Below are 72089 nucleotides of genomic sequence, written 5' to 3'. Positions count from 1 at the left end.
TGTGATGCATGTCAAAGGGCCGGAAAAATAAGTCAACGTGATGAAATGCCACAAAATGTCATCCAAGTATGTGAAGTATTTGACATTTGGGGTATTGACTTTATGGGTCCATTTCCAAAATCTAATAATAATCTATATATACTCGTAGCCATTGATTATGTATCTAAATGGGCGGAAGCACAAGCTCTCCCAACTAACGATGCACGAGTTGTAGTCAATTTTTTAAAACGTCTTTTTGCAAGGTTTGGAACACCGAAAGCTTTAATAAGTGATCGGGGTACTCATTTCTGTAATAATCAACTTGAGAAAGTTCTTAAAAGATATGGAGTAACTCATAAAATCTCCACCGCATATCATCCACAAACAAGTGGACAAGTTGAAAATACCAACCGAGCTTTAAAACGTATTCTAGAAAAAACCGTAGGATCAAATCCGAAGGAATGGTCCATTAAATTGGAGGATGCACTCTGGGCTTTTAGAACAGCCTACAAAACTCCAATTGGAACCACACCTTTTAGACTTGTTTATGGAAAAGCATGTCATCTTCCAGTAGAAATTGAACACAAAGCATTTTGGGCTTTGAAGACATGTAATCTTGATTTACATGAAGCCGGACGTCTACGATTAAGTCAACTAAATGAATTAGAAGAATTAAGACATGAAGCATACGAAAATTCGTTAATCTATAAAGAAAGAACGAAGAAATGGCATGATAAAAGAATCAGAAGTTCAAAAGAATTTAAAGAAGGAGACAGAGTTCTTCTTTTCAATTCACGATTCAAGCTATTTCCTGGAAAATTGAAATCAAGATGGTCTGGACCATTCATAGTCAAAAGAGTTTTCCCATACGGAACGATAGAATTTATAAATTCAAATGGGATTGAATTTAAAGTTAATGGTCACAGAGTTAAACATTACATACATGGTCCGATGGAAGTCGACAACGAAGTTAATCACAATTTCGACACCACAGCTAACTAAGTGTGGGGAGAATCAAGTCTTTAAAGGATAATATGTATTTCTGTTAGAGTTAGATTGTCTGTTTTCGTGTAGTTCTCGAAAATAGAACCCGAATGGTCTTTCCCTAGCAGACCCTAAAGAACTAGTCTTCTCCCCCCATTCTGAATTTTTATTTTTTTTTAGGTTTTTACGAAATGAAGACTGCCTGTGAACTAAACCATGGTCTAATGCTACACGCTTTGATCACTAAACGTAATAATGACATACTACCGAGTGAAATAGTATCAGTAATCAGAGAAAGAATGGACGGAGTTAGAAAAGAATCCAGATGCGAAGATAATAAGTTACAATTTGGTAAAGGAAAATCAAAATCCGCAGCGAAAAGAAGAGCACGACACCTAGAAAGATGTCACAAATGCGGAAAATGGTCACATGGAGGTAAATGTTCAAATAATCAAACCTATTCAAATACCGAATTTGTTACTTTATGCAGAGACGGACCGTTCATATGTTTAGAAGAAAAGATACTGAATGCTCGAGGTTACGCCTATGTAGCCATGGAAAACCAATTAAACCGACTATCTTATGAATGGGATAGATCATATAACTAAGAAATCTATTCCACAGGTATGTCTGTACAGTTTTTATTTTTATTTTTATTTTTAACCTTTTGATAATAAACGCTAATTTGTTCGCTAAAAAGTATTAAATTGGTATTGAATAAAATTAGGTTTGGCGACCGAAATTATTGATATCATTCAAAAATTTATTACATCACTGCGAAATTTAACGTTTATTCTTAAGGTATAAATATCTTTAATCAATCAACCCAAAATATTTTAAAAATTCGTCATGAGTTAAATTAGGTCTTGGAACCGAAATTACTTTACCGAAAAGGGGGCGCATATTTTTGATAATATTTGATTGATTAAAGTGGGATAAAAAGACAAAAAGATTTTTTAATTTTATTTTTACCATATTTTTAAAATTAATATTTAAATCTTAAATTAATATTGTAAACTTTGTAAAAACAATATATTTAAAATTGTAAATATTTGAAAAATTAATATAAGTTTGATATGAATTTATAAATTTTTAAATTAAGTTTGGTGTGAATTTTTAATTTTTAAAATATTAATTTTTAATTTTATACATTTCAAATTTTAAGTTTGGTGTGAATTTTTAATATTAATTTTGAATTTTATATTTAAGTTGTGTGAATTTAAAAACAAAAATTTACTTTATCTCATTAAGTTAAGAATATGATTTTTAAAATTCGTCGTAAGTTGAAGACTAGGTCTTTAAACCGAAATTGCTTTACCCGAGGGAGGGACGAGAACTTTTATTATCATTATTTTTAATCTTATTGAATTAAAGTATGCCAAAAACATTGAAAAAACCCAAAAAAATCTTAGCTTTTAAAACAATCGCTACAAAAAGACAAATTTTAAAATTTTGTCGAAGGACAGACTAGGACATCGATCCGAAACGACCTCGTCCTAAATAACAAGGGAAACAAAATTTTAAAATTAATTTCTTAATTGTTTTCAAAAGTTAATGATTATAAAAAAAAAAAAAAAAAAACAAACTCCGCGAGTCGCGGAGTTTGAAGTGTATTTTGCCGCAACTCGCGGAGGGACCGAAATTCAGAAAAAAAAAATAAAAAGAGCTGAACGATCAGTGCACCACACAACCCCAAAACAGAAAAATAGCTGCGAAAAACCCACGAAAAACCACCCAAAAACACCCCAAAAATCCCAATTTTTAACCGTTAATCACCAAATTTTTTGCTAAAATCATGTTGAGAAGGATGCTATCTAAGAATTACTCAAGAAAAACGGTAAATTTCAACACCTAAACACCATTTAATTCGAAATTTGATGTTCTTGAGCAAATTTTTCCCCAATTTGATTTTGATGCTTTTTAGTGTAATTAGGCTTAAATTGTTTATGTATTATGCTTGTATAACCTAGATTGATGCTGTTTAACATGATTAGAAGCCTTAAACTTCAGATTTTGAGTAATCTAGGGTTTGTGTTCTTGAGCAAATTTGGGGCTTTTTGATATAAACAGGTTATGGCCGATTTTTGTCATGAATTGTTGCTAAATTGAGTAGTGTAACATGTCTAGGTAGTTAAATGATTCAAACTTTGAGCCTAAACATGATTTTGAGAATTAAAGTGGACTTTTTCAAGTCTAAAATTCATGAACTTGATTTTTGAAAGATAATGCCATTTGAGACTTGTTTGATTGTTAGTAATGATTATTTTGACATGTTATTTGAGTTGAATGCTTATGAACTTGGCGAAAATTTTCGTATATGCTTATTTGAAAAAGTGTAGATTTGATAAAAATGTGAAAATGAGCTTAAGTTTGATATAAATTGATAATGTCATTGTAATTATTTTGATTGATGATTTTGCTGACACTAATGCATATTTGGATGCACAAAAATTGTGTTTGATGTGTTTTGCAGAATGAAATGGGTGAATCTTCATCCCAAGCCCGCAATGCTCCTGCTGAGAATTTGGAACAACAGGAGGTGGATAACTACTACAAGCAGGATGTACCTCATCCAGTCATGACCTTTTCCGATATGCACTTGGAAGAATTGCACCCGAACCTGAGATTTGACAGACTTTGGATAGATTATCCAAAATATCAACGGGGTTTGCATACTCTTCACTCTAAGGTTGTTGAGGTACCGAGGGTCATAGAATGGGGACCCTTAGAAGCTGTAGAATTGGCCGGGCCAATTAGGGAATTACTTGTACAGAGGTATGGTAATTCTTCTTTTAATGACTGGGTATGTTTATTCACCATACGTAGACCTGTATATAAAGTATGGTGTGAAGAATTGTTATGTAGTATAGAGTTGAATGATCGGGTAGCTAGTTTAACCGATCGTTCTTTTATTAGATTTTTGTTAGGCGGTTCGATGCGCCACATGTCTTTACTGGACATGGCTCAGGCTTTACGTATATATACGCCTGAGGAGTTAGCGTCTGCCGATTGTAGAGGATTGATACTAAACGGTAGAAAGATAGATGAGAATTTTGATACACACGGTGTGTGGAGTCAAATGACAAGCCATCACCGTTTCAAAGGGGGAAATACTCTTATTTGGATATTGATAGAGCCGAATTAAGAGTGATACATAGGTTTTTAGCTAATTCGATTACACAAAGGGGTAAGAACAAAGAAAAAGTAAATGAACAGGATTTGTTTTACCATATGTGTATTCGAGACCCACAAAGCGCTGTAAGTATACCATATTGTGTGGGTTATTATTTATCAGCTATGGTTCGGGGGATGCGACCACATAGCATAATAGGAGGTGGTATTTTTATTACTTTGATTGGTGAATATCTCGGTGTGGATATAAGTCGGGGAGGATTATTAGTAGAAGAACCGGAACCCCGCGATACTATAGGTTTAAATGTATACCATGGTGCGAAAGTTTTGAAGAGGCGAAATAACGCCGCAGTACGATACCATGGTAGACATCCACAGGTGGAGAGAAACCAACAACAAGGTAATGTAGGAGGGGGGAATGAGATGCAAGAAATGCATAGGTTTATAGCTTCTCAGGAATACGAAAATGCTAGACAGAGAGCATTTGAAGATTGGCAAGTTCATCAGAACCAGATCATAGCTCATTGCCAACATATAGGTAGAAACTATATTCCTACACCGAAACCCATCTTCCCTCCTTGGTCTATAGAGATGCAGCCACCATATCCTACGTATGACCCTGCCGAAGCATTCTATAGCACCTATGGTTATGCCTGGAACCCCTATTGGTACCAATATCATCCTTAGTTTACTTATTTTTTTTTATTTTTTTATTTGTAATTATTGATACATTTAATATTTTTGTTAATATTGTAATCATTTTTATAATTATCTAACTTTTATTCTTAGATTTTAATAATTTTTTGAATGTGGGGTAATATACCAAACTTCAAAAATATGTATATATATGTTTGCAGTTTATCTTATGTACACAACAGGGTAAAACAACGCATTTTCAAAGACTGGCATTAAGTTCAGCAAAAGTAACTAATTTTGACGACAAGATGCAAAATATATGTGAAATAACAACAAGACGGAATGAACAAATGATGTGCACCATTTATCATTCAGCAAACAAACGCCAATATATTTGGAAACTTTGGTAAAAATTTAATCATTTTCACACAAATCACCCTCAATAATTTAAATTGTTACTGATTTCTTGCAAATGAGGGCATTGCAAGATCTTAAGTGTGGGAAGGGTTAAATTCTTTTGGATTTTAAAATTTTTTACTTTATACACTTGGTTACCATTAAAAATACTAGTAAAGCAGTAGTTGTATTAGAATCTAGTGCTCTCTGATAAAAAAGAACAGCCCTAGTCTTATATACTGACTACCCAATTCTAGTAAAATTTTTCAAAATTTTCAATTAAATGAATTCAAAATCATGTTTATACATATTTATGAACGATAAAACTAGGTTTTAACACCGAAATTATTGTTACCTCGGAAAGGACATAAATTAAGAAACAAACTAAAATGTTAAAATTCATTTAAGATGGAATAGAGGACGATAAAAAGGAAAATAAAAGACAAGTGTGGGAAAATTTACCAAGTTATCTTAAACATATGTCACATATATCTGTAACAAATAACTGAAAATACTTTTGCTTTGGACTAAACTAAACTGTTTTACCCGATGAAAGAAAAGAAGAGATGGATCTACACGATGAATCAATTCCATCATTAAAAGGAAGTAAAGTCTTCCGAAAAAGACACGCGCTTCTTGATTTAGGTCATGAAGTTGTCGTCCAGACCAGCTGTAGGTTGACGAAAAATCTAGAAAAGTCATCACTAAAATCAGCAGGAAATCCACGGACCTCAGCATTAAACAGGGTCGCCAAGTGGTCAGATTTATCCTAACCATGAGAAGGATTTATCTCGTACAATGGGGGGGGGCACCATGCAAATTAGCTGGATAAGACTAATGAATCAGATCCCCAGAAAGGATAATCTCCTTAAAGATTAAAAATCAGCCTTTAAGACTGATATTACTCAATCCTAGAGATTGACCTTAAAGATTGAGAATTACAAACTCATGGAATTCGATGATATCTAAACTCGAGCTTAAACGAGAAAATATTTTGATCAAAATTACAAACCGATTTGTTTTCTGAAAACCCTATTTTCAATGCGTTCATTACCATTGAACGTAAAATCCTAGGAATTCACCTGGAATTCATTAGGTCACCTGAACTAAATCGGGTGTCAACCGTAAGAACGGTGGTTGCATAGTGGTCAAAAACAGGACCTTGTGCCAGACCGAAAAATTATAAGGGTGAGCTTTACTATTGCTCCTACCAAGGATAGTAATTGCGTCCGACACGTTATAGACCATAATCAAAAGCATGTCACGGGACATTGCCTTAACAGTTGCTTGTTCAACGCTTTCCTTTACAACCGGAAGGTAGTTTGCCGAAAGGTAATATACGGAACAAGTAAACTGGACGTGTTGCTTTCCAAATACAAGGTTAGCAAGTGGGTGACACAAAACTGCAAGTTTTGAGCTAAAATTTTCAAATCTGAAACCCACCAAACCCACAAAAATATTTTGCAAACACCGGTAAAGGGTTATTCCGGAAAACTTATCTAGGGTAAAAACTAGATTTAATTTTCAAAAGATCAAATGTTTTCATAAAGATCCAATTTCCTTAATGGATCTAAATTTTTATAGTCATGTGGGACTGTAAACCATATCGTTACTACCATTGTTTATACCGCCGTATAGAAATCACTGATGTACAAAGTGTGAAGAATAAAGAAGTGATTCTAGTATTTCAAGACGATATTGCTTGAGGACAAGCAACGCTCAAGTGTGGGAATATTTGATAATGCTAAAAACGAACATATATTTCATAGCATTATTCCTCAAGAAAGACAAGCTTTTAGTTGCAATTGTTCTATTTACAAGTGATATTCGTTTAAATAATAAAAGGTGAAGACAAAAGACAGATTCGACGAATTGAAGACGCAAACGACCAAAAAGCTCAAAAGTACAAAAGACAATCAAAAAGGTTCCAATTATTGATAAGAAACGTCTCGAAATTACAAGAGTACAAGATTCAAAACGCAAAGTACAAAATATAAAATTGTACGCAAGGACGTTCGAAAATCCGGAACCGGGACCAGAGTCAACTCTTAACGCTCGACGCAACGGACTAAAAATTACAAGTCTACTATGCACAAGAATATAATATAATATATAAATAATTATATTAATTATTTATATTTTATATTTATATATAAAATCCGTCGGCAAGAAAGACTCCAAAAGATGTGAGCTGTAATTGCAATCTCCGCGACTCGCGGGGTTTGAAGGCAAAATTCACCGCGAGTCGCGGAGCCCCAAAAATCAAAAATCCCTATAAAGCAAACCGAATTCTGATCAAAATTTCATATTCTATTTCTCTCTTCTCTCATATATACGATATATATATATATATAATTTATATTTTAATTTTAATTTTAATTATAATTCTAATAATAAGGGTATGTTAGCGAATGTTGTAAGGGTGTAAGTCGAAATTCTGTCCGTGTAACGCTACGCTATTTTTAATCATTGTAAGTTATGTTCAACCTTTTTATATTAATGTCTCGTAGCTAAGTTATTATTATGCTTATTTAAAACGAAGTAATCATGATGTTGGGCTAATTACTAAAATTGGGTAATTGGGCTTTGTACCATAATTGGGGTTTGGACAAAAGAACGACACTTGTGGAAATTAGACTATGGGCTATTAATGGGCTTTATATTTGTTTAACTAAATGATAGTTTGTTAATGTTAATATAAAGATTTACAATTGGGCGTCCCTATAAATTACCATATACACTCGATCGGACACGATGGGCGGGGTATTTATATGTACGAATAATCGTTCATTTAACCGGACACGGGAATGGATTAATAGCCACTAGAATAATTAAAACAGGGGTGAAATTACATTCAAGGGTAATTGGTGTAATTGTTAACAAAGTAGTAAAACCTTGGTTTACACGCAGTCGATAACCTGGTGTATTCATTAAACAAAGTATTAAAACCTTGTTACAATTCGAATCCCCAATTAGTTGGAATATTTAACTTCGGGTATAATAATAATTTGACGAGGACACTCGCACTTTATATTTATGACTGATGGACTGTTATGGACAAAAACCAGACGGACATATTAAATAATCCAGGACAAAGGACAATTAACCCAGGACAATAAATTAAAATCAAAACGTCAAACATCATGATTACGGAAGTTTAAATAAGCATAATTCTTTTATTTCATATTTAATTTCCTTTATTTTATATTTAATTGCACTTCTAATTATCGCATTTTTATTGTTAATTTATTTTATCGCACTTTTAATTATCGTACTCTTTAATTATCGCAAGTTTATTTTATCGCACTTTTATTATTCACAATTTCATTATCGTTATTTACTTTACGCTTTAAATTAAGTCTTTTATTTATTTAATATTTTACATTAGGTTTTAACTGCGACTAAAGTCTTAAAATCGACAAACCGGTCATTAAACGGTAAAAACCCCCCTTTATAATAATAATATTACATATATATATATTTGTATTTTTATAAAAGTAAACTAATATAGCGTTGAGCTTTGTTTAAAGATTTCCCTGTGGAACGAACCGGACTTACTAAAAACTACACTACTGTACGATTAGGTACACTGCCTATAAGTGTTGTAGCAAGGTTTAAGTATATCCATTCTATAAATAAATAAATATCTTGTGTAAAATTGTATTGTATTTAATAGTATTTTCGCACTAAAAATAATACTATTTCGTATACCTCTGCTAAAACATCACTATCCGATGATGAAAACGACACCTTTAGGGAAGACTCACAATTTTCGGATGAATCAATTGAAGAGGAACCGGAAAGTGATCCCGAGGAGGAAGAAATACAGGAAATCACGAAAGACAAGTTCGAAAGAGGAAAGAAACGAAAGGCTACTGAATTGGATAATCCAAATCCCAAGTTTAGTGAGGATGTTGTGGCACCAACTCCACCAGACACTTCCACCCCTATTCCCGCTATTCCTATTAGTTCTATCCCGGCATCCAGTTCTTCAGCCACTCAGCCAAAACGCAGGGAGACAGTCAAGATAACCTTTAAGAGATTTCTTTGAACACAAACGTTTTGGGTTAAATGACTGTTGTTTTAAACCATGGGATAATATAACGTTTTGTATAATATTACTAGTGTGGTTTGCTTAATGTTTGATGTAAGATAAGCATATGTAAAATAGTGAAGTGTGAAATGCAATAATTTTCCATGGTTGAGTATTATTTGGATGGTAGTAATTAATTTCTGTACTAAGCTATTAAGTATGAACTTTAACGGGTAGGTACTACCCTAGATATAATTATAAAATGCTAATAAGAAGAAAAGGCTTTCATAATAATAACTGGTTCATATTATTAATAAGCTACGATGTACTGTAAATACATACTACAGCTATAATATTCCATGTGAATAATTATTTTTCTCATTCTTATTGAAGATTATGGCGCGATTGAACCGAATGACGAAACAAGAAATCGAGGAACTCATCAATCAGCGAGTGGACGACAAAATGTTATGGGTCGAGGCTGCGAGAGGTGCTGCAGTTAACCCAACTCCTCGTGTGGGATGTACTTACAAAACTTTTCAAGGTTGCAAGCCCTCATCATTCAGTGGAACAGAAGGACCGGTCGGTTTAACCCGGTGGATCGAAAAGATTGAGTCTGTGTTTAAAATCAGTGGTTGTATTGAGAAGGACATGACCAAGTATGCATCGTGCACCTTATAAGATAGTGCACTCACGTGGTGGAAAAACTATGTGAAGGCCGTAGGAGGAGATGTAGCTTATGATACTCCCTGGGAAGAATTCAAAACAATGCTAATCAACGAGTATTGTCCAAGGAACCAGGTTAGGAAGTTGGAAGCTGAATTACGAAGCCTGAAAGTTGTTGGTACTGAACTCACCAACTACAATCAGCGATTCATGGAATTAGCTTTGCTATGTCCCGAATTGGTAGCAACCGAAGAACGGAAGATAGAACTGTACAAAGATGGTTTTCCTAAAAATGTCAAAGCAAATGTTACAGCATCGAAACCCAAGACTATTCACGAAGCCATCACCATGGCAAACGAGTTGATGGATCGTACTATTCTGGATAAGAACACCGATGTCAAGACATCAGAAAACAAAAGAAAGTGGGAAGGTAATCAACAATCCAACAAGAAACAAGAAACCACGCAAGGTGCGGGTAGTGGTTCAAGCTCTGGTTACAAAGGACGAAATCCTTTATGTAACAGATGCCACAAACATCACTCTGGTTATTGTAATGTGGTGTGCGAAAATTGTAATCGGAGGGGTCATCTTACTGAAGATTGTAGGATTCCTTTTACAAATACCAATGGCACCAAGACTCCTGCCACCAATGCAAATAGAACTGCCGTGGCCACTGTTATGTGTTATGGGTGTGGGAAACAGGGTCATTATAAGAGCCAGTGCCCGAATCCAGAGAAGAATAATGGATCTGCACGTGGAAGAGCATTTATTATTAATGCTAGAGAGGCGTATGAAGACCCGGAGCTGGTTACGGGTACGTTTATCATTAATAACTTATGAGCATTTATTATATTTGATACTGGTGCCGATAAAAGTTACATGTGTACAGACTTTTACGCTAAATTGAATTGTTCATCATTACCTCTAGATGCAAAGTACATGATTGAGTTAGCTAATGGTAAACTAATTAAAGCCGATAAAATTTGCCGTGATTGTAAAATAAATTTAGCCGGAGAAACATTCAAGATTGATTTGATACCCATAGAATTAGGAAGTTTTGACGTAATTATTGGCATGGACTGGATGTCCAAAGTAGGAGTCGAAGTAGTGTGTGCTGAAAAGGCAATTCGTATTCCTCGAAAGGATAAATCAATGATAATGATTTACGAAGATAAAGGTAACTTAAACCTAAATCTCATTAGCTGTTTGAAAGCTCGAAAGTGCTTAGAAAAAGGATGTTATGCCATCCTAGTACATGTAAAGAAAGTTGAAGAAAAGGAGAAGAATATCAACGATGTAAATGTAGTAAAAGACTTTCCCGATGTTTTTCCGGAAGAATTACCGGGACTACCTCCTTTCAGGTCTGTAGAATTTCAAATAGATCTTGTACCAGGTGCTGCACTGGTTGCCTGTGCTCCATATAGACTTGCACCGTCTGAATTAAAAGAACTTCAGAGCCAGTTAAAAGAATTACTGGACCGTGGATTCATACGACCAAGCACTTCACCGTGGGGAGCTCCACTTTTATTTGTTAAAAAGAAAGATGGATCTTTTAGGATGTGTATAGATTATCGAGAATTAAATAAGTTAACTATCAAGAATCGGTATCCACTACCGAGAATTGACGACTTATTTGATCAGCTGCAAGGATCATGTGTGTACTCGAAAATCGACCTAAGATCGGGCTATCATCAACTACGTGTCAAAGAAGAAGACATTCCAAAAACTGCTTTTCGGACACGTTATGGTCATTACGAATTTTTGGTCATGCCGTTTGGGTTGACTAATGCGCCAGCTATATTCATGGACCTCATGAATCGAGTTTGTAGTCCGTATTTAGATAAGTTTGTTATCGTTTTCATTGACGATATTCTTATCTATTCCAAGAGTGAGCAAGAGCATGAGCAGCATTTAAGGTTGGTATTAGAATTGTTAAGAAAAGAACAGTTATACGCCAAATTTTCTAAGTGTGCATTTTGGTTGAAAGAAGTGCAATTTCTTGGCCACGTTGTTAGTAGCAAAGGAATTCAGGTTGATCCAGCTAAAATTGAGGCCATTGAAAAATGGGAGACTCCTAAGACACCAACGCAGATACGCCAATTTTTGGGTTTAGCTGGTTATTATAGAAGGTTTATTTAAGATTTTTCCCGAATAGCTAAACCATTAACAGCGTTAACGCAAAAAGGGAAGAAGTACGAATGGACTTTTGAGCAGGAGAGTGCATTTCAATTACTGAACAAGAAGTTGACTACAGCACCTATTTTATCGTTACCTGAAGGGAATGATGATTTTGAGATATATAATGACGCTTCGTGAAAAGGTTTTGGTTGCGTCCTTATGCAACGGATGAAAGTTATAGCATACGCATCCCGACAATTGAAGATTCACGAGCGGAATTATACGACGCATGATTTAGAATAGGGAGCAGTAGTGTTTGCATTGAAGATATGGAGACACTATTTATATGGGGTTAAATGCACTGTGTTTACTGATCATAAAAGCCTTCAACATATTTTTGATCAGAAACAGCTGAACATGAGGCAACGTAGGTGGGTCGAGCTGATAAACGACTATGATTGTGAGATTCACTATCATCCCGGGAAAGCGAATGTAGTGGCCGACGCTCTAAGCAGAAAGGAACGGGAACCAATTCGAGTACGAGCAATGAACATAAAAATTCGCATGAATCTCAACTCACAAATCAAAGAGGCTCAACGAGAAGCTCTTACTAAAGAAAACATAGGAAATGAAATAATGAAGAAGTATGGGAAACAACTCGTTATACGGGAAGACGGAATTCGATATTTTGCAAATCGTATTTGGGTACCAAAGTTGGGTGGATTAAGGAAGTTGATATTGAACGAGGCACATAAGACAAGATACTCGATACATCCTGGAGTTGGAAAGATGTATCAAGATCTTAAGATGCATTATTGGTGACCTAATTTAAAGACAGATGTTGCAACATATGTTGGGGAATGTTTAACTTGTTCCAAAGTCAAAGCAGAACACCAGAAGCCGTCAGGGTTACTTCAACAACCAGAAATCCCAGAATGGAAATGGGATGGTATTACCATGGATTTTATCACAAAGTTACCTAAGACTGCCTGGGGTTATGACACCATTTGGGTAATAGTTGATCGTCTCACCAAATCTGCACATTTCTTGCCTATAAAGGAAACAGATAGAATGGAGAAACTATTACGATTATACATAAAGGAAATTGTTTCAAGGCATGGAATACCTATTTCCATTATATCCGATCGTGATAGTAGATTTACATCAAAGTTTTGGCAATCACTACAGGTTGCCCTGGGAACCCGTTTGGATATGAGCACCGCATATCATCCGCAAACTGACGGGCAGAGTGAAAGAACAATTCAGACTCTTGAAGACATGCTCAGGGCATGTGTGATCGATTTTGGAAATGGATGGGATAAATATCTACCATTAGCAGAATTCTCGTATAATAACAGTTATCATGCGAGCATTAAAGCTGCACCATTCGAAGCATTATATGGAAGGAAGTGTAGATCCCCTATCTGTTGGAATGAAGTAGGAGATTGACAATTAACTGGTCCCGAGATCATACACGAAACGACTGAGAAGATAGTACAAATCAAGGAGAGATTGAGGACGGCCCGTAGTCGCCAAAAAAGCTACGCCGATGTCCGAAGGAAACCATTAGACTTTCAGATCGATAACATGGTTATGCTAAAGGTGTCACCTTGGAAAGGTGTAATACGTTTTGGAAAAAGGGGTAAACTGAACCCAAGGTATGTAGGCCCATTCAAGATCATCGAACGCATCGGACCGGTAGCTTATCGACTCGAGTTACCACAACAACTCGCCGGAGTACATAATTCATTTCACGTCTCAAACCTCAAGAAATGTCTTGCAAAGGAAGATCTCACCATTCCTCTTGAAGAAATCCAAGTCGACGAGAAACTACAATTCATAGAAGAACCAGTCGAAATCATGGACCGTGAAGTTAAACGGATCAAGCAGAGCAACATACCAATCGTTAAGGTTAGTTGGAATGCTCGAAGAGGTCCCGAGTTTACTTGGGAACGAGAGGATCAGATGAAACAAAAGTACCCACATTTGTTTCCCGAGAACGCAAAATAGGTACAACTTTAAAATTGACGAAATTTATTTAACGGGTAGGTACTGTAACGACCCGGATTTTTCCGATTATTTTACACTTATGAGATTAATATTTACATAAATTAAACCATACCAACATGATAAGCAATCCAAATTTTTGAGACTTGTGTTTTTGAAAAGAGTTTTACACAACGTTTGACCGTCCAATATGACCGATGATATCACGAACTATATAACATACGATAATTATACGTTTGTGTATATATATGTATTTATATATATTTAACATGATCTAAGGATGGTTTAACATCTCATTGTGTACTAATGACAATGAGTTATAAGTATATTTTGAAACTACTAACTTAAGTTTTCAAAACGATAACTATACGTAACATTCTTCGATATATATACTTATAATCTATAATGCTTATACATGTATCGTATATATAATGTATTTAATCACTTTTTAATTACTTAAATACATAAAACGATATAAGTATATTCACAAAAGATAGCTATATTTGAATTCTCGTTCCGTTTCCTCAAGATTTCTATACGTATATCTAGGGTATATGTACCCGTATCATACCCAGATTCTATACGTATTTACTATTGGTATATATACATCAAATCAACATCCTAATCAACATTATTACTGCCCTAGATATGAGGTAACTAGGATTTGTCAAGTAGCATGAATTATTAGTAAGAAAACAAAATTAGGAATCCTTTTCTTTCTTTATAAACTAAAAACGTTTTTATGAATGAACACCATTCCTTCACTCCATTTTCTCATACCTACACCCTCATTTCTCTCTCAAAATACTCCTAACTTCATACTTTATCATCTCCAAGCATTTTCCCTATCATTTAGCTTCAATTACAAGCCTTAAACACCATAAGAAAACTCTTTCAAGAACATATCAAAATAACCACCCATTTGAAGAAGTTTACTTCTAACCTTTTGATCTAACTCCACCACTCTTTGATTCCAAGATTATTTCTTATCTTTTACAGTAACTTTTTTCAAGTAACTTGAGGTAGTAACCTTGTTCATAATCTTATTCAATTCATATTCATATAGCTATCTTATTTTGTGATATAAAATTTTAACAACAATAACATAGTTTGAATGATTTCAAACGTGTTCGCAAACTAAATAGATCCTTCTAACTTGACTTTTAAAACACTTCAAGACCTCTAATATATCATAATGATATGCTAACTTAACAAGATATAACTTGGTTTTACAAAGAACATCTTAAAAACTGAATCTACGTCGTCGGAGTGCAACCGGGGGCTGTTTTGGGTTGGATAATTAAAAACCATCTTGAACTTTGAATTGGATATTCATGTTCTGAAAAAATGATATTTCTTATGAATATGTTAACACATAAAGATTTCATGGTTTAACTCAAAGTGTAAGTATTTTTAGAAAAATGATCATTAAATGTTGTTTTTATGATGGAAAATGATCACTTTCATAAGTTTCACCAAAGTTTGACCTATAACCTATGATTTCGAATACAAACTAAGGTATTTTCAGTTCATATTCTTAAAATTTGACTCGATCCAAGGAGGTGGCAAGTTGAACCAACAAAAACGGAGTTGTAATGAAGAAACTACGACTAAAACAAGATTGGGTATCCGAAGAAAGTTTAGCTACGAAAATATTTGGAGAAAAAGTAAATTAATCATATCTTTTCTAATTAATATGATATTTTATATATAATTACTTATGATTTGATTTTATATATTTCAGGACCACCCGTAAACAACACGAGAAGAATAATCATAAGACCTCATGATTGTACGCAACTCGTCAACTCGTCATTTGACAACATGGTACCATGGGTCGAGATTAATTCTGATCAATACGAATACGATGGGATCTTTATTTATTTTATTTAAGTAACTAATTATGGACCACTAACATCGGACTGCTAACTACGGACTAAGAAAATATTAAAAGTATTAAAAGTATATATATATATATATATATATATATATATATATATATATATATATATATATATATATATATATATATATATATATATATATATATATATATATATATATATATATATAACGATTACTTAAAAAGAAAATATGTTGATATATTATATATATGGTTAGGTTCGTGATATCTATCAGAGACCAAGTCGAATTAAATACCTTCAAGACAAAAGTGAGTATATAGTCCCACTTTTAAACTCTAAATATTTCGGGATGAGAATACATGCATTTTATGATTTACGTTATGGACACAAGTGATTAAAAATATATATTCTACGTTGAGTTGTACCACTGGCATACTTCCCTGTAACTTGGTAACTACTATTTACATGAGGTATTGTAAACGCGAATCCTGTTGATAGATCTATTGGACCTGATAACCCCAACCGGACTGGATGACCAGTATTCAACGGTTGCACAATACTTTGTTTCGGTGACTACACTTGGTACGGTGTAGTAAGATTTCATAATAAAGGGAATATGCGATGTTGATTAAATGTTAAGTATGGTTATCAAGTGCTCAACAACTTAGAATATTTTTATTAAAATGTTTATATATGAAATCTTGTGGTCTATATTTATAATGCTGCCGGCATTAAACCTATATCTCACCAACTTTATGTTGACGTTTTAAGCATGTTTATTCTCAGGTGATAACTAAAAGCTTCCGCTGCAACATGTTGAATTTAAGCAAGATCTTGAGTATGCATATTTGTGTCAAAAATAAAACTGCATATCGGAGGATTTGTAATGTAGAATATGTTGGAAGTCGTATTGTTATTATCACATGTAAAGTTTGTAAGTCTAAGATTGTCGCTAAACGATAATTATTATTAAGTTGTTTAAACCTTGTATTTGTAATAAAAGCTATGGTTTGTATTGTAAAAACGAATGCAGTTTTTGAAAAATGTCGCATATAGAGGTCAATACCTCGCGATGAAATCATATGTTATTGTATTCGTCCTTATGGTTAAGGTCGGGTTATGACAAGAATTATCGTCTAGACACCATTATTAGTATTATTACTAATATGATCACTAAAAATTACTATTAAAACTATAATTATTATTAACATTACTAATATTCTTATTATTAGTATAAGTATCGTTATTATGATTATTAACAAAAATATTTTTAAGTTTACCATTAATAATAAGATTGTTATAATTATTATTATCAAGTAATAAGTATTAATATCAAAAATTTATATTTTTAGTATCATTATTATTAGATTATCCATTTTTATTAAAAACTACCGATACAATATTATTATGAGATTTATTCTTAAAAATTAGCATTTATATTCGTATTAATAAAAATTATAAACAATATCATCATATTTATTAGTATTATCACTACTAATATTTCAAATATTATCTTAGTATTACTGAAGTACTATTTTAACAAACAAATAATACATATTGATATATATATATATATATATATATATATATATATATATATATATATATATATATATATATATATATCAAAAATATATTTAATACATATAACATAACGAAAATTAATATTTTTATATAACAAATTGAATATAAGAAACATATATATATACAATATTAATATAAAAGGGATATAACTAATAAATTTATATATATATATATATATATATATATATATATATATATATATATATATATATATATATATATATATATATATATATATATATATTTGTTCGATTACAACTATGTATATTAATAAATATACAAATGATATAGGTTCGTGAATCCGAGGCCAACCCTGCATTGTTCAGTATTGACGTATGAATATTTTTACTATAAAATATTGTAGGGTGAGTTTCATTTGCCTTTTTACCCTTTATATTTTTGGGCTGAGAATACATGCGCAATTTTTATAAATGTTTTACAAAATAGACACAAGTAATTGAAACTACATTATATGGGTGAATGATCGAAGCCGAATATGCCCCTTTTAGCTTGGTAGCCTAAGAATTAGGGAACATCACTAATTTTGAGAATTAGTGCACGCCTAATTGACGTGAATCCTAAAGATAGATCTATTTGGCCTAACGAACCCCATCCAAAGTACCAGATGCTTTAGTATTTCGAATTTTTTTTATCATGTCCGAAGGATTTCTCAGAATGATAGGGGATATTCTTATATGCATATTGTTAATATCGGTTACCAGGTGTTCAATCCATATGAATGATTTTTGTCTCTATGCATGGGACGTATATTTATGAGAACTGGAAATGAAATTCTTATGGTCTATTAAAATAATGGAAATGAATGATTATGATAAACTAATGAACTCACCAACCTTTTGGTTGACACTTTAAAGCATGTTTATTCTCAGGTATGACAGAAATCTTCCGCTGTGCATTTGCTCATTTTAGAGATATTACTTGGAGTCATTCATGACATATTATGAAAGACGTTGCATTTGAGTCGTTGAGTTCATCAAGATTATTATTAAGTCAATTATAGTTGGATGTATTATGAAATGGTATGCATGCCGTCAACTTTCGTTGTAAATAAAGTTTGTCTTTTAAAAACGAATGCAATGTTTGTAAAATGTATCATATAGAGGTCAAATACCTCGCGATGTAATCAACTATTGTGAATCGTTTATAATGTATATGAACGGGTCCTTTCATTAATGCATCTAAGCAACTATTAGTTAGACACACTAATGCAAGACCTGGTTTGCTAAGACCACCTCTCTGATACCAACTGAAAGGACCCGTCCTAATCCATCTGGACGAATACATTACATTTGGTTACATCGCGAGGTACTTGACCTCTATATGATACATTTTTACAAACATTGCATTCGTTTTTAAAAGACAAACTTTCATTTCATCGAAAGTTGACGGCATGCATACCATTTCATAATATATCCAGCTATAATTGACTTAGTAATAATCTTGATGAACTCGACGCCTCGAATGCAACGTCTTTTTAAATATGTCATGAATGACTCCAAGTAATATCTCTAAAATGATCAAATGCACAGCGGAAGATTTCTTTCATACCTGAGAATAAACATGCTTTCAAGTGTCAACCAAAAGGTTGGTGAGTTCATTAGTTTAGCATAAATAATCATTTCCATCATTTTAATAGACCACAAGATTTTCATTTTCATTTCTCATAAATATACGTCCCATGCATAGAGACAATAATCATTCATATAGTGAACACCTGGTAACCGACATTAACAAGATGCATATAAGAATATCCCTATCATTCTGAGAAATCCTTCGGACATGATAAAAACAACATCAAAGTACTAAAGCATTCGGTACTTTGGATGGGGTTCGTTAGGCCCAATAGATCTATCTTTAGGATTCGCGTCAATTAGTAGACTGGTTTACTAATTCTTAGGTTACCAAGCAAAAGGGGCATATTCGGCTTCGATCATTCAACCATATAATGTAGTTTCGATTACTTGTGTCTATTTCGTAAAACATTTATAAAAATTGCGCATGTATTCTCTGCCCAAAAATATAAAGGGTAAAAAGTCAAATGAAACTCACAATACTGTATTTTGTAGTAAAAATACATATGACGACATTGAACAATGCAGGGTTGGCCTCGAATTCACGAACCTATATCATTTGTATATTTATTAATACACATAACTGTAATTGATCAAAATTATATAGATATAACTTTATTAATTATGTTACTTTTATATTAATAATATATATGTTCTCATATATTCATTTTATATATTTTAAATACTTAACAATATTAATTTTGTTAGGTTATATGTATTAAATATATTGATATGTATATATATATATATATATATATATATATATATATATATATATATATATATATATATATATATATATATATATATATCTTTTTCTTATCATGACAGTAGTTATAATAATACTAATATAATTTTAAAAAATGATACTTTTAATAGTCATGATAATAATAATACTTATATTCATAATAATAATGTTTATGGTAATAATTGTACTTATCGTATTAATAATAATTAATAATGATATAATAATATTAATAATGATAATAAGAATGATATTGTTTATAATAATAATGAAAAATGATAATTTTGATAAAGGTACTTTTGTTAGTAATAATAATTGATAACTAATACTTATTTTAGTAATAATAATAATAATTACAATACTTAATGATAATACTAGTACTAACAATAATGATAATGTAATTAATTAGATTAATGATAATAATACTAATACTTTAACTATTAGGAATAATAATAATAATAATAATAATAATAATAATAATAATAATAATAATAATAATAATAATAATAATAATAATAACAATAATAATAATAATTATAATTTTAGAATACAACCTTTGAAGAAATCGAGCTCCTAAAAAAAATAAACGCCATTGCCCGGGCTCGAACGCAAGACCCCTCGCTTAAACTCCAATACACTTAACCATTACTCCATTTCACTACTTCTTGATTTATACACAGCTCATTCCTATTTATCCCTTTTTCGATTTCTGTTAACCATTCCTTATTCCTCAAAAATCATAATCGTTTACTGTCATCATTATATTCATCATAGCTATATATATAACGTTTTCCATGTTCTAGCTTTATCTTCCTGGCCCGAGTAGAAACAAAACATATCGGCCCAATTAATAAACAAAAATACGGCCCATGTATCAAGTATAGGTCCAATTATGTGATCCATTTAACAAATGCAGTTTAAAAAGGGGATAAATGGTTAGGGTTGTTGATTAATCAGAAACAGAGGCAGAAACAGCAACCAATAGATGGGGTTCGAATAGGGATCAATAATAGCAGTTGAATACGACGATCTATAGTAGCAGGTGAACGGAATATAAGATGCAGGTGATGGAACAATAATAATCGAGAAAAAATAAATTATAATTATCTTTGATGATGTTTGTTTATAGGATAGGAGCAGGAGCAGATCAATTAGAGCAGCAAAAAAATCAATCGATCTAGTAGCAAGTATTCGGTCCATCAATTGATCCAGTAGGTAACCGATTCTTTAATATTCAATGAATTTCTTTAATCTCTCGATTTATTTTCTGTACTTGTTAAATGGATCAAACACGAATAGTAGTGTAGCAGGTTGTAGAAAAGGGGTGGTTTGATCGAAGGGTTGTAGGGTTGATTGTGAACCAAAACAGAGATAGAGTAGAAGCTGCTCTTCGATGTGCAGTAGTAGGAACAGGAGGCATAGAATTAGTATTAGTTCTATAGAGTTTGCAGGTCTTATGGTTATTAATGATGATAACGTTGAGCTTGGTAATAGAAAATGTGTAACAGCGGCAGCTGTGAACCAGTTGTAGTCTCAAACAGAAAGATGGTGGGGTTGTTACTTGGTTTCTGGACATAGACCCACAAGTAGGAGGATGAGTTGTTTTGTGGATATTGATTAAATGAGAAGAAAAAAAAAGTAAGTGTGGTGATTCGTATAAGGTGGTGATGGTTCAATCAAACACAAAAAGCAAGTAATGTTAGCATATTTTATTACAGTAGCAAACAAAAGTGTGATTCATTCATATCATATTTAAATTCACATATATGTAGAAAACAAGAATAGTTGAGTTACTTTAATAATCAACTTCACAGATGTGCAGTATCATAATTAGATTTTTGTGTTTAAATGGATTTGAAGGAACCGATAGAATAGTGGTGGAGGTAGGGTTTCTTGTTTTCAATATGTATCAACATGTAACGATTTTTGTGTTTAACGGTTTCTTGTTTTCAATAGTGGTGGAGGTGGGGTTTCTTGTTTTCATATGATATGTGATTTAATACATTTAATTAAAATATTAAATCCAGTCCAGGGTTTTGGATAAACTCCTATGCAAGGTCAAATTAGACAACTATGATCAGTTTACAAACAACAATACAATAAGTTCAAGTCATTATAACAACATGCTTTGTCAAAAGTACATCTAATTCTTTAAACGATTTGATATAATAGTAATAAAATGATATAGTGATAAATAACAAATAATGATAATATATTTAAAACATGTGAAGATGATATATGAGTCAAAAAAGAGAAACAAGTAACTAGTTCTCCATGCGCTAGTGGGTTATATCTAATAATAATTGTAATATAATATTAATAAAAGAATTAGAAGTCATCATATGGGAGTTTGTGTTAGTTGATCAAGATAATAGAACATAAGTAATATATATCGAGTAGTTGTAGAACCATGGTTCGAAACAGTGCCATGTGTTTGTTGAAAGAACTAAAATAGAAAACAGAAAATTTTTTTTGAAGTAGGGACAGATATATACCACATGTATTTGTATGCAAGTGTGTTTGCTTTTTCCACATAATCCATACAATTTGAAAGGTGATTGGTATATTAAAGAAAACAAGTAACCCATAAAGTCTAATAATAATGCATGCCTTTCACTGTTGTAAAAATTGAAAATTAGGCACCTATACCAAAGACAAAAATGTACTAGTTGAGCTTTATTAGATAAACCTTATTTTATATATATATATATATATATATATATATATATATATATATATATATATATATATATATATATATATATATATATATATATATATATATATATATATATATATATTAGGCTTTCTGTTTAGGATCCAATGGTATAAGCCTACATGGTCAAATATATTTAGATGTGAAAACCACATATAATTGTAGTTCTCATTTAACTATTTCAGCATAGATTAATCTTTCTGATTATTACTTAGATACGTATATTAAATATATATTGAATCAAATAAATTTAAGGTATATAATTATACGTTTAATACTTTGTTAATGTTTTTAAGTTATTATATACCTATATATATATACATATCTATTTACAAGTAATCGTATCGTGAGTCGTCGGGAATAGTCAAATGTTAAATGAGTTCATGAAAACAGTTCAAAAATTTTGAGATGCAACATAACGGACTTTGCTTATCATGTCAAAATTATGAAATCGTATCGAGAGTTTGATTTAAAATTGGTAATTTTTCCAGGTCGTCACAGTATTGAGTAATCTTGAGAAGTCCAAACATTAGTTTCCATCGTGTGCCATCTAGTTTTGAAACTTCAACTTGTTTTCTGAAATAGACGCCCCACGCTTTTCTTTGATCTCCCTCATGTAATGGATATTCATCCATTTCTTTAAAATACCTTCATTTTCTTTGGCCACGAAGAATCTCAAATTGTCTAGTACGGATCCGGAGTTTCAGACGATCTCTGATATGCTTTATGAACTCTCAAAGACCCATTTTCATCTCAATGTCATCAAACTTGCTTTGACAAATTTTAAGATACTTCAGTGCAGCCTTGAGTGTACCATCTGAATATTTGTTTAACTCTTCAGTGCGGATGAACACTTTTTCTTTTTGAGAATTCACAAATACAAACACTTCGGGTTCGAATTGCATTTGACACATTCCCATATCCTTCAGTCCCTCTGTGAATTGATTCAGACAATTTATTCGAATCTTTTTCTTATTCGCTTCGAGACCAATTTGAAAATCTTCACATCTCATCAGTTCAATTGTCTCCATCATGTACCTTTTCACAGCTTCGAAAACTTGAGATTTAGCAAAAGGTCGATTGGTGATGATACTGAGGTAGTTGTAGATGTGAATGATGTCAAGCATATCTAGATTCTGGAAATCAGCATCTGTAAACTTGTACTCCTTCTCATCTTCTCTAATAACATGGAACTGACTGCTGACGTCTCTTTTCTCACTTATATCTACTCCGACTTGAGTAATCTTTAACACTTCTGATATACGATATTTTCTTTGAAGCCACAAATCATCTTCATTCTTGTTGATATGTTTCCTCCACATAAACTCATACCAGTTTTTTTTCATTAGCTGAAAGCAATCGTGAACCTATATAGGTAAACCTTTTACTTCTTGGCGTTTCGTTAATGCGAAAGATCTTATACGCATTTTTTTTCGATGAATGTGTTTCGTAACATTATGAAATCATGTTCAACTCCCAATAGCAATCCTTGTTCCCTATTTTTAAAGAATATACCGTTATTGTATTTGAATTTGGAATTCACTGTTTCACTTGAAGTAGAAGTACCAGAAGTTGAACTTTCATTTGCATTTGTTGGATTTGAACTCGATGATGATGTAGAATTCGATGAATGATCAGTAGGATTTGTCGTGTCATCTGTTAGAGCATTATCTTCTTCAATATGATCAAAGAGATCATCATCATTTGGATTAACATAAAGATTGTCTTCATCTTCATCAGAAGAATTCATTTCATCATCACTTTCCGTTACCGGATCAGGATTCCCTTCATCCACAATCTCTACATCCTCAGGAATAGAAGATACTGCAGATAATTTGCTTAGAACGACAAACCCATCATCATCTGTTTCTTCAAGATAAAAATCACTTAAGTTCAAATCCTCATATACTAGTCCACTTTCAGCCTCTGAATGAATAATTGGAATTATGACTTGCTCAGGTTCCTTGTCATCAATATCATCATGAGTAGAAACCATTTCTGTTTTTGTATGAACCTGTTGAGCTTGAGAAGCCGTTGTAGACCTCACACCACCACCCCTAGTGGAAATGTTCACTGTTAGAAATTCTCCATCTACTCCTATCTCCCCCTCATGGCTATTCTGAGGATCGGAATCATCATGTTCATCATCACGATGAGGGCATAGAGGAGAAGAACATGAAGTAAGCGGATGACGTACGCGAGCGCGAAACATTGCTTGAAGCAAAGTTCGTCGAAGAACATCAAGATTGACTCTAGAAAACATACGACTGAAATATTTCTACTCCAAATCATCATAATAATTTGGTGAACGCGAGGGTGATGGTGGTAAACTAACAATAGGAACAGCAGCAGCAGCATCGGTTGAAGGCGATGTCGGTGGAAGTGTTTGAGTCGCCGTGAGGGCAGGTAAGGATAAGCATGCGGTATTATTCTTATATGTAGGGCTGTACATACTACTACTCAGATTCGTGATATGCCCTTCTGATGGAAGTTGGGTAACAACCGGAGTTGTCACCAATGAAGATTCTTTCGAATCATCCGCTTCCATGACTTTAGTCTCATGAGACTCTGACAAAGTAGCAGAACTACCCGTCTGTTTAGCTCTCACAGAGATATTACTATCTCTGACTCCTGAAATCATTGATATACCATGAGGTGGCACATCTCTTTTAGTTAACGACTCTTCCTCCAGACCCTGAGATTCAGAATCTGGAAGAGAAGTGGTTTGAACCAATGGATCAATTTTTTAAACCAAAGGAACAGTCTGCTGGAAGTCTGATAAATATCCCGAAGGATTGTCATGTTGACTTGTTTCCATAGGACGCGGCAGATCTCCCTCATCGAGATAAACCGGACCTCTAGACCCTGTTGTACGTTGAGGCATATGAGGATTTCCAGCTAATATGCAGGGTGCTTTTTCAAGATTTTTTGGCTCCCCTTCGGCCATTCTAGTCTTCAATGATTGAGTTTCCTCAATCGATTGAGTCAACGCAGACTTTACTATAGAGGAAGACTTTACTTCCTTAGATGCCGAAGCACCTTGCTCAGTAAGATATATTATTACGTCCTGTTTAGATTGGATGGGCTGATTGGTCTTTTTACCATCCTTGCTTTCAGCTCTCTTGCCTACCGAAGCTTGCGCTTCATTTAGTGTAGGGCTTACTGTTATTGTTGGATGTGATACAGAGATGGGTGAAGGTGAACTAATAGGCTCTTGGTCTTGGTCCATATCACCAATGGTTGGAGTAACTGGTTAGTGTACGATAGGAGTCGCAGTCCTAGATCTAGTTACTCGTTGAGTTGGAGGAGTCTGAATCATCTCATCAGGCATATATCGTGTTCACTTTGGAGAATGTTCGAGAGATTATTCAGTTGCTGAAGAATCGGTGTCACTGCTCCCCTCAGGTGTTGTGGAAAGGGTTGGTTCAATCCTAGGTGAAATAGGTTCCCTGATCCTCACGGGTTGAGCTTGGTGAGCTACCCTAGGGCATTTGAGGTTAATCATAAGTGGAGGATTAGCTGGGCCGGGTGGTTGAACTACAGGTTCCTCTACAACCTCTGGGGCTAGAACCGCGGCGATTTCAACTTGTACTTGTTGTACCGGGTTTGGGAGAGGTATTCCTACAGCCTCAAAACAAGAACGCATTCGAGCATCTTGGGGTTCAGCTAACCTCACTAGCCAATTTGGAATTGGCGCAGTGAATTGATTATCGGAAATCACCGGGGTATTCATCTTCAACTCCCCAAATCTCTTCATCTGTAATCCACGTGTACCTAGTACAAAAATATTTGCATTTCTGTAAGCATTTATAGCATCATGGATAAAGATACAGAAAAACCTTTCACAAGGGATGTATGAACCCCTTGGTTTATCAACATGTGCTTGAACCAAATCCCACAAGAGTTCTGCATAATCCGAAGTTTCCACTCTTATGAATGAGTAGAACAGCTTGAACATTGGAACAGTTAGGCTGTTAGATCCACTCCTTGTCATCAACAAGCATCTGTTGATGATCGAAAAGATCACATACCATCGAGAGTGCAGATACTTCTTTTGGAATTTAGCTGGTGAAACATCGGTAGGTCCAACATATCCAAGTTGGAAGATTGAGCTCATCATCTGCTGAGTAGCAGGAAAAGCAGGAGCATTCTGTACAAGAGGAAGCTGAAATATCCTCCTGAAGTCAGCTTTAGTGATACTCCTGAATCCTTGTACCCCTCTTAGCTCAAACTCAAATTTAGCTGGTTCTCCCTGTGGATTGGCAGCTGTAGGTTGTGTAGCCTCCACAAAACTAATTGTTCTATTCAGAAGCTTTAATCTGTGACAGCCACACTGGCAGTAGAGCTTAGAGCAGGCCATAAAGTATGCCTCTCTAGAATAGCAGTCCAATAATTGCAAGGGATGTTGGTTTATGAGTTGATGAAGTGATTGTTCGCCATTTAGCAATATAATTAGAAATAGAAGACCACAAGATGTTATCATAAAGCACATATCTCTATTCTTATTTCCTTTGAAAACCTTTGTATTTTTCATATTTTATAATTTTATGGTTTTTTTAATTTATAAAAATCATTTATTCCAAATAAAAACAAACATTTGACAAACATGACATTCATACAATATTCATCACATTACAAAATTATCATGCATAATTAAATATGTAACACAAAGAATCAGAACAACACTTAGTCAATTATTCAACACAATTCAAGCAGATTCGGCATTCATGAAAACTTCAGATTCGGTAACCAAATAAGCTTGAGTTTTCAATACAAAGACTTAGATAAAACATGTTAAGTGTTTCAAGTGAAAAGTCAAATTATTTTAAAGTACCAAATAGCAGACTCGGTATCAAGCCAAGAACAGATTCGGTATCTTCAAAAATCACAGATAATCACTCAAACATACATATTTAGTCTCATATCATGCAAAATCATAATCATAACCAATTAACCACTCAATTAAATCAGGAAAACTTGTTAATCATTTAAACAGACTCAGTACTGTAGCAAGAACACATTCGATATATACAGAATCCATCAAATAGTCAATTAAACATGCAATCTGACTCGGTCAATTGATAGATCAAACAATTTAACACATATTAGATCAAATTTCATGTTAAACAACCGAATCAATTGAGTTTAATTTGAGATTAAAGACATTCAACTCAGATTCGGTATATGCAACAATTTCTCAAAATTAAGTGTCATAATCTGTAGTTATTGATCTTTTTCTGGTTTATAATCATTCAATTATCTCAGATCTACAACATGTGAAACTTAGATTTGATTAAACAACAAAATACCAAAGATTTGAAGTTACAGAAGAATGGATTCGGTAGATTAGGCAGACTCGGTAAGTTTAGGCAGATTTGGTATGCAATCAATACAAAGTGAGAGAAAGTTTAACTTTGACCCTCCTATTTATAGATACTGAATTTGTTTGAAAACATGTGCCTTATCGAATGGGCCTGTTATACCGAATGCAGTCCATTTTCAAAATTCAACAAATTTACTTCAAATTTTGAGAAATCTTTATCAAGGATTTTCCAAGATTATCACATTTTCAATGAAAAACATTTCTGAGACAATTTTTGAAAATTTTGAACTAACTGAATCTGCACTGTTGATTGTCAGATTCAGTATAATGCTAAAATTAGCATTTATTCAGTAAAACTCAAATGTTTTTGGATTTTAACTTTTCCAAATTTTTATGAATTTTCTCAAAACAAGATTTGTACTTAGAAAAACTTTGAATTATGTACAAAGTACAAATCTTCAGTGATACTAATTGTTAAAATGGGTTACATAGTGAGATGTATACAAGCCTTAGTGAATTATTTCAGATATAAAACAAAAAGTTTATGAATTCACTTTTAAAAATCAATTTTCTTTTCATTTTCTCCCTTTTTCTCCCTCTCAAAATGTGATATACAGGAAAGTAAATCAACATTTTGATATGTTCCCAAGAAAATTAATTAACTCCCCCTTGAAACATGATATCAATCAGTTACCTCCCCCTTTAGTAATCATTGAAAAAATAAACCCAGGAAGTTAATAGAAATCTAAAGGCTCCCCCTTGAAAGATAATATCTAAAGTAGAAGAAATCAGTTGCTCCACCTAGAAAGTATATACTCCCCCTAAACATATGATCCCAGGTATAAGTCCCAATAGAGCTAAGGAAAGTTAAGCACTATACTCTACCATGCCAATCTCTTTGATCAAGAACTTTAGCCTAAGTTCATCTAAGGGTTTAGTGAACATGTCAGCTAATTGCACTTTGGTAGGCACAAAGTATAACTCTACATCTCCTTTTTATACATGGTCCTTAATATAATGATAATGAATATCTATGTGTTTAGTCTTAGAATGCTAGACCGGGTTGCTTGTCATTGCAATAGCACTTTGTGAATCACAGTTAATTGGGGTCTTAGAAATTTTAAAGCCATAGTACAAAAGTTGAGTTTGCATCCACAAAACTTGTGAACAACATTGAGCTGTAGCAATATACTCAGACTCAGCTGTTGATAAAGACATATAGTTTTGCTTTTTGGATGACCAACCAACCAGCCTATTCCCCTACATCTTAATTGATCCATATGTGCTTTTTCTATCAACATGGCAACCGCCATGATCCGCATTAGTATAAGCAGTGAGATTGAAATCGGATCTATGAGAATACCAGATTCCAAGGTTAGGTGTACCTTTAAGGTACTGGAAAATCCTAACCACCGTTTTGGAGTGGGATTTCTTAGGGTTTGACTGAAAGCGGGCACAGACAGTTACAACAAGTATAATATCTAGTCTACGTGCAGTCAGATACATTAAAGAGCCAACCCTGCTTCGATAAAGCGTAATGTCAAAGGGTTCCCCATTAGCATCAGCATCCAGTAAAATTCTCATTGGGGTTGTCACTGGTTTTAAAGCAGTCATTTTAAAATGTTTTAGCATATCATTGATATACTTTGTTTGACTGATAAAAATCCCGTTTAGTAATTGTTTTACTTGTAACCCCAAGAAAAAATTAAGCTGGTCAAGCATGCTCATTTCGAATTTTTTGGCCATAAGGTCAACAAATTCTTTGCATAAGGCCGGGGACGTGGAACCAAAAATAATGTCATCAACGTAAATTTGAACCAAGAGAATGTGACCGTGGTTTTTATGGATGAATAGCATTGTATCAATTGTTCCACGAGAGATACCATTATCCAGCAAATACTTTGTTAAGGTCTCGTACCATGCAAGCGGTGCTTGCTTCAGACCATACAAAGCTTTCTACAAGTAATAGATGTGGTTTGGATGAATGTGATCGACAAAGCCTTCTGGTTGATCAACATAAACTTCCTCTTGAAGATGACCATTCAGAAAAGCAGTTTAGACATCTATTTGAAACACCGTGAACTTCATATGAGAAGCAAATGAAAGGAAAAGACGAATAGCCTCAATCCTAGCAACCGGAGCAAACATTTCATCATAATCAATACCCTCTTGTTGTCGATATCCCTTGGCCACAATACGTGCCTTATTTCGAACTACAATTCCATCAGAATCCTTCTTGTTCTTGAAAATCCACTTAACCCCTATTGGTCGTTGACCCGTTGGTCTTGGAACTAATCGCCATACTTTCAAACGATCAAACTGATTGATCTCTTCTTGCATTGCTACCACCCAGTTCGGATCTAGTAAAGCTTGAGCAACCGTTGTTGGTTCAATCTTACTAATAAAGGCAGTGTATAGACATATATTCCGAGTAGCCCTTCGAGTTGAGACTGGAGTAGATGCATCACCAATAATAAGATCTATCGGATGACTTTTAGTCCATCAGTCATTTTGTGGAAAAGGTTGTACATCAGCGGTATCCATGGAAATATCAACCGTTGTTGACGTTGAGCCTTGATCCTCTTGTGCTGATGTAACACTTTCTAATGGATTCATTTGAGTATCTGGAGAAACAACTAGAGTTGTATTAACAGATGTATCTTGTATTGGTTCAAGATTATCATCAGGAGGTGGGAGGGAGAATGAAGAAGCAACAGGTGAATCAGTTGGTATTGTATCTTCATCAAAGAGACTGGTTGAGTCGCCACAGTAGTTGACTATGATGGTGTAACCAGTACGGCCTGAACATTTGAATTCCATTGAGGAGCATAAAGACTATCAAACAAGATATCCAGTTCCTCTGTTGTTACCGTAGGAACACCCTTCTTCAAGAAAACTGAATTTTGCGCGGAAGAAGTAGTAGCTAGGTTAGGATTAGGTTTTGAACCGAGTTGTTCAAAATCCATTCCAGAAAATTCATCGAACTTAACATTAATGCTTTCCATGATTGTCTTTGTCCGTTTGTGATGGACACGATAGGCAACTTTGTTCGAAGAATAACCGAGAAATATGGCCTGATCGCCATTAAGATCAAACTTTCTGAGGCTATCAAAATCGTTAAGCACATAGCATATACAACAAAATACACGAAAATATTTGACATTCGGGTGTCTACCATATAGTAACTCATAAGGAGTTTTATCAAAACATTTATTAATGATGCAGTGATTTTGGGAATAACATGCAGTTGAAATGGCCTCCCCCCACATTTTTAGAGGTAGTTTGGAGTAGGCAAGCATCGTTCGAGCTGCCTCGCACAACGTACGATTACGTCATTTAACTACTCCATTCTGTTGAGGGGTTCGAGTAGCAGAGAACTGATGTTCAATGCCTTGGTCTTTCAATTAACTACCAAGCAGGTCATTCTTAAAATCCGTCCCATTATCAATTCGGATGCTCTTAACATGTTTGTTAAAAGAGCGTTAAGTCTTTTTAATGAACTCAATGATAATGGCGGGGGTTTCTAACTTAGTTCGCATAAGAAAAATCCATGTAAATCGGGTATAGTCATCTACAATAACAAGCACATGTTTCCGGCCACGGAGGATAGAAATTCTCATGGGTCTACATAAGTCCATATGCAATAGTTGCAAGGATGATGAAGTACTGGGTTTTTGCTTAAGCGGATGATTGGTCCGTTTCAGCTTACCCATTGCACATGACGGACACACATGATGCGTATCATAGTGAAAGCTTGGAATACCATCAACCAAGTCATTAGAGACTAGTCGACTAATACCCTTGTAATTCAGGTGTGACATCCAGTGATGCCATAACCATGAATTTTCCTTCGTGGAACGAGTAGCCAAACACATAGTTTCTTGTGATGGTGCATCATTGGGGTCAATAGTATAAATTGAAGCACAACGTTTACCAACAAAGAGATCATTTCCATCGGTGGATTGCACCGAGCATTGACGTTCAAACAAAACTTTGAGATCTCCGTCACAAAATTGGCTGACACTAAATAAACTGCACCCCAAACTCTCAACATATGAGACCCGTTTGATTGTTATGCCATTCTTCACAAAATCTCCATAACCCGTTATTATTGCAATCTCATCATTTCCGAATGTAACCGTTCCTAGGAATTTGTCAACGAAATTTACAAGCAAGGATTTATCGCTCGTCATGTGTCGAGAGCAACTGGAATCGATATACTAAACACAGATGTCAAAACCCTATAAACGTTAATTTCCTAGAGCTTAGGTACCCAAAGTTTCTTGGGTCCTCTACGGTTAGTACCATCAATAAACTTTGGATCAACAATGAGATAATCACGTAATGCATCATGCAATTTAGACAATAAAACATCATTTAAAACCACATTACATGAAGCATCATACGCAATATCAAGTTTTACATCATTATCAGAAGTCTTAACACACAACTTATTCCATGTAGATGTTTTGTTCACTAAAGAAAATTGAAATACATGTGATGACTTCCTAGGTCGACTAGCAGATTTCTTTGGTTTGTTTGCTACTTTCTTAGTCGTTAACTTAGGAACCCATACAGATTTGTAATTCAAGTTTGAGTTATGACCTGTGACACGGAAAACACCTCTGTTAGTTAAACATCCAAACTTTTCAGTTGACACATGAGATGATTGATTTTTCAAATTTTCTAATTTGATTTTACGTTCTATTGCATCATACTCACTCAAATCAGGTTTAGGACTTGTGTGTTGTTTAGACTTAACCGATCTTTTTAAAAGACTCTCCTTTGATTTACTTGACATTGGAATCATAGGAATCTTTTCAGTTGACACAGAACCATCTTGAGAATGAACCTTTTTGACAACTAATGATACCGTAACCCGTATGCGCATTCTATACGTATGCGGGCAATCACTAGTGTGCGTATGCGTATACTTTATATGCGGTATGCGGTAGCGTATTGAATACCTTTGTTCCCGGAATGGCGGTTACTTGGCCATCAAGCCTGAATATCTTTTCCATAATTATATCCGAGATTCGGGGAGTTTGTTATGGAATGGATCATCATTATCTTGGACGATTCTAGAATTAGGGTTTTCCTATATATACCCTAGTCGTCTTCACAAAACCACACAACACAGCCTACAACACGTAGTAACGATCATCAACTCTCACCTTCTAAGGTTTACCGGTTAGTTCTTCATAAACTGGTACCTACAACCTTATCTGGGGCCTTCTGATTAACGAACATTATTGAAGGTGGACTTAACCACTTAGCCACCCCGCAGATATCATCATGTCGGCCAGGGTTATTCACGATAGCCTGACCGGAGAGCTAAGTCCTAAGATCCTTAAAACCCCCCTTAAACATATTGAACATGCATATTGACCTTATGAAAAATATATGCATGATCAAGTGGTGCTTTCATTGAGAGTCGAATTAATTCAAGACGTGTTTAATTGTTTTTTCTTTTAAAAAGTTTTGAATCGTAAGGCTCATTATTCACAGAATTTTCAAATTTTTTGTTTATTTTTACAGTATTATAGCTTCCGAGGGATCATCGGAACATACTCAAACGGACAATCAGAACACGCCGTCTGGTAATCAGTAGATGCAGGCTATGACTACGGGGGCAGGATACACGCCTTACCCTCCACCCGTGTCCGGCGAGCCTTTTCAAAGGTATAAGCCGATATTCCCGGATGGAATTACACCACCAAGGGCAAACTCTCCAGTCACAACCACACGGCTGGACTTTTCCGCAGTGGATCCAAGAGTCATCTTTGTAGGCGCTAGAGGTGAAACTGTGGGTCCGCATTTAGTATGTTGCGGCCAGGTGCCTATTTACAGTTCCACAATTTCAATCCCTCTGCAGACGCAGAGCGGTCAGCAAAATTCATCATTTACACCATTGCAACCTTGGCAACAGCCGCGTCCAGTTTCACAGTTTCTGACCCCGCGGATGCGCAGGCATTAATTAATAGTTGGGGGTTCGGTGTCATTCCAGACGCAAACTCTCATTGGACCCCAATAATTGCAGAACAGCAAAGCAAGGCGCATACAATTGGGTTGTTAACGGCATACCCTCAGGCCTCGCAGATATCTGCGCCACAGGTTTTGGCTCCTTTGCAACTACCTGTATACTCTGTGCCATCAGGCCTTCCTTCTTTTCCAACGCAACAGCCTTGGTTATACCCGCAGACACAGGTACAACCTTGGAAACATATTCAGAGACAGGCGAACCTTGCAGGTCAATTTATACAGGCTGCACATCTTGACATGGTTCACTTATTTTCACAACCTGACTTTGTTCAGGATATGATGAAGCATTTCTTCGCGGGGCTAAATGGGGACCCTGTTAAACCACCCTTTGAGCTACCAACCACTTTTGATAAATTTCCTTCGCATATAACTGCATATCTGTTTCCATCAGCACTAAAGATACCTCACACGTTAGGTACTTACAATGGCTTGACTGATCCAGATGACTTCCTGCAGCGTTTCGAACGCAATGCGCTCCCAAGGGTGGGTGGATCCGGCTGCGTTTCAGATATTTACCATGACACTGCAGGGCATTGCTCGCAATTGGTTTAATAAACTCCCAGCAGGTAGCATATCCGGGATTATGGATTTGTGGACGAAGTTCTTACTGCAGTATCAAAATCAGAGACCGTGCAAACGCACTCACATCGAATGTCATGATATTGTACAGAAATCCAAGGAATCTTTGGGTGAATTTCCCACGAGATATACTAATGAGTGCTTGCACATACCAGATCTTAAGCTAGAATAGCAAATTTCTGGGTTCATACATGGTATAAGTTCAGAACGTCACCCAACGTTGGTCAAGCGTCTGTGCCATACGGTGCCGACAACTTATGCTGAAGTACTTAAAGAATGCCACGATTATATGAGGAGTGGCGAAGATAATGATATTCCCACCGCAAGTTCGCGCAATGAAAGGAAAGACGATGATGATCAGTCTCGTGATCAAAGCCGCGAAAGTAGTTCTCACGGAAGGTATTCTAGCGGTGGCCCTATAAGGAATGGTAAAGGACGAGCAAGTGGTAATTATCGAAACAATAAATAGCGTGGCATTAATAATCTGAACTATGCGCTGCTCAAAAGCCTGTCTAAGACACCAAAAGAAAAAAGTTACTTGCTGAATTACCAACACTCACCACTCCAGTATCAGGAGAAACGCTTACGCTGTACCTTGCGTCATCAAAAGAAGATATTAGCTCAGTTCTTATCGTGGACCGCGGAAAGGTAATCCATTATTTTTATTTGTTTACATATGAATTATTTATTTCGTAAGACTGAGGTTTTCTAAAACGCAGATGCCGGTCTACTTCGTAAGCAAGACGCTGACAGTAAGCGAAGTAAACTATTCACCAATGGAGAAACTAGTGTATGCGCTAGTCCATACAGTGCGACGTTTACGTCGGTATTTTCAGGCACATCCAATTGTGGTTCTAACTGATCAGCCAATCAAACAGGTTGGTAACTACCTAATTTGCGGCAATGTCTGGGAATACCGCATTGACTAACGCAATCATTTTTCTTTCAGGTGCTATATAAGCCTGAGAAATCTGGCCGAATGGCTAAATGGGCAGTGGAGTTAGGAGAACACAAAATAAATTTTTCTTCGCGAAGCGCGGTTAATGGTCAAATACTTGCGGATTACCTAGCAGAGTTACCCACGGATGTTGAAGCATCGGCTGAACATCATGTTGTTTGAATGTGGGTTAATGCACTAAATGATAAACTTAAGTATGATTAACCAAAGAATATGTTTTGATGATATCACATACATATGCATAAGCGATGACTGACATCTTAACATAAAACACACAAGGTCACTAATCCATACTTTATCTTGCAAATGACCAAGTCAAGCATAGGTTAAAGAATGAAATCAAAAGTTCAGCTAAACACACGGTCGAGGTACGGTTCACCGCATAGTCAACCGTGAAACCCCAAAATGAATTGCAACGCAGTTTTGTGAAAACAAGTTGCACGGTCGCCACCACGGTCAACCGCAGTGCGACCGCAGTTTTCTCTGTTACCATTTTCGACCAAATAAAGTTTGACTAGTTCCCGACATTTATAATTCATGAAACCTTTCTTAGCATGCTTAGAATAGATGCCTTCTTCATACTCAACTGAGTTTTGGTCATAAAAACACTAATTGTGATTAATTACGAATAATGACATCTTAATGACAATTTAACCAAGATTAGGCATAACACATAAGTGTTAATCAACAACTTGTGATCTTAATTCCTATCTAGATATCCTTAGTATGATCATCAAATACCAACACACTTAAGCCAATGTCACTAGAACAATGATTACTATTAGAAATGACTTAGTGATTAGTTAAGGCTAAATGAGGAACAATGCTCTCAAAGTTAACTAGTAATGACTTGTAATCCTAAAACACACTTGGATACATTTAGGATGGTCACCAACTCCCAACTAGAGATTGCTCTTCCCTTGTGCATGTGTTGGACATTAATGTGTACTTACACATTAATCATGCAGTATGTTATATTGCAAATTAAACTTATTAAGTGCTTAAATTATAAGTTGTGCAAGTATCTATATGATTGATCCTAGAATAACTATCTCTTGCTACGTGAGTATTACTTGCTACTTGTCAATATGGTTAATACTCATAAACTTGTCAACTTGATTAATATATTTGCTATGTGCTCATTAGTTAGGATTCAAGTGACTAACCTACTCCAATAGATTAAGTGTAAAATGGTTCACAATGAAAGTATAGTCAATTGTCTATTTGGTCTAGTCTAAGTAACTAAGAGTGATTGCTTATGACTTAACTTTGATGTCTCTACATACTTCATGATTATCTTATAGAGACATTATTCAATTAATCTCTAACTAAACTTAAAAAGAACATGACTTGTGATTAATTGAAACCAGGAAGTTAATGACATAGTGACTAGTCTTTAGAATTGAACCAAGGGCATTAAAGTGACTAACTAAGTCTTGACCAAACTGAGATTTCCCAAAATATCAATCAAGACACTTCTCTAAGAATGTTGGGTTTACCACTTTTGGAATGATTAGTCACTTTCATGCATTAAGACCAAATCTCACACACTTAATGCATATAGTGCTTGTATAGGATGTTTAGTTTCTTTTGTAGGTGCTAGAAGGAGTAAAGGTGCCAAAATGTGGTGTTCAAATTTAAGTCAAACGGCTATACAACGGATACCAAATTTGGACTGGAGTACGCAAGGTCGCACCACGGTGCAACCATGTGTCAACGGCTACTTTTTGAATCTCACTATAAAAGGCAACATTTAAGAGCATTTGAAGCTGACACTCTTTCATATTTCAAAGGCTTATTTCCAGTGATCACAAGTGTATCAATTACTACTCAAATGTGATCAAGCAAGAGAAGATTCTATGATCTTATAGATATAGAATTGGGTTGTTGTAAACTTACTAATCAAAATCATTTATCTTGTTAGTTTACTTAATGTAATGTATGTCCTATTATTGTGTTAGGATCATCATTGCAAAGTGTATAAGTCTTGTAACTTCAATTAGTTGAAGCATAGGCTAGCTTAGTGATCTACTTCCTTAAAGGGACTTGGGAAGTTGATTAATCTTATTTGGAGATTAATACTTGTCCAAGGTGAATACAAGTTGATCTAGGTTAGATTTTATCTTTCAAAGGGATAGAAAGATTAGGTTTGTTGTCTACCAAAGAAGTTAAAGACTTGTAAATCGGATCTCCACCGGGTTTGGAGAAAAGTGCTTAGTGAAGCAACAAATCCCGATTAGTGTAATCGGGGAGTGGTTAAGGTGGATTAGTTAACATCCACCCGAACCACTATAAATCCTTGTGCCTATGTTCTTTACATTACTTCATTTATCATTTTGAACATATACACTACACACATCAAGTTTGAGTTGAGTAGGTTGATCAAAGTTGAATCGAATTTGGTGATCAATCGAAAAAGTGTTAAAAACGCATTAAGTAACTATTCACCCCCCTCTAGTTACTTACAATTGGTATCAGAGCGGTTGCTCAAATCATTACACTATAAACGATCGTGAAAGCGTCAAAATTCATTTTGTGCAAAAAATTGAGTCAACGATTCTCGGATCAACTCAAACTATGGGATACTTGGAAGAATTGGTGAAAGAAGCACCAATCTTTGATAAGATGAATATTGATTTGTGGAAACTGAGATTTGAGTCTTATCTTAAATCCAAGGATTACTACTTGTGGAGAATAATCAAAGTAGGAGACTTTGTACCACAAGCTAGTTCAAGGCTAGTGAAGTCAACATTTCAAAACAATGATGTTTTGAAACAATTCGATACAATTTCACTACTTCATGGAATTCTTCCAAGTGAAGAAAGGTTAAAGATAATTTCATGTGAAAGTTCAAAAGAATGTTGGGATTTACTATGTTCTCAAGAAGATTTAAACTCTAGGAGTTTAAAGGGTAAAAGAATTGAGAAGGATTTGGAAAAGGTTGGTGATTCTCAAGCAAAAGGGTTGAATGGAAATGAAGACTTTTACCTCATGAGTTCTTTGAATGATTTGGATCAAGATTTTCAAAGTGAAGAAGAGGTTGAATCTCCATTCAAAGAAGATGATGTCTCAAGCATGGATTGCAATGAGTTACATGTATTATATCCTTCTAATTATGAAGAATTGTTAGATGATTACAAGACTATTAAATTTGTGTATGATAGTAGTCGTGACAAAGTAAAATTTTTGGAGAAAGAATTACACAAAGTTAGACAACTTAAAGTTTTAATTGATGAAAATAACACCTTGAAAAGAAAACTTGAAAGGATAACTATTTGTGATTCATCAAGAGATAAACATTAAATGAATATATGTCACGACTCTAGCAAACACAAATCTTGTAATCAAAGTCCATTGTCTATTATTAGGAAAATTGAGAATATGGGAAAATGGACCAAGCTAACAATTCTATAGTAGGGATAAGTCAAGGATTGGGTAATCTTAAAATCAATGATCAAAATACTAATGAGAATAACCTTCTCAAAAAGACTTTGTATTAATGAAAGGTTTTTCTTACAAATGCAAAATTGTTTTCGAAAAGTGATTTTAAAAGATTAGTGTAGGAAGCTTACTTTCCTTAGGATTGTGTGAAAATATGTATTATATGCTAAATACTAGATTGATGTGTTTTGTGTATACTATGTGAATGATTAAATATGAAATATATATATATATATATATATATATATATATATATATATATATATATATATATATATATATATATACATACATATACATATAGATATAGTATATTACGTGTCATTGATGATTAAACATTTGGAGGATGTAATCATTCAATGTTAGGAAAAGAAAACTTGTCCTTAAGTATTCTATAGAACCTAAGAATCATCAAAACACGTTCAAGGAAAGAAGAAGTGAAAAATTAAGTGATCAGAAGGATCCACGGCAGCAACGGCTGACCGTATACATGATCGCAGACTTCTGTCATGTACGTATAAAAATATCTACATGGCTAACACCACGGTCTATCGTGCTTCGACCGTGCGTGGTCTGATTCTGTTTTAAATTAAATTAAACCCTCACTTTTATTTCTTTTCAACCCACGTCAAAACACACATACCTACACACGGATGAGGAGATCGATTGCACGGAGAAGAACGCTCATTCCATCAATTTCAATTCCTAATTTCGGTATGATTAATCCTTGCTTTCCTAGCATTCAATTGTGTTTGTATGATGAATTAGGGTTATGAAGAAACCCTAACTAGAATGAATCAAAACTTAAATTGATGCAAACAATTGAAATTGTTCTTGAAGAACAATTTAGAAACAATTGTAGTAATGATTGTAGTATATCTATGCATTGATTTAACCTTGGATAATTCTAGGGTTCATTATACATATAGGTTAAATTTTCATAGAAGCATTGTTCATATGATATAAATGACATTGTTGCAAACTGAGTGTAATAATGTTAGATATCAAAACATGTGTTGATGATGATCTAAAAAGTCTAGAACACATTTGAACTTTGTGAAAATCTTAATCAATTCCAAACTCATTGACACTAATGAAGAGTGAAAATGTAAAGAATGTTAACATCAAAACGTCTAAGTATTGATGATAATTAAAGTTTGCAAAACTTGTTAGCTACAATTGAATTGTACACCTTAAACTAATCTAAAGTATCATTGTGTAGAAAATGGCTAGAGGAAAAGGCAAGACTGTTGTAGCAAAAAGAAAAGACTCATATGATCCACCATCTGATCTTAAAGAGAGAATTGCCTACAACATTGAATTTCTGACAGGCAGAAAAATCGCCAAGGGGAGAAGAGTCGCTCACACCGAAATGCCTGAACTTGAAAGGCAGATTGAAAAACTTAAATGGAAATCCTTTCTCACTCTATACGGTGTAGTGACCCGAACTTTTCCATGTTTATATATATATTAAATGAAATTGTTATTTACATGATTAAGTGTTTCCAACATGTTAAGCAATCAAACTTGTTAAGACTTGATTAATTGAAATAGGTTTCATATAGACAATTGACCACCCAAGTTGACCGGTGATTCACGAACGTTAAAACTTGTAAAAACTATACGATGACATATATATGGTTATATATATAGTTAACATGATTTTATTATAAGTATGTATCTCATTAGGTATCTTAACAATGAGTAATATACATAAAAATGAGACTATTAATTTAAGAAACTCGAAAACGATATATATAACGATTATCGTTATAACAACGTCTTACTAGGTACATATGAATCATATTAAGATATTGATACACTTGGTTAATTATGTTAAATGATAAGTAAATATATTATTAAGTGTATTAACAATGAAATACATATGTAAAAAAAAGACTACTAACTTAATGATTTCGAAACGAGACATATATGTAACGATTATCGTTGTAACGACATTTAACTGTATATATATCATACTAAGATATTGAAATGTCCCGTTCTTATTGACTAAAAACGTTCCATATTAATTGATTTCGTTGCGAGGTTTTGACCTCTATATGAGACGTTTTTCAAAGACTGCATTCATTTTTAAAACAAACCATAACCTTTATTTCATAGATAAAGGTTTTAAAAAGCTTTACGTAGATTATCAAATAATGATAATCTAAAATATCCTGTTTACACACGACCATTACATAATGGTTTACAATACAAATATGTTACAACAAAATAAGTTTCTTGAATGCAGTTTTTACACAATATCATACAAGCATGGACTCCAAATCTCGTCCTTATTTAAGTATGCGACAGCGGAAGCTCTTAATAATCACCTGAGAATAAACATGCTTAAAACGTCAACAAAAATGTTGGTGAGTTATAGGTTTAACCTATATATATCAAATCATAATAATAGACCACAAGATTTCATATTTCAATACACATCCCATACATAGAGATAAAAATCATTCATATGGTGAACACCTGGTAACCGACATTAACAAGATGCATATAAAAGAATATCCCCATCATTCCGGGACACCCTTCGGATATGATATAAATTTCGAAGTACTAAAGCATCCAGTACTTTGGATGGGGTTTGTTAGGCCCAATAGATCTATCTTTAGGATTCGCGTCAATTAGGGTGTCTGTTCCCTAATTCATAGATTACCAGACTTAATAAAAAGGGGCATATTCGATTTCGATAATTCAACCATAGAATGTAGTTTCACGTACTTGTGTCTATTTTGTAAATCATTTATAAAACCTGCATGTATTCTCATCCCAAAAATATTAGATTTTAAAAGTGGGACTATAACTCACTTTCACAGATTGTTACTTCGTCGGGAAGTAAGACTTGGCCACTGGTTGATTCACGAACCTATAACAATATATACATATATATCAAAGTATGTTCAAAATATATTTACAACACTTTTAATATATTTTGATGTTTTAAGTTTATTAAGTCAGCTGTCCTCGTTAGTAACCTACAACTAGTTGTCCACAGTTAGATGTACAGAAATAAATCGATAAATATTATCTTGAATCAATCCACGACCCAGTGTATACGTATCTCAGTATTGATCACAACTCAAACTATATATATTTTGGAATCAACCTCAACCCTGTATAGCTAACTCCAACATTCACATATAGAGTGTCTATGGTTGTTCCGAAATATATATAGATGTGTCGACATGATAGGTCGAAACATTGTATACGTGTCTATGGTATCTCAAGATTACATAATATACAATACAAGTTGATTAAGTTATGGTTGGAATAGATTTGTTACCAATTTTCACGTAGCTAAAATGAGAAAAATTATCCAATCTTGTTTTACCCATAACTTCTTCATTTTAAATCCGTTTTGAGTGAATCAAATTGCTATGGTTTCATATTGAACTCTATTTTATGAATCTAAACAGAAAAGTATAGGTTTATAGTCGGAAAAATAAGTTACAAGTCGTTTTTGTAAAGGTAGTCATTTCAGTCGAAAGAACGACGTCTAGATGACCATTTTAGAAAACATACTTCCACTTTGAGTTTAACCATAATTTTTGGATATAGTTTCATGTTCATAATAAAAATCATTTTCCCAGAATAACAACTTTTAAATCAAAGTTTATCATAGTTTTTAATTAACTAACCCAAAACAGCCCGCGGTGTTACTACGACGGCGTAAATCCGGTTTTACGGTGTTTTTCGTGTTTCCAGGTTTTAAATCATTAAGTTAGCATATCATATAGATATAGAACATGTGTTTAGTTGATTTTAAAAGTCAAGTTAGAAGGATTAACTTTTATTTGCGAACAAGTTTAGAATTAACTAAACTATGTTCTAGTGATTACAAGTTTAAACCTTCGAATAAGATAGCTTTATATGTATGAATCGAATGATGTTATGAACATCATTACTACCTTAAGTTCCTTGGATAAACCTACTGGAAAAGAGAAAAGTGGATCTAGCTTCAATGGATCCTTGGATGGCTCGAAGTTCTTGAAGCAGAATCATGATACGAAAACAAGTTCAAGTAAGATCATCACTTGAAATAAGATTGTTATAGTTATAGAAATTGAACCAAAGTTTGAATATGATTATTACCTTGTATTAGAATGATAACCTACTGTAAGAAACAAAGATTTCTTGAGGTTGGATGATCACCTTACAAGATTGGAAGTGAGCTAGCAAACTTGAAAGTATTCTTGATTTTTTGTAACTAGAACTTTTGGAATTTATGAAGAACACTTAGAACTTGAAGATAGAACTTGAGAGAGATCAATTAGATGAAGAAAATTGAAGAATGAAAGTGTTTGTAGGTGTTTTTGGTCGTTGGTGTATGGATTAGATATAAAGGATATGTAATTTTGTTTTCATGTAAATAAGTCATGAATGATTACTCATATTTTTGTAATTTTATGAGATATTTCATGCTAGTTGCCAAATGATGGTTCCCACATGTGTTAGGTGACTCACATGGGCTGCTAAGAGCTGATCATTGGAGTGTATATACCAATAGTACATACATCTAAAAGCTGTGTATTGTACGAGTACGAATACGGGTGCATACGAGTAGAATTGTTGATGAAACTGAACGAGGAGGTAATTGTAAGCATTTTTGTTAAGTAGAAGTATTTTGATAAGTGTCTTGAAGTCTTTCAAAAGTGTATGAATACATATTAAAACACTACATGTATATACATTTTAACTGAGTCGTTAAGTCATCGTTAGTCGTTACATGTAAATGTTGTTTTGAAACCTTTAGGTTAACGATCTTGTTGAATGTTGTTAACCCATTGTTTATTATAACAAATGAGATATTAAATTGTTATATTATCATGATATTATGATATATAATATATCTCAGTATGATGTATATACAGTTAAATATCGTTACAACGATAATCGTTACATATATGTCTCGTTTCGAAATCATTAAGTTAGTAGTCTTATTTTTACATATGTATTTCATTGTTAATACACTTAATAATATATTTACTTATCATTTAAAATAATTAACCAAGTGTATCAATATCTTAATATGATTCATATGTACCTAGTAAGACGTTGTTATAACGATAATCGTTATATATATCGTTTTCGAGTTTCTTAAATTAATAGTCTCATTTTTATGTATATAACTCATTGTTAAAATACCTAATGAGATACATACTTATAATAAAAACATGTTAACTATATATATAACCATATATATGTCATCGTATAGTTTTTACAAGTTTTAACGTTCGTGAATCACCGGTCAACTTGGGTGGTCAATTGTCTATATGAAACATATTTCAATTAATCAAGTCTTAACAAGTTTGATTGCTTAACATGTTGGAAACATTTAATCATGTAAATATCAATCTCAATTAATATATATAAACATGGAAAAGTTCGGGTCACTACAGTACCTACCCGTTAAATAAATTTCGTCCCGAAATTTTAAGCTGTTGAAGGTGTTGACGAATCTTCTGGAAATAGATGCGGGTATTTCTTCTTCATCTAATCTTCACGCTCCCAGGTGAACTCGGGTCCTCTACGAGCATTCCATCGAACCTTAACAATTGGTATCTTGTTTTGCTTAAGTCTTTTAACCTCACGATCCATTATTTCGACGGGTTCTTCGATGAATTGAAGTTTTTCGTTGATTTGGATTTCATCTAACGGAATAGTGAGATCTTCTTTAGCAAAACATTTCTTCAAATTCGAGACGTGGAAAGTGTTATGTACAGCCGCGAGTTGTTGAGGTAACTCAAGTCTGTAAGCTACTGGTCCGACACGATCAATAATCTTGAATGGTCCAATATACCTTGGATTTAATTTCCCTCGTTTACCAAATCGAACAACGCCTTTCCAAGGTGCAACTTTAAGCATGACCATCTCTCCAATTTCAAATTCTATATCTTTTCTTTTAATGTCAGCGTAGCTCTTTTGTCGACTTTGGGCGGTTTTCAACCGTTGTTGAATTTGGATGATCTTCTCGGTAGTTTCTTGTATAATCTCCGGACCCGTAATCTGTCTATCCCCCACTTCGCTCCAATAAATCGGAGACCTGCACTTTCTACCATAAAGTGCTTCAAACGGCGCCATCTCAATGCTTGAATGGTAGCTGTTGTTGTAGGAAAATTCTGCTAACGGTAGATGTCGATCCCAACTGTTTCCGAAATCAATAACACATGCTCGTAGCATGTCTTCAAGCATTTGTATCGTCCTTTCGCTCTGCCCATCAGTTTGTGGATGATAGGCAGTACTCATGTCTAGACGAGTTCCTAATGCTTGCTGTAATGTCTGCCAGAATCTTGAAATAAATCTGCCATCCCTATCAGAGATAATAGAGATTGGTATTCCATGTCTGGAGACGACTTCCTTCAAATACAGTCGTGCTAACTTCTCCATCTTGTCATCTTCTCTTATTGGCAGGAAGTGTGCTGATTTGGTGAGACGATCAACTATTACCCAAATAGTATCAAAACCACTTGCAGTCCTTGGCAATTTAGTGATGAAATCCATGGTAATGTTTTCCCATTTCCATTCCGGGATTTCGGGTTGTTGAAGTAGACCTGATGGTTTCTGATGCTCAGCTTTGACCTTAGAACACGTCAAACATTCTCCTACGTATTTAGCAACATCGGCTTTCATACCCGGCCACCAAAAATGTTTCTTGAGATCCTTGTACATCTTCCCCGTTCCAGGATGTATTGAGTATCTGGTTTTATGAGCTTCTCTAAGTACCATTTCTCTCATATCTCCAAATTTTGGTACCCAAATCCTTTCAGCCCTATACCGGGTTCCGTCTTCCCGAATATTAAGATGCTTCTCCGATCCTTTGGGTATTTCATCCTTTAAATTTCCCTCTTTTAAAACTCCTTGTTGCGCCTCCTTTATTTGAGTAGTAAGGTTATTATGAATCATTATATTCATAGATTTTACTCGAATGGGTTCTCTGTCCTTCCTGCTCAAGGCATCGGCTACCACATTTGCCTTCCCCGGGTGGTAACGAATCTCAAAGTCGTAATCATTCAATAATTCAATCCACCTACGCTGCCTCATATTCAGTTGTTTCTGATTAAATACGTGTTGAAGACTTTTGTGGTCGGTATATATAATACTTTTGACCCCATATAAGTAGTGCCTCCAAGTCTTTAATGCAAAAACAACCGCGCCTAATTCCAAATCATGCGTCGTATAATTTTGTTCATGAATCTTCAATTGTCTAGACGCATAAGCAATCACCTTCGTTCGTTGCATTAATACACAACCGAGACCTTGCTTTGATGCATCACAATAAATCACAAAATCATCATTCCCTTCAGGCAATGACAATATAGGTGCCGTAGTTATCTTTTTCTTCAATAACTGAAACGCTTTCTCTTGTTCATCATTCCATTCAAATTTCTTCCCTTTATGCGTTAATGCAGTCAAGGGTTTTGCTATTCTGGAAAAGTCTTGGATGAACCTTCTGTAGTAATCAGCTAGTCCTAAAAACTGGCGTATGTGTTTCGGAGTTTTCGGGGTTTCCCACTTTTCAACAGTTTCTATCTTTGCCGGATCCACCTTAATACCTTCTTTGTTCACTATGTGACCGAGGAATTGAACTTCTTCCAACCAAAATGCACACTTTGAAAACTTAGCGTACAATTCTTCCTTCCTCAATACTTCTAACACCTTTCTCAAATGTTCACCGTGTTCTTGGTCATTCTTTGAGTAAATAAGTATGTCATCAATGAAAACAATGACAAACTTGTCAAGGTATGGTCCACACACTCGGTTCATAAGGTCCATGAACACAGCTGGTGCATTAGTTAAACCAAACGGCATGACCATAAACTCGTAATGACCGTAACGTGTTCTGAAAGCAGTCTTTGGAATATCATCTTCTTTTACCCGCATTTGATGATACCCGGAACGTAAGTCAATCTTTGAATAAACAGACGAGCCTTGTAGTTGATCAAATAAGTCATCGATTCTCGGTAGTGGGTAGCGGTTCTTGATGGTAAGTTTGTTCAACTCTCGGTAGTCGATACACAACCTGAATGTACCATCTTTCTTCTTGACAAACAAAACAGGAGCTCCCCACGGTGATGTGCTTGGTCGAATGAAACCACGCTCTAAAAGTTCTTGTAATTGGCTTTGTAGTTCTTTCATCTCGCTGGGTGCGAGTCTGTAAGGAGCACGAGCTATTGGTGCAGCTCCTGGTACAAGATCTATTTAAAATTAAACGGATCGATGTGGGGGTAATCCCGGTAATTCTTTCGGAAATACATCAGGAAATTCTTTTGCGACGGGAACATCATTGATGCTCTTTTCTTCAGTTTGTACTTTCTCGACGTGTGCTAGAATAGCATAGCAACCTTTTCTTATTAGTTTTTGTGCTTTCAAATTACTAATAAGATGTAGCTTCGTGTTGCCCTTTTCTCCGTACACCATTAAGGGTTTTCCTTTTTCTCGTATAATGCGAATTGCATTTTTGTAACAAACGATCTCCGCTTTCACTTCTTTCAACCAGTCCATACCGATTATCACATCAAAACTCCCTAACTCTACTGGTATCAAATCAATCTTAAATGTTTCGCTAACCAGTTTAATTTCTCGATTCCGACATATATTATCTGCTGAAATTAATTTACCATTTGCTAATTCGAGTAAAAATTTACTATCCAAAGGCGTCAATGGACAACTTAATTTAGCACAAAAATCTCTACTCATATAGCTTCTATCCGCACCCGAATCAAATAAAACGTAAGCAGATTTATTGTCAATAAGAAACGTACCCGTAACAAGCTCCGGGTCTTCCTGTGCCTCTGCCGCATTAATATTGAAAACTCTTCCACGGCCTTGTCCATTCGTGTTCTCCTGGTTCGGGCAATTTCTAATAATGTGGCGCGGTTTTCCACATTTATAACAAACTACATTGGCATAACTTGCTCCGACACTACTTGCTCCGCCATTACTCGTTCCGACACCATTTGTTCCTTTCGTTCTATTAACCCCTGGTCCGTAGACCTCACACTTCGCCGCGCTATGACCATTTCTTTTACACTTGTTGCAAAATTTGGTGCAGAACCCCGAGTGATTCTTTTCACACCTTTGGCATAGCTGCTTCTGATTGTTGTTGTTGTTGTTGCGGTTATTGTTGTTGTTGGGATGATTGTTGTAGTTGCTGTTGTTGTTGTTGTTGTTGTTGTTGTTGTTGGGCCGTTTGTTGTAGTTGCGATTGATGTTGCGATTGTTGGGATAATTGTTGCGATTATTGTTGTAATTGCTGTTGTTGTTGTATTGGTGATTATTATCACCGTTTTCCTCCCACTTTCTTTTGACTTGCTTCACATTGGCCTCTTCAGCAGTCTGTTCTTTAATTCTTTCTTCAATTTGGTTCACGAGTTTGTGAGCCATTCTACATGCCTGTTGTATGGAGGCGGGCTCGTGTGAACTTATATCTTCTTGGATTCTTTCCGGTAATCCTTTCACAAACGCGTCGATCTTCTCTTCCTCATCTTCGAATGCTCCCGGACACAATAGGCACAATTCTGTGAATCGTCTTTCGTACGTGGTAATATCAAATCCTTGGGTTCGTAACCCTCTAAGTTCTGTCTTGAGCTTATTGACCTCGGTTCTGGGATGGTACTTCTCGTTCATCAAGTGCTTGAATGCTGACCACGGTAGTGCGTACGCATCGTCTTGTCCCACTTGCTCTAGATAGGTATTCCACCATGTTAACGCAGAACCTGTGAAGGTATGCGTAGCGTACTTTACTTTGTCCTCTTCAGTACACTTACTTATGGCAAACACCGATTAGACCTTCTCGGTCCACCGTTTCAATCCGATCGGTCCTTCGGTTCCATCAAATTCCAAAGGTTTGCAGGCAGTGAATTCTTTGTAGGTGCATCCTACACGATTTCCTGTACTGCTAGATCCAAGGTTATTGTTGGTATGTAGCGCAGCCTGTACTGCGGCTATGTTTGAAGCTAGAAAAGTACGGAATTCCTCTTCATTCATATTCACGGTGTGTCGAGTAGTCGGTGCCATTTCCTTCAAAATAGTTAAATGGAACAAGTTAATCATACAGAATATTAAGAGTAGTTAATAGTATTTCGTAGCATAATATGAACTCATTTATAAAAGCTTTTTCTTCATATTAGCGTTTTATAAGTTTAAATTCGGGTAGTACCCACCCGTTAAGTTCATACTTAGTAGCTAATATACAATTCAACTACTACAATTCTATATGAAAAACTGATTATAATAATATTTCGCGTTCAAACTTTTATACAATATTTTACAAACTTACAATACCGTTTATTTTACATAAAGCATGAAATATAGCACACAATAACTTTGATACAAGATAGTTGTGAAGATAATTCTAGCTAGTACACAAGTCGTTCAGCAAAGGCAATAAAGACACGTAATTCATACGTTCAGAAACAAGTCATGCATTCTGGTTTTACTAGGACTACTTCCCATCCTTGGTCTTGTGCAACATAACCGTTATGGCCGTTGATAAGACAGCGTGTTGTAGCGTCGTCAAAAAGACGAGGGTTACGTAATGTCCAACAGTCCCGTAATAATCTAAAAACCTCATTTCTTACCCCAATTACCGACTCCGTCACTTGTGGAAACGTTTTGTTTAATAGTTGTAGCCCGATGTTCTTGTTCTCACTTTGGTGAGAAGCGAACATTACTAATCCGTAAGCATAACATGCTTCTTTATGTTGCATGTTAGCCGCTTTTTCTAAATCACGAAGTCCAATATTCGGATATATTGAGTCAAAATAATTTCTTAACCCGTTGCGTAAAATAGCATTTGGGTTCCCCGCAATATATGCGTCAAAGTAAACACATCGTAACTTATGGGTTTCCCAATGTGATATCCCCCATCTTTCAAACGAAAGTCTCTTATAAACCAAGACATTCTTCGAACGTTCTTCGAATGTCTTACAAACTGATCTCGCCATAAATAGTTGTGCCGAGGAATTCTGGCCGACTCTAGACAAGATTTCATCAATCATGTCTCCGGGTAGGTCTCTTAAAATATTGGGTTGTCTATCCATTTTGTGTTTTTAAACTGTAAAATAGACAAGAGTTAGATTCATAAAAAAATACTTATTAATACAAGCAATTTTTACATATATCATAAAGCATACGAACACTATATTACATATATTACACCACACGAATACAACTATCTTATTCCGACTCGCTCGTTTCTTCTTCTTCGGTTTTGGTTCGTTTTGCCAAGTTTCTAGGGATATATTGTAGTGACCCGAACTTTTCCATGTTTATATATATTAATTGAGATTGATATTTACATGATTAAATGTTTCCAACATGTTAAGCAATCAAATTTGTTAAGACTTGATTAATTAAAATATGTTTCATATAGACAATTGACCACCCAAGTTGATCGGTGATTCACGAACGTTAAAACTTGTAAAAACTATATGATGACATATATATGGATATATATATATAGTTAACATGATACTATGATAAGAAAACATATCATAAAGTATATTAACAATGAACTACATATGTAAAAACAAGACTACTAACTTAATGATTTTTAAACGAGACATATATGTAACGATTATCGTTGTAAAGACATTTAATGTATATATATCATATTAAGAGATATTCATACATGATAATATCATGATAATATAATAATTTAAAATCTCATTTGATATTATAAACATTGGGTTAACAACATTTAACAAGATCGTTAACCTAAAGGTTTCAAAACAACACTTACATGTAACGACTAACGATGACTTAACGACTCAGTTAAAATGTATATACATGTAGTGTTTTAATATGTATTTATACACTTTTGAAAGACTTCAATACACTTATCAAAATACTTCTACATAACAAAAATGCTTACAATTACATCCTCGTTCAGTTTCATCAACAATTCTACTCGTATGCACTCGTATTCGTACTCGTACAATACACAGCTTTTAGATGTATGTACTATTGGTATATACACTCCAATGATCAGCTCTTAGCAGCCCATGTGAGTCACCTAACACATGTGGGAACCATCATTTGGCAACTAGCATGAAATATCTCATAAAATTACAAAAATATGAGTAATCATTCATGACTTATTTACATGAAAACAAAATTACATATCCTTTATATCTAATCCATACACCAACGACCAAAAACACCTACAAACACTTTCATTCTTCAATTTTCTACATCTAATTGATCTCTCTCAAGTTCTATCTTCAAGTTCTAAGTGTTCTTCATAAATTCCAAAAGTTCTAGTTTCATAAAATCAAGAATACTTTCAAGTTTGCTAGCTCACTTCCAATCTTGTAAGGTGATCATCCAACCTCAAGAAATCTTTGTTTCTTACAGTAGGTTATCATTCTAATACAAGGTAATAATCATATTCAAACTTTGGTTCAATTTCTATAACTATAACAATCTTATTTCAAGTGATGATCTTACTTGAACTTGTTTTCGTGTCATGATTCTGCTTCAAGAACTTCGAGCCATCCAAGGATCCATTGAAGCTAGATCCATTTTTCTCTTTTCCAGTAGGTTTATCCAAGGAAATTAAGGTAGTAATGATGTTCATAACATCATTCGATTCATACATATAAAGCTATCTTATTCGAAGGTTTAAACTTGTAATCACTAGAACATAGTTTAGTTAATTCTAAACTTGTTCGCAAACAAAAGTTAATCCTTCTAACTTGACTTTTAAAATCAACTAAACACATGTTCTATATCTATATGATATGCTAACTTAATGATTTAAAACCTGGAAACACGAAAAACACCGTAAAACCGGATTTACGCCGTCGTAGTAACACCGCGGGCTGTTTTGGGTTAGTTAATTAAAAACTATGATAAACTTTGATTTAAAAGTTGTTATTCTGAGAAAATGATTTTTATTATGAACATGAAACTATATCCAAAAATTATGGTTAAACTCAAAGTGGAAGTATGTTTTCTAAAATGGTCATCTAGACGTCGTTCTTTCGACTGAAATGACTACCTTTACAAAAACGACTTGTAACTTATTTTTCCGACTATAAACCTATACTTTTTCTGTTTAGATTCATAAAATAGAGTTCAATATGAAACCATAGCAATTTGATTCACTCAAAACGGATTTAAAATGAAGAAGTTATGGGTAAAACAAGATTGGATAATTTTTCTCATTTTAGCTACGTGAAAATTGGTAACAAATCTATTCCAACCATAACTTAATCAACTTGTATTGTATATTATGTAATCTTGAGATACCATAGACACGTATACAATGTTTCGACCTATCATGTCGACACATCTATATATATTTCGGAACAACCATAGACACTCTATATGTGAATGTTGGAGTTAGCTATACAGGGTTGAGGTTGATTCCAAAATATATATAGTTTGAGTTGTGATCAATACTGAGATACGTATACACTGGGTCGTGGATTGATTCAAGATAATATTTATCGATTTATTTCTGTACATCTAACTGTGGACAACTAGTTATAGGTTACTAACGAGGACAGCTGACTTAATAAACTTAAAACATCAAAATATATTAAAAGTGTTGTAGATATATTTTGAACATACTTTAATATATATGTATATATTGTTATAGGTTCGTGAATCAACAGTGGCCAAGTCTTACTTCCCGACGAAGTAAAAATCTGTGAAAGTGAGTTATAGTCCCACTTTTAAAATCTTATATTTTTGGGATGAGAATACATGCAGGTTTTATAAATGATTTACAAAATAGACACAAGTACGTGAAACTACATTCTATGGTTGAATTATCGAAATCGAATATGCCCCTTTTTATTAAGTCTGGTAATCTAAGAATTAGGGAACAGACACCCTAATTGACGCGAATCCTAAAGATAGATCTATTGGGTCTAACAAACCCCATCCAAAGTACCGGATGCTTTAGTACTTTGAAATTTATATCATATCCGAAGGGTGTCCCGGAATGATGGGGATATTCTTATATATGCATCTTGTTAATGTCGGTTACCAGGTGTTCACCATATGAATGATTTTTATCTCTATGTATGGGATGTGTATTGAAATATGAAATCTTGTGGTCTATTGTTACGATTTGATATATATAGGTTAAACCTATAACTCACCAACATCTTTGTTGACGTTTAAAGCATGTTTATTCTCAGGTGAATATTAAGAGCTTCCGCTATTGCATACTAAAATAAGGACAAGATTTGGAGTCCATGTTTGTATGATATTGTGTAAAAACTGCATTCAAGAAACTGATTTCGATGTAACATATTTGTATTGTAAACCATTATGTAATGGTCGTGTGTAAACAGGATATTTTAGATTATCATTATTTGATAATCTACGTAAAGCTTTTTAAACCTTTATTTATGAAATAAAGGTTATGGTTTGTTTTAAAAATGAATGCAGTCTTTGAAAAACGTCTCATATAGAGGTCAAAACCTCGCAACGAAATCAATTAATATGGAACGTTTTTAATCAATAAGAACGGGACATTTCAGTTGGTATCCGAGCGTTGGTCTTAGAGAACCAGAAAATTTGCATTAGTGTGTCTTATCGAGTTTGTTAGGATGCATTAGTGAGTCTGGACTTCGACCGTGTTTTTTTTAAAAATGATTGCTTAACATTTTTGTTGGAAACTATATATTTTTTTAACATATGAATATTATGTGATATATTAATCTCTTAACGTGTTTGATATTATGTGATAGATGTCTACCTCTAGAACAAGTCCCATTGACTCACCTAATAATAATGAAGAGTCAAATGTAAATTAGAATGATTTGTGGACTGATTCACAAGTTCCCGAAGAGGAACCGGAAGAAGAGTCGGAACCGGAAGAAGAATCGGAACCGGAAGAAGAATCGGAACCGGATGAAGAAATAGAACCGGTGGGGGAAATAATAAAACGGTTAAGTAAAAGAAAATCCTCAACCAACCGACCAAAGTTAATTATGGTCAATGGTGTTTCCGCCAAGGAAGCAAAATATTGGGAGGATTACCAATTCTCCGATGAATCGGATTCCGACGAGAATTCCGATGATGTTATAGAAATTACCCCAACTGAATTTAAAAAGGCAAAAGAAAATAATAAGGGAAAGGGCATAAAAATAGAGAAATCTAATTCCAACCCCGATGAACTTTATATGTATCGTCAACCCCCGAAGTCCTTAAGTTGTAACAATGACCCGGGAACCTCTAAACCACCAGGTTTTTCTAAACCAATGTGGACAACGACGGCTCGTATTAGGGGAACATCATATATCCCTAGAAACTTGGCAAAACGAACCAAAACCGAAGAAGAAGAAACGAGCGAGTCAGAATAAGATAGTTGTATTCGTGTGGTGTAATATATGTAATATAGTGTTCTTATGCTTTATGATATATGTAAAAATTGCTTGTATTAATAAGTATTTTTTTATGAATCTAACTCTTGTCTATTTTACAGTTTAAAAACACAAAATGGATAGACAACCCAATATTTTAAGAGACCTACCCGGAGACATAATTGATGAAATCTTGTCTAGAGTCGGCCAGAATTCTTCGGCACAACTATTTAAGGCGAGATCAGTTTGTAAGACATTCGAAGAACGTTCCAAGAATGTCTTGGTTTATAAGAGACTTTCGTTTGAAAGATGGGGGATATCACATTGGGAAACCCATAAGTTACGATGTGTTTACTTTGACGCATATATTGCGGGGAACCCAAATGCTATTTTACGCAACGGGTTAAGAAATTATTTTGACTCAATATATCCGAATATTGGACTTCGTGATTTAGAAAAAGCGGCTAACATGCAACATAAAGAAGCATGTTATGCTTACGGATTAGTAATATTCGCTTCTCACCAAAGTGAGAACAAGAACATCGGGCTACAACTATTAAACAAAACGTTTCCACAAGTGACGGAGTCGGTAATTGGGGTAAGAAATGAGGTTTTTAGATTATTACGGGACTGTTGGACATTACGTAACCCTCGTCCCTTTGACGACGTTACAACACGCTGTCTTATCAACGGCCATGACGGTTATGTTGCACAAGACCAAGGATGGGAAGTGGTCCTAGTAAAACCAGAATGCATGACTTGTTTCTGGACGTATGAATTACGTGTCTTTATTGCCTTTGCTGAACGACTTGTGTACTAGCTAGAATTATCTTCACAACTATCTTGTATCAAAGTTATTGTGTGCTATATTTCATGTTTTATGTAAAATAAGCGGTATTGTAAGTTTGTAAAATATTGTGTAAAAGTTTGAACGCGAAATATTATTATAATCAGTTTTTCATATAGAATTGAAGTAGTTGAATTGTATATTAGCTACTAAGTATGAACTTAACGGGTAAGTACTACCCGAATTTAAACTTATAAAATGCTAATATGAAGAAAAAGCTTTTATAAATGAGTTCATATTATGCTACGAAATACTATTAACTACTCTTAATATTCTGTATGATTAACTTGTTCCATTTGACTATTTTGAAGGAAATGGCACCGACTACTCGACACACCGTGAATATGAATGAAGAGGAATTCCGTACTTTTCTAGCTTCAAACATAGCCGCAGTACAGGCTGCGCTACATACCAACAATAACCTTGGATCTAGCAGTACAGGAAATCGTGTAGGATGCACCTACAAAGAATTCACTGCCTGTAAACCTTTGGAATTTGATGGAACCGAAGGACCGATCGGATTGAAACGGTGGACCGAGAAGGTCGAATCGGTGTTTGCCATAAGTAAGTGTACTGAAGAGGACAAAGTGAAGTACGCTACGCATACCTTCACAGGTTCTGCGTTAACATGGTGGAATACCTATCTAGAGCAAGTGGGACAAGACGATGCGTACGCACTACCGTGGTCAGCATTCAAGCACTTGATGAACGAGAAGTACCGTCCGAGAACCGAGGTCAATAAGCTCAAGACAGAACTTAGAGGGTTACGAACCCAAGGATTTGATATTACCACGTACGAAAGACGATTCACAGAATTGTGCCTATTGTGTCCGGGAGCATTCGAAGATGAGGAAGAGAAGATCGACGCGTTTGTGAAAGGATTACCGGAAAGAATCCAAGAAGATATAAGTTCACACGAGCCCGCCTCCATACAACAGGCATGTAGAATGGCTCACAAACTAGTGAACCAGATTGAAGAAAGAATTAAAGAACAGACTGCTGAAGAGTCCAATGTGAAGCAAGTCAAAAGAAAGTGGGAGGAAAACGGTGATAAGAATCACCAATACAACAACAACAGCAATTACAACAATAATCGCAACAATTATCCCAACAATCGCAACATCAATCGCAACTACAACAAACGGCCCAACAACAACAACAACAACAACAACAACAGCAACTACAACAATCATCCCAACAACAATAATAACCGCAACAACAACAACAATCAGAAGCAGCTATGCCAAAGGTGTGAAAAGAATCACTCGGGGTTCTGCACCAAATTTTGCAACAAGTGTAAAAGAAATGGTCATAGCGCGGCGAAGTGTGAGGTCTACGGACCAGGGGTTAATAGAACGAAAGGAACAAATGGTGTCGGAACGAGTAATGGCGGAGCAAGTAGTGTCGGAGCAAGTTATGCCAATGTAGTTTGTTATAAATGTGGAAAACCAGGCCACATTATTAGAAATTGCCCGAACCAGGAGAACACGAATGGACAAGGCCGTGGAAGAGTTTTCAATATTAATGCGGTAGAGGCACAGGAAGACCCGGAGCTTGTTACGGGTACGTTTCTTATTGACAATAAATCTGCTTACGTTTTATTTGATTCGGGTGCGGATAGAAGCTATATGAGTAGAGATTTTTGTGCTAAATTAAGTTGTCCATTGACGCCTTTGGATAGTAAATTTTTACTCGAATTAGCAAATGGTAAATTAATTTCAGCAGATAATATATGTCGGAATCGAGAAATTAAACTGGTTAGCGAAACATTTAAGATTGATTTGATACCAGTAGAGTTAGGGAGTTTTGATGTGATAATCGGTATGGACTGGTTGAAAGAAGTGAAAGCGGAGATCGTTTGTTACAAAAATGCAATTCGCATTATACGAGAAAAAGGAAAACCCTTAATGGTGTACGGAGAAAAGGGCAACACGAAGCTACATCTTATTAGTAATTTGAAGGCACAAAAACTAATAAGAAAAGGTTGCTATGCTGTTCTAGCACACGTCGAGAAAGTACAAACTGAAGAAAAGAGCATCAATGATGTTCCCATTGCAAAAGAATTTCCCGATGTATTTCCGAAAGAATTACCGGGATTACTCCCACATCGATCCGTTGAATTTCAAATAGATCTTGTACCAGGAGCTGCACCAATAGCTCGTGCTCCTTACAGACTCGCACCCAGCGAGATGAAAGAACTGCAAAGCCAATTACAAGAACTTTTAGAGCGTGGTTTCATTCGACCAAGCACATCACCGTGGGGAGCTCCTGTTTTGTTTGTCAAGAAGAAAGATGGTACATTCAGGTTGTGTATCGACTACCGAGAGTTGAACAAACTTACCATCAAGAACCGCTACCCACTACCGAGAATCGACGACTTATTTGATCAACTACAAGGCTCGTCTGTTTATTCAAAGATTGACTTACGTTCCGGGTATCATCAAATGCGGGTGAAAGAAGATGATATTCCAAAGACTGCTTTCAGAACACGTTACGGTCATTACGAGTTTATGGTCATGCCGTTTGGTTTAACTAATGCACCAGCTGTGTTCATGGACCTTATGAACCGAGTGTGTGGACCATACCTTGACAAGTTTGTCATTGTTTTCATTGATGACATACTTATTTACTCAAAGAATGACCAAGAACACGGTGAACATTTGAGAAAGGTGTTAGAAGTATTGAGGAAGGAAGAATTGTACGCTAAGTTTTCAAAGTGTGCATTTTGGTTGGAAGAAGTTCAATTCCTTGGTCACATAGTGAACAAAGAAGGTATTAAGGTGGATCCGGCAAAGATAGAAACTGTTGAAAAGTGGGAAACCCCGAAAACTCCGAAACACATACGCCAGTTTTTAGGACTAGCTGGTTACTACAGAAGGTTCATCCAAGACTTTTCCAGAATAGCAAAACCCTTGACTGCATTAACGCATAAAGGGAAGAAATTTGAATGGAATGATGAACAAGAGAAAGCGTTTCAGTTATTGAAGAAAAAGCTAACTACGGCACCTATATTATCATTGCCTGAAGGGAATGATGATTTTGTGATTTATTGTGATGCATCAAAGCAAGGTCTCGGTTGTGTATTAATGCAACGAACGAAGGTGATTGCTTATGCGTCTAGACAATTGAAGATTCACGAACAAAATTATACGACGCATGATTTGGAATTAGGCGCGGTTGTTTTTGCATTAAAGACTTGGAGGCACTACTTATATGGGGTCAAAAGTATTATATATACCGACCACAAAAGTCTTCAACACATATTTAATCAGAAACAACTGAATATGAGGCAGCGTAGGTGGATTGAATTATTGAATGATTACGACTTTGAGATTCGTTACCACCCGGGGAAGGCAAATGTGGTAGCCGATGCCTTGAGCAGGAAGGACAGAGAACCCATTCGAGTAAAATCTATGAATATAATGATTCATAATAACATTACTACTCAAATAAAGGAGGCGCAACAAGGAGTTTTAAAAGAGGGAAATTTAAAGGATGAAATACCCAAAGGATCGGAGAAGCATCTTAATATTCGGGAAGACGGAACCCGGTATAGGGCTGAAAGGATTTGGGTACCAAAATTTGGAGATATGAGAGAAATGGTACTTAGAGAAGCTCATAAAACCAGATACTCAATACATCCTGGAATGGGGAAGATGTACAAGGATCTCAAGAAACATTTTTGGTGGCCGGGTATGAAAGCCGATGTTGCTAAATACGTAGGAGAATGTTTGACGTGTTCTAAGGTCAAAGCTGAGCATCAGAAACCATCAGGTCTACTTCAACAACCCGAAATCCCGGAATGGAAATGGGAAAACATTACCATGGATTTCATCACTAAATTGCCAAGGACTGCAAGTGGTTTTGATACTATTTGGGTAATAGTTGATCGTCTCACCAAATCAGCACACTTCCTACCAATAAGAGAAGATGACAAGATGGAGAAGTTAGCACGACTGTATTTGAAGGAAGTCGTCTCCAGACATGGAATACCAATCTCTATTATCTCTGATAGGGATGGCAGATTTATTTCAAGATTCTGGCAGACATTACAGCAAGCATTAGGAACTCGTCTAGACATGAGTACTGCCTATCATCCACAAACTGATGGGCAGAGCGAAAGGACGATACAAACGCTTGAAGACATGCTACGAGCATGTGTTATTGATTTCGGAAACAGTTGGGATCGACATCTACCGTTAGCAGAATTTTCCTACAACAACAGCTACCATTCAAGCATTGAGATGGCGCCGTTTGAAGCACTTTATCGTAGAAAGTGCAGGTCTCCGATTTGTTGGAGTGAAGTGGGGGATAGACAGATTACGGGTCCGGAGATTATACAAGAAACTACCGAGAAGATCATCCAAATTCAACAACGGTTGAAAGCCGCCCAAAGTCGACAAAAGAGCTACGCTGACATTAAAAGAAAAGATATAGAATTTGAAATTGGAGAGATGGTCATGCTTAAAGTTGCACCTTGGAAAGGCGTTGTTCGATTTGGTAAACGAGGGAAATTAAATCCAAGGTATATTGGACTATTCAAGATTATTGATCGTGTCGGACCAGTAGCTTACCGACTAGAGTTACCTCAACAACTCGCGGCTGAACATAACACTTTCCACGTCTCGAATTTAAAGAAATGTTTTGCTAAAGAAGATCTCACTATTCCGTTAGATGAAATCCAAATCAACGAAAAACTTCAATTCATCGAAGAACCCGTCGAAATAATGGATCGTGAGGTTAAAAGACTTAAGCAAAACAAGATACCAATTGTTAAGGTTCGATGGAATGCTCGTAGAGGACCCGAGTTCACCTGGGAGCGTGAAGATCAGATGAAGAAGAAATACCCGCATCTATTTCCAGAAGATTCGTCAACACCTTCAACAGCTTAAAATTTCGGGACGAAATTTATTTAACGGGTAGGTACTGTAGTGACCCGAACTTTTCCATGTTTATATATATTAATTGAGATTGATATTTACATGATTAAATTTTTCCAACATGTTAAGCAATCAAATTTGTTAAGACTTGATTAATTAAAATATGTTTCATATAGACAATTGACCACCCAAGTTGATCGGTGATTCACGAACGTTAAAACTTGTAAAAACTATATGATGACATATATATGGATATATATATATAGTTAACATGATACTATGATAAGAAAACATATCATAAAGTATATTAACAATGCACTACATATGTAAAAACAAGACTACTAACTTAATGATTTTTAAACGAGACATATATGTAACGATTATCGTTGTAAAGACATTTAATGTATATATATCATATTAAGAGATATTCATACATGATAATATCATGATAATATAATAATTTAAAATCTCATTTGATATTATAAACATTGGGTTAACAACATTTAACAAGATCGTTAACCTAAAGGTTTCAAAACAACACTTACATGTAACGACTAACGATGACTTAACGACTCAGTTAAAATGTATATACATGTAGTGTTTTAATATGTATTTATACACTTTTGAAAGACTTCAATACACTTATCAAAATACTTCTACTTAACAAAAATTCTTACAATTACATCCTCGTTCAGTTTCATCAACAATTCTACTCGTATGCACTCGTATTCGTACTCGTACAATACACAGCTTTTAGATGTATGTACTATTGGTATATACACTCCAATGATCAGCTCTTAGCAGCCCATGTGAGTCACCTAACACATGTGGGAGCCATCATTTGGCAACTAGCATGAAATATCTCATAAAATTACAAAAATATGAGTAATCATTCATGACTTATTTACATGAAAACAAAATTACATATCCTTTATATCTAATCCATACACCAACGACCAAAAACACCTACAAACACTTTCATTCTTCAATTTTCTTCATCTAATTGATCTCTCTCAAGTTCTATCTTCAAGTTCTAAGTGTTCTTCATAAATTCCAAAAGTTCTAGTTTCATAAAATCAAGAATACTTTCAAGTTTGCTAGCTCACTTCCAATCTTGTAAGGTGATCATCCAACCTCAAGAAATCTTTTTTCTTACAGTAGGTTATCATTCTAATACAAGGTAATAATCATATTCAAACTTTGGTTCAATTTCTATAACTATAACAATCTTATTTCAAGTGATGATCTTACTTGAACTTGTTTTCGTGTCATGATTCTGCTTCAAGAACTTCGAGCCATCCAAGGATCCATTGAAGCTAGATCCATTTTTCTCTTTTCCAGTAGGTTTATCCAAGGAAATTAAGGTAGTAATGATGTTCATAACATCATTCGATTCATACATATAAAGCTATCTTATTCGAAGGTTTAAACTTGTAATCACTAGAACATAGTTTAGTTAATTCTAAACTTGTTCGCAAACAAAAGTTAATCCTTCTAACTTGACTTTTAAAATAAACTAAACACATGTTCTATATCTATATGATATGCTAACTTAATGATTTAAAACCTGGAAACACGAAAAACACCGTAAAACCGGATTTACGCCGTCGTAGTAACACCGCGGGCTGTTTTGGGTTAGTTAATTAAAAACTATGATAAACTTTGATTTAAAAGTTGTTATTCTGAGAAAATGATTTTTATTATGAACATGAAACTATATCCAAAAATTATGGTTAAACTCAAAGTGGAAGTATGTTTTCTAAAATGGTCATCTAGACGTCGTTCTTTCGACTGAAATGACTACCTTTACAAAAACGACTTGTAACTTATTTTTCCGACTATAAACCTATACTTTTTCTGTTTAGATTCATAAAATAGAGTTCAATATGAAACCATAGCAATTTGATTCACTCAAAACGGATTTAAAATGAAGAAGTTATGGGTAAAACAAGATTGGATAATTTTTCTCATTTTAGCTACGTGAAAATTGGTAACAAATCTATTCCAACCATAACTTAATTAACTTGTATTGTATATTATGTAATCTTGAGATACAATAGACACGTACACAATGTTTCGACCTATCATGTCGACACATCTATATATATTTCGGAACAACCATAGACACTCTATATGTGAATGTTGGAGTTAGCTATACAGGGTTGAGGTTGATTACAAAATATATATAGTTTGAGTTGTGATCAATACTGAGATACGTATACAATGGGTCGTGGATTGATTCAAGATAATATTTATCGATTTATTTCTGTACATCTAACTGTGGACAACTAGTTGTAGGTTACTAACGAGGACAGCTGACTTAATAAACTTAAAACATCAAAATATATTAAAAGTGTTGTAAATATATTTTGAACATACTTTGATATATATGTATATATTGTTATAGGTTCGTGAATTAACCAGTGGCCAAGTCTTACTTCCCGATGAAGTAAAAATCTGTGAAAGTGAGTTATAGTCCCACTTTTAAAATCTAATATTTTTGGGATGAGAATACATGCAGGTTTTATAAATGATTTACAAAATAGACACTAGTACGTGAAACAACATTCTATGGTTGAATTATCGAAATCGAATATGCCCCTTTTTATTAAGTCTGGTAATCTAAGAATTAGGGAACAGACACCCTAATTGATGAGAATCCTAAAGATAGATCTATTGGGCCTAACAAACCCCATCCAAAGTACCGGATGCTTTAGTACTTCGAAATTTATATCATATCCGAAGGGTGTCCCGGAATGATGGGGATATTCTTATATATGCATCTTGTTAATTTCAGTTACCAGGTGTTCACCATATGAATGATTTTTATCTCTATGTATGGGATGTGTATTGAAATATGAAATCTTGTGGTCTATTGTTACGATTTGATATATATAGGTTAAACCTATAACTTATAAATATTTTTGTTGACGTTTAAAGCATGTTTATTCTCAGGTGAATACTAAGAGCTTCCGCTGTTGCATACTAAAATAAGGACAAGATTTGGAGTCCATGTTTGTATGATATTGTGTAAAAAATGCATTCAAGAAACTGATTTCGATGTAACATATTTGTATTGTAAACCATTATGTAATGGTCGTGTGTAAACATGATATTTTAGATTATCATTATTTGATAATCTACGTAAAGCTTTTTAAACCTTTATTTATGAAATAAAGGTTATGGTTTGTTTTAAAAATGAATGCAGTATTTGAAAAATGTCTCATATAGAGGTCAAAACCTGGCAACGAAATCAATTAATATGGAACGTTTTTAATCAATAAGAACGGGACATTTCATACGGCCCTATCCATCCCTCACTCATTCGAGAATTTTACGCTAATTTCAACTTTGTGAATGATTAAGTATTCTTCAATCTTCTGGGCGTTAATTATCCTTATTCACTCAAGGATTTCGGGATCATGTTGGACTTTCCCACTGAGGGAGAAAAATTCTACAACAGACAACATGATCTTTCGAATCTTCCTGAATTCATTTCAAACATAACTCCTCTAATCGATACACTGTGCAAAAATGATGCTCCAAGAACTGAAATTGAGAAATCTGGTGTACAAGTGATGTCAAAGCGAAGGGGTACGTGATAGTACTATATTTTACTACGAAATACGTTACAAATTACACAAGTTTTAATTATTTATTTACAAAATGGATATACCTAAACCTTGCTACAACACTATAGGCAGTGTACCTAATCGTAGAGTAGTATAGTTTTTAGTAAGTCCGGTTCGTTCCACAGGGAGACGGTTACACTATATTTTTATATAACTATATTTGTACAAAATATATATATGTATTACAATTATTATTATTATAAAAGGGGGGTTTTACCATTTAATGACTGGTTTGTCGATTTTATATAAAGCGTAAAGATAAATGACGATAATTAAAATGCGTAAAGTAAATAACGATATATAACTGACGATAAAATAAATAAAAATAATTAAAATGACAATAAATAAAAGTACGAGGAAATATAAAATAAAATATATTATGCTTATTTAAACTTCCGTAACCATGATGGTTGACGTGTTGATTTTAGTTTTATGCCCAAGGGTTAATTGTCCTTTGTCCTGGATTATTTAATATGCCCGTTTGGTTTTTGTCCATAACAGTCTATCAGTCATAAATATAAAGTGCGAGTGTCCTCGTCAAATTATCCTTATACCCGAAGTCAAATATTCCAAGTAATTGGGGACTTAAACTGTAACAAGGTTTTAATACTTTGTTTAATAATTACACCAGGTTATCGAGTGCGTGTAACCCAAGGTTTTAATACTTTGTTATCAATTATGTCAAGTGTCCTTGTACATAATTTCAACCCTGTTTTAATAATTCCATAGACTATTAATTCATTCCCGTGTCCGGTTAAATGAACGGTTATTCGTACATATAAATACCCCGCCCATCGTGTCCGATCGAGTGAATATGGTTATTTATGGGTACGTCCAATTGTAAATCTTTATATTAAAATTAACAAACTATCATTTAGTTAAACAAATATAAAGCCCATTAATAGCCCATAGTCTAATTTCTACAAGTGTCGTTCTTTTGTCCAAATCCCAATTATGGTACAAAGCCCAATTACCTCGTCTTTAATATTTAGTCCAACATCATGATTACTTTGGCTCAAATAAGCATAATAATAACTTAAGTACGAGACATTAATTTAAAAAGGAGAACATAACTTACATTGAGTATTTATCGCATAGCGTTACACGGACAGAATTTCGACTTCAAAAACCCGTAAAATAACCTTTACATAACCCGAACTAATCTAATATAAAACTACCCTATACTATATATTATATATATATATATATATATATATATATATATATATATATATATATATATTTATTTATTACAGAGTATTATTATTATTATTTATTTTTTTACTCGGCAGAATGCATGGGCTGTTATAGGCGTTTTGATTTCTGACAGCTCCGCGAGTCGTGGAGTTTTTGGCCTTCAAACTCCGGGAGTCGTGGAGTTTGAAAATCCAGCTCACAAACTTTTGGCTCCTAGCTTGTCGACATAATAAATATATAAATATAAAATATAAATAATTAATATAATTATTTATATATTATATTATATTCTTGTGCATAGTTGACTTGTAATTTTTGGTCCGTTGCGTCGGGCGTTGATAGTTGACTCATGTCCCAGTTCCGGATTTTCGAACGTCCTTGCGTACAATTTAATATCTTATACTTTGCGTTTTGTAACTTGTACTCTTGTCATTTTTAGACGTTTTTCATCAATAAATTGAACCACTTGGATTGTATCTTGTACATTTGAGCTTTTTGGTCATTTGCGTCTTCAAATCATCATTTTCGCCTTTTGTCTTCGCACTTATTTAATATAAATGATTACAACTTAAAATAGGACAATTACAACTAAATAATTTACATATTGGGAGGATATTGCTACTAAATATATGTTCATTTGGAGCACTATCAACAAGGAAAACACCTTCGTCCTGAGTATGACACTTGGAACAAAATCATCATCCACAACATCTATTGCAAATCCAGCAATCACTCAAATGTCCACGCCACTCAATTTGCTCTTATGTGGTGCTTAGAAAATGATATCAAAGAAAACATGGCATATCTCATGGCATCAAGAATGAACGGAACTGTTACGGAAACCACTCGTGCATTACCCTATGGACTACATCTTAATAAAGTGTTTGACTATTTGGGTGTCACAAGTGATAACTTTCATTAACCCATACTTGCCATATTCAAAGGACCAAAAACCTCATAATTAACCTCCCGAAAACGAAAAAGAACGTCATGAGAAGTAAGGATCGGTAGAGAAAATGCTGAGATACTTGACAGTGAAGACAAAAAAGTTGATGAACAAGTTCAAGAGTGTAAGATAATGGCAAAGATGGACAAAATCTACAAGGAACAAATTAAGAATCTCAAAAAGAAGTCAAAGATTGTGAAGATGATGAAAGGAGTAATAAAGAAATTGACCTGCAAGACAAGCGATACGGAGGATGAAAACTCAAGTGAATCAATCTAAGAATTCCTTGAAAAAGAATAATTGTGGTAAGGAATGTGTAAGACAATTATGCTATGATTCTATGGTTGAATGTAGACATAATGCATTTGAATTTTATAATTCCTTGATCTTACTTAAAAATGTGGAAGACTAAATAACTAAAAATGTGTTGCAGATAACATGCGGTCGCAGGCACGGCTGATTGTGACCGTGACCACAGATTGACTGCAATTCATTCAAGGTTCATTAAATACACACATATAGAAAATCAGTACCACTAACTTACAAAAAATATCCAAAAGCAATTAAATTTAACTTCTTCTTTAAACTTCTTGAACAAAACAATTACTCAAAATGGATGAAAATCTTTTGCTCAAGATTCTTTAAATTGAGAATTCTCAAAGAACTTCTTGCACCACAAAACAATGAGCTCTCCAAAACCCTTTATCTTTTCAAACTCCAAACATCACTCAAATCTCAAAATGATAAAAGTTCACAACAAACTTCCATGTAATGAAAAGAACTCTCAAGATGATTCAAGACACATCCAAGAAGAACATGAAGTGTTCTATGACTATCCTACTCTTCAAAGTGAGTTTGATAAAATTAGATGGGGATCATTTCTTTCACTTAAAACCTACACATTTCCTTCACTTGTCAAGCAATTCTATTCAAAGTTTGAATTTATCTCTGACCGAAGGGTAAAACCATGTGATGACACTTAAGCGATTTGAATACATCCTTAGAGTGCTAACAAAAGGAGCTGAGTTTTATGATACGAAGAATCATATACAACTCCTTCCAAAGTTCATTCCAAGAAGAGCACTAACCTCACTCTTCATTGATCCAGAACTAAAACTAAGTACTATATGTCAAGAAGGAGTTTTTGACAATGACATTCGACCAGAGTATGGAACATGCAAAATGATCATAAGTAACAACAACTTCTTCAGAAAAGAAGATGATGATAAAGTATCCATGACTGAGCTTGGACTCGTGTGGTGCTTAACCAAGTCCATACAAGTAAATCTTGCCTACATAATGGCTTCCGAAATGCAAGATCTTAAACAAGATCCTACACAATCCTATCCCTATGGTCGCCGCTTGACGCTTATGTTGAAACATCTCAACGCACTGAACCTCACATCTCCCTCAGGAACCAAATGCATTATCACCCATGCTTAATAGAGCTACTTTCAATTGTTGTACCCTCCATGCATATTTTCATATATGCATCACTATGTTTCGTGCTTGCTTTAAATAAAATGTGTGCTTGTTATGTTTTAATATATGTTTTTTTTTCCAACGTGCACAATTTAAGGGGGAGTTTTGTTCTAAGGGCGAGCTTAGTTCTAGGGGGAGCTAACCTTTTTGCTTCAACAAAAGGGAGAGAAAGATAGATACAAGTGATTGTTAACACTTGCGTATTTATAGCAAAATGTCCCCATCACTTGTATGTTTGTCATCATCAAAAAGGGGGAGAATGTTGGTTGAATGTGGGTTAATGCACTAAACGATAAACTTAAGTATGATTAACCAAAGAATATGTTTTGATGATGACACATACATATGCATAAGCGATGACTGACATTTAACATAAAACACGCAAGGTCACTAATACATACTTTATCTTGCAAACGACCAAGTCAAACATAGGTTAAAGAATGAAATCAAAAGTTCAGCTAAACATACGATCGAGGTACGGTCAACCGCATAGTCAACCGTGAAACCCAAAACTGAATTGCAACGTAGTTTTGTGAAAACAAGTTGCACGGTCGCCACCATGGTCAACCGCAGTGCGACCGCAGTTTTCTCTGTTACCATTTTCGACCAATTAAAGTTTGACTAGTTTCCGACATCTATAATTCATGAAACCTTTCTCAACATGCTTAGAATAGAAGCCTTCTTCATACTCATCCAAGTTTTGGTCATAAAAATACTAATTGTGATTAATTACGCCTAATGACATCTTAATGACAATTTAACCAAGATTAGGCATAACACATAAGTGTTAATCAACAACTTGTGATCTTAATTCCTATCTAGATATCCTTAGTATGATCATCAAATACCAACACACTTAAGTCAATGTCACTAGAACAATGATTGCTATTAGAAATGACTTAGTGATTAATTAAGGCTAAATGAGGAACAATGCTCTCAAAGTTAACTAGTAATGACATGTAATCCTAAAACACACTTAGATACATTTAGGATGGTTACCAAGTCCCAACTAGATATTGCTCTTCCCCTGTGCATGTGTTGGACATTAATGTGTACTTACAGATTAATCATGCAATATGTTATATTGCAAATTAAACTTATTAAGTGCTTGAATTATAAGTTGTGCAAGTATCTATATGATTGATCCTAGAATAACTATCTCTTGCTATGTGAGTATTACTTGCTACTTGTCAATATGGTTAATACTCATAAACTTGTCAACTTGATTAATATGTTTGCTATGTGCTCATTAGTTAGGATTCAAGTGACTAACCTACTCCAATAGATTAAGTGTAAAATGGTTCACAATGAAAGTATAGTAAATTGTCTATTTGGTCTAGTCTAAGTAACTAAGGGTGATTGCTTATGACTTAACTTTGATGTCTCTACATACTTCATGAATATCTTATAGAGACATTATTCAATTAATCTCTAACTAAACTTAAAAAGAACATGACTTGTGATTAATTGAAACTAGAAAGTTAATGACATAGTGACTAGTCTTTAGAATTGAACCAAGGGCATTAAAGTGACTAACTAAGTCTTGACCAAACTGAGATTTTCCAAGATATCAATCAAGACACTTCTCCAAGAATGTTGTGTTTACCACTTTTGGAATGATTAGTCACTTTCATGCATTAAGACTAAATCTCACACACTTAATGCATATAGTACTTGTATAGGATATTTGATTTCTTTTGCAGGTGCTAGAAGGAGTAAAGGTTCCAAAATGTGATGTTCAAATTTGAGTCAAACGGCTATACAACGAATACCAAATTTGGACTGGAGCACACATGGTCGCACCACGATCGACCATGATGGCAACCGTGTGTCTACGGCTAATTTTTGAATCTCACTATAAAAGGCAAACATTTAAGAGCATTTGAAGCTGACCTTCTTGCATATTTCAAAGGCTTATTTCCAGTGATCACAAGTGTATCAATTACTACTCAAATGTGATCAAGTAAGAGAAGATTCTATGATCTTATAGATATAGAATTGGGTTATTGTAAACTTACTAATCAAAATCATTTATCTTGTGAGTTTACTTGATGTAATGTATGTCCTAGTATTGTGTTAGGACCATCATTGCAAAGTCTATAAGTCTTGTAACTTCAATTAGTAGAAGCATAGGCTAGCTTACTGATCTACTTCCTTAAAGGGACTTAGGAAGTTGATTAATCTTATTTGGAGATTAATACTTGTCCAAGGTGAAGACAAGTTGATCTAGGTTAGAGTTGATCTTTCAAAGGGATAGAAAGATTAGGTTTGTTGTCTACCAAAGAAGTTGAAGACTTGTAAATCGGATCTCCACCGGGTTTGGAAAAAAGTGCTTAGTGAAGCAACAAATCACGATTAGTGTAATCGGGGAGTGGATTAAGGTGGATTAGTTAACATCCACCCGAACCACTATAAATCCTTGTGTCTATGTTCTTTACATTACTTCATTTATCATTTTGAACATATACACTACACACTTCAAGTTTGAGTTGAGTAGGTTAATCAAAGTTGAATCGAATTTGGTGATCAATCAAAAAAGTGTTAAAAACGTATTAAGTAACTATTCATCCCCCCTCTAGTTACTTACACATCAGGATATGCCCGCACCAATTTTAACACCATGGGAGTTATACACCGATGGTGCTTGCAGCGCCACTGGCGCGGGTGTAGGCATAATTTTAACTGGCCCGGATGGCGAAGAGAATACATATGCGCGGTGGTTTAATTTTGCTATTACAAACAACAAAGCAGAATATGAAGCTTTGTTAGTAGGTATGCGGATTGCGCATAAATTAAATGTTAAAGTGTTGCATGCTTATGTGGATTCAAAGTTGGTATGCAGCCAAGTTAGTGGAGATTTTGAAGCACATGACATAGCCATGCAGCAGTATCTGTCACTTGTTCATAACCTCGCTGACCAGTTTGAGGCTTTTTCAATTTTCCCATGTAATGCGAGGGCAAAACAAGAAGGTGGATGCGCTTACAAGTTGGCTGCATTGGCCTTTGATCATCTGGGGAAAAGAGTTCTCATAGAAGAACTACACTCAAAATCCATTGTTATGATGCCCTTAGTGGCACCTGTTGAGGAATCCAGCTCAACGTGGATGACACCCATCATTGCTTTCCTGTGGGATGGCACATCACCCGCAGACTCTGTTGAAGCAAAGAAAGTTCGTACCAAGGCACCAATGTATGCCCTTGAGGGTGACGTCCTGTATCGAAAGAATTATTTAGGACCACATTTAAGGTGCATTGGTCCAAACGAAGTAGAGGAGGTTATACGCGAAGTGCATGAGGGTGCATGCGCTCTTCATTCAGGGCACAGATATATTGTGTCAAAGATTATGCGGTTGGGTTATTATTGGCCTACCATGTACGTAGATACCGCACACATAGTTAAACACTGCGAGTCCTGCCAAATACATGCACCTATCAGCAGAGCACCGGTACATCCAATGATTCCAGTCTCCTCACCATGGCCATTCTGCAAATGGGCAATTGACATAGTCGGACTGAAAGGAACCGTTCATATTGATTATAAATGATTCACTATAGTTGATTACATCGCGAGGTATTTGACCTCTATGTGATACATTTTACAAACATTGTATTCGTTTTTAAAAGACAAACTTTCTTTACATCAAAAGTTGACGGCATGCATACCATTTCATAATATATCTAACTATAATTGACTTAGTAATAATCTTGATGAACTCAACGACTCGAATGCAATGCCTTTCGAAATATGCCATGAATGACTTCAAGTAATATCCTTAAAATGAGCTAATGCACAGCGGAAAATTTCTTTAATACCTGAGAATAAACATGCTTTCAAGTGTCAACCAAAAGGTTGGTGAGTTCATTAGTTTATCATAATCATTCAGTTTCATCATTTTAATAGACCACAAGATTTCATATATTGACACGTGTAACTCGCGAATTAAAATTCATTCATATGGTGAACACCTGGTAACCGACCTTAACAGGATGCATATAGAATATCCCCATCATTCCGGGACTCACATCGAACATGATAAATCGAAGTACTAAAGCATTTCAAATTCTCTGACTGGGGCTTGTTAGTGCCCATAGATCTATCTATAGGATTCGCGTCAATTGGTGGCAATTATAATAAACACCAATTCTTAGGCTACTAAGCTAAAAAGGGGCATATTCGATTCGATAATCCAACCATAGAATATAGTTTCGATTATTTGTGTCTATTTCGTAAAGTATTTATAAAAGCAACACATGTATTCTCAGTCCTAAAAATATATATTGCAAAATAATTTAAAAAGGGAGCAAATGAAACTCACAATACGATATTTTATAGTAAAAATATGCATACGACAGAACTGAACAATGCAAGGTTGGCCTCAGATTCACGAACCTATATCAAGTATATATATATTAACACATATAATTGTAATCGAACAACTTTATATTTATTTTGTTATGTATTAAGATTAATATTCCTATATATAATTTTATAATATGTTATTATACTTATTTGATATATAATTCAATTAACGTTATAATATTGTATTATTTAAAACATAATTTCATGTAATATTAGTATACTTATGTAATAAATATATTTAGTGTACAAAATATTTATTCGTTAGAATGATAGTTTTGAAAATATTGATTTACTAATAATAATAATAATAATAATAACTATGATAATAATAATTTTACTACTAATGGTTAAATTGATAATAATAATAATAATAATAATAATAATAAGAGTAATAATAATAATAATAATAATAATAATAATAATAATAATAATAATAATAATAATAATAATAATAATAATAATAATAATATTAATTGTATGTTTGATACTAATAATTATATATATATATATATATATATATATATATATATATTTTTAATATTTGTAATAATTTTATAACAATAATAAATAATAATAATAATAATAATAATAATAATAATAATAATAATAAT

Source organism: Rutidosis leptorrhynchoides, chromosome 10, assembly GCF_046630445.1.
Source record: "Rutidosis leptorrhynchoides isolate AG116_Rl617_1_P2 chromosome 10, CSIRO_AGI_Rlap_v1, whole genome shotgun sequence".
NCBI classification, from domain to species: Eukaryota; Viridiplantae; Streptophyta; class Magnoliopsida; order Asterales; family Asteraceae; genus Rutidosis; species Rutidosis leptorrhynchoides.
This window is presented reverse-complemented; position numbering follows the sequence as displayed.